The sequence below is a fragment of the Pelophylax lessonae genome (genome assembly GCF_965119305.1).
Source record: "Pelophylax lessonae genome assembly, chromosome: 4".
NCBI lineage: Eukaryota > Metazoa > Chordata > Amphibia > Anura > Ranidae > Pelophylax > Pelophylax lessonae.
Genome location: NC_138771.1, coordinates 329471559 through 329543647, shown reverse-complemented (window position 1 = coordinate 329543647; position 72089 = coordinate 329471559). Strand labels below are relative to the sequence as shown.

The following is a 72089-nucleotide window of genomic DNA, read 5'->3' as shown; positions in this document are numbered from 1 at the left end:
CTTGTCAATGACTTAAACTTTGAGTTCTACACGGATGCTTCGCATTTAGTCTGGTTCGGTGCCTTTCTGCAAGGCTGCCGGTGTGCCTTTGAGTGGCATGTATGTTGGAGGATCCCTGAGTTTTCTCAGAATCTAGTGCTTTTAGAGCTATTCCCAGTAATAGTTGGGGTTGTCATATGGTGCAACGTTTTTAAAAATCCTTTCATTCTCGTGTACACAGACAATAAAGGTGTGGCTGTTGCAATCAATCAGTTGTCCTCTAAAATGGAATTTGTTGTTAAATTACTTAATTTTCTTGTATTGCATTGCATTAGATATAACATTTTTTCTAGGCGCTAAGTATATACCTGGTATTGAAAATAACATAGCAGATGCCTTGTCCCGCTTACAGTTTATCAGCTTCTGAAAACTGGCTCCAGAGGCGGATCTCACCGGTTTCCTGTGCCCAAATTCCCTTGGGGGACTTGATCTGGAAATTATTGCTTCTACTCTCAAGAATTCAGTTTCAATTAAGACTTTGGAGGACTACCTTAGTTCATGGTATTAATGGTGTTCCTTTTATTCTACCACAAATATTAGCCCGTTGGAAGTTAATGCTTATGTTGCACTATCCTTTGTTTCTTTCCTAATTCCAGATAAGTTGAGTCCTGCTTCAGTTCATAGAATTCTAGCAGGCATATCTTTTTTTTCTTGAAATTCTCTGGTCTCCCAGGCCTTAACCTTTTTTCAGGTATCATAAGTATTGAAAGGTTTCTAGAAGTCCCGTCTCAGTTTGGATAATCGATGCCCCATTTCCATTGACCTACTGGATAATCTTGTTTCAATTCTTTATAGTATTTGTTTTTACCCATTGAAATTTTTATTATTTCGGTCAGCTTTTACTCTACCATTTTTTTGGGGGCTCTGAGATTGGGTGAATGTACGGCTCCCAATAGAAATGCGTCCAGTTTTCTGTTAGATTTGCATGTTTTGTTTAGGGATAATTCCTTGAAAATATTCATCAGTAGGTCCAAAAAAGATTCATTGGGTAGGGGGGAAATTATTACCTTAAAAAATCCAAATATTGCCCTAAGACAAAGAACATTTTTTTTCAAATAGTAAATATGAGTCCAATGAAAGAGTCTTGAGCAGCTAGCACAACGTCCTATTGGTAAAGGAAGATGCAGTAGATTCAAATAAACAGCAGCGCTCAAAGTGTATTCCAGACAATCCTTCAGTGAAATAAGCACAAACACTGTGAGAAGAAGACAATAGATCCACCACCAAGGGAAAGAAAGAGGCTGTATGTTTCTTTCCCTTGGTGGTGGATGGATCTATCATCTTCCTCTCAGTGTTTGTGCTTATTTCACTGGAGGATTGTCTGGAATACACTTTGAGAGCTGCTGTTTATTTGAATCTACAAAATTATTACCTTGTATGGTTCTGTAAATTTGTCTATTTGCTCCATCCACAATGCATCTTGGTAAGCATCGGTCAGACCCTCATCTCTTGATTCCTTTTTTATTCATGTTGACCTTTCCCCACTTTCTAGATTTCAGTTTTTTCGGCTGTTTTTTCTTCATGTCTTAAGAACTTAAATCTCTCGGTCTTCATTCTTTCCCCCCTCCTTCAGGATCAGTGCTGCCACAACTGCCAATGTTTTGGGTTTTCCCCCTGCTGACATTAGACAGGTAGAACAGTGGGCTAGTGACAGATACAAGATTTATGTTCGTCCTAATTTGTTGATTAATTCCATGTTTTTTTTTTTTCAGGTTCTTCTTTTAAACAAATTATTTGAATAGTTGGCCAGTTGAACTCCAATGTATTTTGAGTTCTGTGGTGGGGCATTAGAGGCCTTCGTTGGAGGAATATTAGAGACCAATTGGTGTACTTATCCAGTATTTGGCCCCGGCCGACATACTAATTATCCATGCCGGGGCTAATGATATCGGTAAGATCAAGACATGGGATCTGTTTTGTGAAATTAAAAGAGACTCATGCTCATGTAAACTATTATTTCTTCTTACTGTCTTGGCTTATTCTGAAATGATACCTAGGCTTTTATGGTCCCCATATGGTAAGTTGCATAACATAGATAGAATTTGTAAGTTAATAGGATTGTCCACAACTTCCTAATGTCTTCCGGTGGACTGTTTTATCGGCATATCAAGCTAGAAGGTTTTTTTGCCTGGCCTTTTTCGGGGTGACCAAGTGCATCTATAAGACATTGGCCTCTACATATTTAATGCTGGGCTAAAGAATATTATTGATTTAGCCACAGTGTTGGGGGGGCCTTAGCCAGCTAGTTTCTCGCTGGTTGTGGCTTATGGGGGTTTGTCCTCCAGTTTCTGAACGGACATTGTGACTGAATTTTGGTTTATTTATGGTTTAGCCAAGATGGCTATATGTATATTTATTTTAATTGGATTGTTATTGTTCCATTTTAAATAAGGTTACCCCTTAAATAGCACCGTGGCAAATTATTAAAATAGACTGTTGTTTAACCAAATTTTATGTGTGGTGTGTTTATTCTTGCTGTGAACTCTTTTGTGCTTTCCCATGGCCGGGTCCTTAGCCTCAGCGGGTCCCGCATGGGATAGCACAAAAGGGAGTTGTTATCTCTCTCCCTGTCCCTTCCTCTCGTTATAGGTTGCCACTGGTGATTACAGCAGGTGTCTCAGGTAGCAACAGGTGTTGAATTGGCTCAGTTTTGGCGGGCATGCATAGCCCGCGCTTTCTGCTCTGTTAAAAGCCACTCCTCCCACTCCACTGCAGCCTCTGAAGGGACCAGACAAAGGGCTCCCACCCACCCTCCCCATATGTTAGTTAATACCATCATGGTGCCTGTTTAGTGGGGTTTGTCGTCCAGTTTCTGGAAGGACATTGTGACTGAATTTTGGTTTATTATTTATGGTTTAGCCAAGATGCCTATATGTATATTCATTTTAACTGGATTGCTATTGTTCAATTTAAACAAGGTTACCCCTTAAATGGCACCGTGGCCAAACTATTGCAATAAACTGCTGTTTAACCGAATGTTATGTGTGGCGTGTTTATTCTTGTTGTGAACTCCTTTGTGCTTTCCAATGCGAGGAACAAGCCTATGCTATTAGTTATGCTGACCGGTTCAACTGAATTCTTTTATTTCTTCAGTAGAGATGACACCAGTGAATATTTTTAATTGAATGCCACTAGTCTACCATACACAACTATGAAATACCTGTACACATTTAGTAAAATTCAGAAGCGAGAGAAAAACTTTGTAGGGTATTTATTAAATTATGTTAACAAAATTCTGCCACGCTAATAATACAAACCACATTAATAGAGTGAAAGATGTATGTAAAAAAATATATACATTATAAGTCCATTTAAAATGTTCATAGATGAAAACAACAGTCCCAATCAAAAGTGACATCCACAGCTGTGTAATGAGGAGTGTCAGAAAGCTTCTATATTCACCACGTGGGCCATCACCAGTAGTTAGATGGACTCTTATGGACTCTATTACGGAGTTAGGTAGGCCTGCAAACCATATCCTAGCATTTGGTGCTGAGACCCAGATGGGTTACATATGATCCTCATGATACCTCCAGTTCCTCAGAATTATAATGGATATATATGGCCACGATGGTGGTGCAAGATTTCTCATAGAATCAAAACAGATATGCACACATGGTGTAAATCCATAAAACACATTTATTAAAAGTGAAGTGCAAGGCTACTCACATGAAGATCATAAAAACTGTGCTGTTTATGCAAAACATAGTAGTAAACAAATCTGGATATTCCAGAGCTTGGCCCAACACGTTTCGTCATAATTTACATTATCAATGCCCCTGAATACTGTTCAATCACTTAATAAAATCTTTTCAATGTACATTAATTACCCAAAGGGGATTTTTTTTTTCAAGAACAGTGGAGCTACACTTTAAAAGTTTCTTATCATCATCATATTACAACTACTATGAAGTATAAGGGAGTAAGGGATGTGGGTGAATTACTTTCTAGACAAAGCAGAAAGCTTCTAGAAGGATTCCAAGAATTATGCAATTTGTGTAATTTGTCATGTACTGTATGCATGTTTACACATTTGCTTCTGTACAGTTTCTCACACAGATCTTACCTAAAATATTTTGAGCCTATACTCTTTATTTTATTGGATGGAGTCTAGCTCAACCATTTGAGAGAACATATAAATCAAAGACACCTAACTTTTGCATGATAATTAGACCATTTAAGGTACTCTGATGTGATCTAGTATAGAGCCCTGCAATCGGCACATAAGCATTATAGTTCTGGGCACACGCCCAGAACTTCTTGTTGATTTTGGCTTATTGCTTTTGAGATAATTAAAAATCAGTTTTCGCTGTAACCCAGACCAGGCTATGTATATACTGAGTTGAAAGGATGTCCTCTTTCTTTTTACATTCGTATGCCATCAGACTCATCCATTAGACAAGTGTGCCTTATCCCTTCGTTCTTAACAGTGTAACCTTTAGCACTTTCCATCCATCACATACTCTTATAGGACAGCTAACTCCACTAGCATGTAGTTTATTTGAATTACCTGTCCTCTATTTTAAGTGTACATTTAGTTAATTTCCATGCTTAGCTTCACATTTGTTCCAGAGTGCCTCAGATACCTAGGATGCCCTTTTTTTTTTTTTTTAAATACTGGCTAGTAGGATGTCCATAAAATACACTAGTGAAGTGTGAAAGGTAGGAAGGAACTGACCTTTAGAATTGCAGTTTTGGACCTCCCAGGGTACTCTGAATAAAATAATGTAGTTTAGGATACCTGCAACCATAACAATTCATGCATCTATTCAGCTCAGTGGTAAACAAGCTGTAAATAAAATAATTAACTTCCCTTTACATTTCCTAAAATATAAGGCATGCCAAAATCTGTACATTGCACAACAAACAACATAAGTATTTGCTAATGTCATGCAACCTATTTTAAGTATCAAAAATTTGGTCAGAATTTTACATTAAAGGAGAAGTACAACCAAAACTCATTTGGCTGTACTTCTGTGGATTGCAGGAGTGCAGATTGTTCTCCACTCCTGTAACACTCCTGCACTCTTCCTGAAGCCCTCTGTCGACTGATATCACAGAGCCAGTCCAGGCAGGGGCAGGATCATGACAATATGGTTGGCAAGCTGCTAAGAGCCCGAGCCTCCCATTCCTGCCCCCCTCCAAAGCCCTGCACTGTAGTGAGCAAGGGGGGGGGGGATACAGCAGAGAGCTCTGAACTGAGTGTTCAGCTGTGTTTGATCACTCAGTTCTCAGTCTTGGAGCCAGCGGGGAACAGATGCAGCACTGGACTGATGCTGCATCTACCTAGGTAAGTATGATTAAAAAAAAAATCCCATACTTCTCTTTTAAGAATATAAAGACTTTTCACAGCAGAGAAAGGATGATATACTGACACCAGTTTACAGAAGGAACAAAATCAAAGTTAGGGAACTATACTATTAACAACTGCAATGCAGTGGGGATGGCAGTTTAGGCTCCATCCAGGGAAGCATTCTCCATGTACAATAGTTTTGCTACTAGAAAGTAATGTTCACCTTTCTAAGGCTGGCCATACATTATACAATTTTCTTGTTTAATTTCCTTTAGATGTGCCTTTAACCATGTAGTGCAAGGGCCTGCCTGATTGCATACAAATTGAAAGTGTTTAGGCTTGACCTCCTATTATATGGTTTTGGTAAATCTAAAGGAAAATTGTACAAGAAAATTGTATAATGTATGGCTAGCCTAAGCATGAAATGCAAGGAGATTTATGACAAATAAAGCTGCAGCATTCTATTTCTTTAATATAACAGCCAAGTTCCCAATCAAATTTATTTATGTGGCTTTCTTGATATGTACTAATATTGACTTATTTGAAAATGTACAAAAAGGTAAAAATCAGATTGCTGATTTGATGATATAGATTTTTAAGGGTGTGTGTGTTCATACTATGCCTCAGAGTGGTATTCATAAAATGTTGGAGCAAAGCCACATTAAAAAGAGGCTGCAACAGGACCCAATACTTAAGTTCAACAGGAATATCTATAGCTATAGACTATGCAAGTAATATGGAGACTGGAAGCACATGGGACACCAGAAAAGCATTTCTCAACCTTTTTACCCCAGAAGAACCCTTGATGATAATTCTCAGTTCTTTGAGAACCCCTGCTAAAACCAATTTAGTGGGAAAAGTGCACCTTACATTGGTGACCAGTAAGAAGAATGTTTTCCTTACAGTGGTGGTCTAAATGCTACCCTTACAGACAGCTAAAAAACAATTAGTGCACTGCAGCTGGCTATGCCAAGTTGTGTTGACTCTGGATCCAGACAGGCACCATTAGGTGGGTGGTTAATCAGTTACAGCTCAAGTATCCCCTACTAAACTCTGAAGGAACCTATAGGGTACCTGGGAACCATGGTTGAGAATGGCTGATCTACATAATGTTTTAGGCTGGGATCGACAGCATCATGTGTATAAAATGAATCTATATATAGTTGGGAAACTTCTATAGGATTGCTGTTAACATATTTAGTTCTCAGTATCACTAGAGAAATTGCTATTAAGAGGGAGATGAAAGATTTATTTTTCTTTGGGGCCCCATAAAACATTATCACAGCCCTGATACATATGGCTTTGCGGACATTTTTTGTAATAACCATATAAAAAAAAAACAAATTTGCACAAAATTCTCTCTGTAAGTGCTGCAACTACACTCATATAATAGAATGACCACTGAAACCCTTAACATGTCTTTAGACTTTAGTCTTTATGACATCAACCTTTATTGTTTGAACACACTAAGCGTATCCATGACATATTAGTACAATGTAAATTAACAATGCCAAATATACAGTGGGGCTGATTTACTAAAGCAATAAAGAGAGTTCACTTTACAACATAAATGTTCATATAAATTAAGTAAATAGAGTAAAATAATTTTTACTGTAATACCAAATCATGTGCAATGGATTTAAAAAACAAGAATTGTGCTGGCACATGACTGGATGATTGAAGTGAACACAGCTTCAGCTTATTCACTAAGCTCAGTGAACATTTACATTGCAATGTGAATGTTCTCTACTCTAGTAAATCACCCCAATGGCTAATTTCATAATATTTGTGGACATAATCATTATTTTTTTTATTAATAAAGTGTTTATTGAAATATAAAGAACGTTTTCAAAATCACAATCATAGAAAGTGAACTGTTACAGCATACATTGACCATCAAGATAATCTAAGGCATTGGACCAACAGTGTCTATTGAGTAAGGTAGATCTAGCATACAGTATCTCACAAAAGTGAGTACACCGTTCACATTTTTGTGAATATTTCATTATATCTTTTCATGTGACAACACTGAAGGAATGACACTTTGCTACAATATAAAGTAGTGAGTGTACAGCTTGTATAACAGTGTAATTTTGCGATCCCCTCAAAATAACTCAACACACAGCCATTAATGTCTAAACTACTGGCAACAATAGTGAGTACACCCCTAAGTCAAAATTACCAAATTGGGCCCACAATGTCAATATTTTGTGTGGCCACCATTATTTTTCAGCTCTGCCTTAACCCTCTTGGGCATGGAGTTCACCAGAGCTTCACAGGTTGCCACTGGAGTCCTCTTCCACTCCTCCATGACGACATCACAGAGCTGGTGGATGTTAGAGACCCTGCGCTCTTCCACCTTCTGTTTGAGGATGCCCCACAGATGCTCAATAGGGTTTAGGTCTGGAGACATGCTTGGCCAGTCCATCACCTTTACCCTCTGCTTCTTTAGAAAGGCAGTGGTCATCTTGGAGGTGTGTTTGGGGTCGTTATCATGTTGGAATACTGCCCTGTGGCCCAGTCTATGAAGGAAAGGGATCATGCTCTGCTTCAGTATGTCATAGTACATGTTGGTATTCATGGTTCCCTCAATGAACTGTAACTCCCCAGTGCTGGCAGCATTCATGCAGCCCTAGACCATGACACTCCCACCGCCATGCTTGACTGTAGGCAAGACACACTTGTCTTTGTACTCCTCACCTGGTTGCCGCCACACACACTTGACACCATCTGGACCAAATAAGTTTATCTTGGTCTCATCAGACCACAGGACATGGTTCCGGTAATTTATGTCTTGCTTGGTCTGCTTGTCATCAGCAAACTGTTTGTGGGCTTTCTTGTGCATCATCTTTAGAAGAGGCTTCCTTCTTGGATGACAGCCATGCAGACCAATTTGATACAGTGTGCGACGTATGGTCTGAGCACTGACAGGCTGACCTACCCACTCCTTCAACCTCTGCAGCAATGCTGGCAGTGTCAGGGTCCGGACTGGTAGCAGGAACGGAGCAGGGAGTGGATCCGCTGTGTCAGTGAGGGATTGTCGTGGACCGTACCAGAGGATCGGTTCTAAGTAGTTACTGGTTTTCACCAGAGCCCGCCGCAAGGCGGGATGGACTTGCTGCAGCGGTAACTACCAGGTCGTGTCCTCTGGTAGCGGCTCAACCTCACCGACTGCTGATATAGGCGTAGTACAAGAGGGACAGGCAGAGGCGTAGTCAGACGTAGCAAAGGTCAGGGCAGGCAGCACAGGTTCAGAGGTGGTAGTCGTTAGCAAAGGGTTCGGCAACAGGCAAAGTATAACACAGGTAACGCTTTCACTAAGGCAATAAGGCAACAAAGATCCGGCAAGGGCAAGAAGGGGCAGGTCACTTATATATGAAACAGGAAACAGAGAACAGGAAACAGGAAACAGGAAACAGAGAACAGGAAACAGGAAGGGAGGTTAGGACCAGGCACCAATTACTGGTGCACTGGCCCTTTATATTTCAAACAGCCGGCGCGCGCGCGCCCTATGGTGCAGGGACGCGCACGCCGGGAACCACGTGAGCGGGGAGCGGAGGAGAGAGCCGAAGTGGGCACAGGTGAGTGGATCTGGGACGAACGCCGCGAGCGCTCCGGTCCAGGAGCAGGGATCGGAGCGCTCAGCGTTACAGTACCCCCCCCCCTTTGGTCTCCCCCTCTTTTTGGTACCCAGAAACTTGAGGATGAGGTTACGGTCCAAGATATTCTCCTCTGGCTCCCAGGATCTCTCTTCAGGACCGCAGCCCTCCCAGTCCACCAAAAAATATCTTCTCCCCCTGACCAATTTAGAGGCCAATATCTCCTGAACGGAGAAGACATCCGAGGTACCGGATACAGGCGTGGGAGGAAGATTCTTGGGGGAAAAGCGATTAAAGACCGCAGGCTTGAGGAGGGAGACATGAAAACAGTTGAGAATTTTAAGGGAGGAAGGGAGATGGAGTTGGTAACACACAGGATTGATCCTCTTCTTAACCTTGTAGGGTCCCAAATAACGGGGACCAAGCTTGTAACTAGGAACCCTGAAGCGGACATACTTGGAGAAGAGCCAAACTGTGTCCCCAGGAACCAGGACAGGAGTAGACCGGCGTTTCTTGTCCGCTTGGATTTTCATGCGGGATGAGGCCTGTAAAAGGGACAGGCGCGTCTCGCGCCAGATGGCAGAAAAGTCTTGCACCAGGTCATCCACTGCAGGTACACCAGAGGAGGAGGATAACGGCAGAGGAGGCAGAGGATGACGACCGTAAACCACGAAGAAGGGAGACTTGTTGGTGGCGGAAGAGTCTTTGTGGTTATAGGAGAACTCCGCCCACGGGAGGAGGTCGACCCAATCGTCTTGACGGGAGGAAACGAAGTGGCAAAGGTAGTCGCCCAAGATTTGATTGACCCGCTCTACTTGTCCGTTGGTTTGGGGGTGGTATGAAGAAGAGAAATCCAGCTTGATTTTAAGCCGTCCACAAAGAGCCCTCCAGAACTTGGACACAAACTGGACTCCTCTATCGGAGACAATATGTGAAGGCAGGCCGTGTAACCGGAAGATGTGTCGGAGGAAATGCTTGGCCAACTGAGGTGCGGATGGTAAGGCTGGCAACGGGATGAAGTGCGCCATTTTCGAGAAGCGATCTACGACGACCCAAATTATAGTTTTCCCGTGAGATGGTGGTAGGTCCGTAACAAAGTCCATCGTGATATTGGACCAAGGGGTCTCTGGTATGGGAAGTGGCTGGAGAAAGCCGGCGGGTCTTTGGCGACGGGTTTTGTCTCTGGCACATACAGAGCAGGACTGTACAAATTCAGAGATGTCCTTCTCCAAGGATGGCCACCAATATCTCCTGGAGATAAGTTGTAGAGTCTTTCGGACGCCAGGATGTCCTGCGAGAAGAGAAGAATGTCCCCACTTAAGAACCTTTAGGTGAAGACGGGGAGAAACGTAGGTCTTTCCGGGAGGGAGGTTACGCAAGTCTATAGGTGCCACGGTGACCAGACATTCCGGGGGCACAATGTGCTGTGGCTTGAATTCCTCTCCTGTGACATCAGACAAACGAGAGAGGGCATCGGCCCTGAGGTTCTTGCTCACTGGACGAAAGTGGATCCGGAAGTTAAATCTGGCAAAAAATAGAGACCAGCGAGCTTGGCGAGGATTTAGTCTCTGAGCAGACTGGAGGTAAGATAAATTTTTATGATCACGGGATGTACCGATCCTTCCAGTAAATGCCGCCACTCCTCCAAGGCCAGCTTGATGGCGAGTAATTCTCTATCCCCAATAGAATAATTTCTTTCAGCGGGAGAGAAAGTCTTAGAGAAAAACCCTCAAGTAACCGACTTGCCTCTCGTAGTCTTTTGCATGAGCAAAGCACCAGCACCAACAGAGGAAGCGTCTACTTCCAGGTAGAACGGCTTAGTAGGATCCGGTCTGGACAGAACTGGGGCGGTGACAAAGGCAGACTTAAGAGCGCTGAAGGCCTTCTCGGGCCTGGGGCGGCCAAGATTTCGGGTTAGCCCCCTTCTTGGTTAGGGCTACAATTGGTGCCACAAGGGTGGAGTAATGCGGGATGAACTGTCAATAATAGTTCGCGAATCCGAGGAAACGCTGGATGGCCTTAAGGCCAGAGGGATGAGGCCAGTCCAGGATGGCAGACAGTTTGGCAGGATCCATTTGTAGTCCCTTGGCAGAAATTATGTAGCCCAGGAAGGGAAGACTGGTACGGTCGAACAAGCACTTTTCAAATTTAGCGTAGAGACGGTTCTTCCTGAGACGGGAGAGTACTAAGCGGACATGAGCACGGTGTTGATCCAAGTTAGTAGAGAAGATGAGGATGTCATCCAAATAGACCACGACACAGGTATAGAGCAGGTCTCGGAAAATGTCATTAACGAACTCCTGGAAGACCGCTGGAGCGTTACAGAGTCCGAAAGGCATGACTAAGTACTCAAAATGCCCGTCTCGGGTGTTAAAAGCCGTCTTCCACGCGTCACCCTCTCGGATGCGAATAAGGTTATAGGCCCCTCTGAGATCCAACTTGGTGAAGTACTTGGCACCTTGTAACCGGTCAAAGAGTTCCGTAATCAGGGGAAGAGGGTAACGGTTCTTTACAGTAATGCTGTTGAGACCCCGAAAGTCTATGCAAGGCCTAAGGGTACCGTCCTTCTTTGCAACAAAGAAGAATCCTGCTCCGGCAGGAGAAGAGGATTTCCTGATAAACCCTCTCTGCAGGTTCTCCTGGATATACTCTGACATGGCTAGAGTCTCTGGAGGGGAGAGAGGATAGATTCTTCCCCTAGGCGGCGTAGTGCCAGGTTGCAAGTCAATGGGGCAGTCATATGGCCTATGTGGAGGCAACACCTCCGCTTGTTTCTTGCAGAAAACGTCTGGAAAATCCGCATATGGTTCAGGCAGACCGGGAGGAGGAGAAATAACAGGTGCAGACTTGACTCGTACCGACTTGAGACATCTGCCGAAACAAGCCGAACCCCATCTTCGAACCTCTCCGGAGGTCCAATCCAGAACGGGACAATGGCGCTGGAGCCAGGGCAGACCTAAGAGGAGTTCTGAGGTGTAATGGGGTAACACAAAAAACTCCAATCGCTCAGAATGCAGGACTCCGATGTCCATCTGGAGGGGTTCTGTACGGAACTGCATCATACCGTCGAGTCTCTCTCCATTAACTGTGGAGATGAAGATGGGCTTCAGTAAACGAACCACAGGGATGTTGAACTTGTTCACCAGCGAGGCGTCGATGAAGTTACCGGCTGAACCGGAATCCAGAAAGGCAGAGGCAGCAAAGGAGATTTTGGCGGACACGGAAATCCGCACGGGGACAGTAATGCGTGAAGAGGAGGTATTCACACCTAGCAACGCCTCTCCCACGTTGACTAGGTGCGGGCGTTTCACTGACGCGGTTGGACGGAGAGGACAGTCCTTTAAAAAGTGCTCAGTATTGGCACAGTACAAACAGAGGTTCTGGTCTCTACGGCGGTTCCTTTCTTGCGTGGTCAGGCGAGACCGATCCACCTGCATGGCTTTCTCGGCGGGAGGCCCAGAAGAGGGTTGCGGTGGATGCTGGAAGATAGGAGCCAGACGAGGAAAGCATCTGGGACGAGCACTTCCCTTTTCCTGTAGCAGTTCCTCTCGTCGCTCAGCAAAACGCAGGTCAATCCTGGTGGCCAAATGGATGAGGTCACTCAAGTTGGTAGGGACTTCTCGTGCGGCCAGGACATCCTTTATGGTGCTGGACAAGCCTTTCTTAAAGGTAGCACAGAGCGCCTCGTTATTCCGGGAGAGTTCCGAAGCCAGGGTGCGGAAACGGATAGCATAGTCTCCGACAGAGGAACTCCCCTGGGACAAGTTCAATAATGCAGTCTCTGCTGAGGCAGCCCGGGCTGGCTCCTCAAAAACACTCCGGAATTCCTGAAAGAAACTCTGGACACTGGCAGTGGCAGGATCATTGCGGTCCCAAAGAGGTGTAGCCCAGGCCAGGGCCTTCCCCGAAAGCAGGCTAACGACAAATGCCACCTTGGCTCGCTCCGAGGGGAACTGGTCAGCCGACATCTCCAGGTGAAGGGAGCATTGGGATAAGAATCCGCGGCACAACTTGGGATCACCGTCGTACTTGGCCGGCATGGACAGACGAACTCTGGAAGTGGCGGCGGCCACAGGCTGCGGTGGTAAAGCAGATGCAGGCGGTGGAGGCGGCTGCTGCTGTGCTGGAAGAAGCTGCTGCAGCATGGCGGTCAACTGTGCCAGCTGTTGACCTTGCTGAGCGATCTGCTGCGACTGCTGGGCCACAGCTGTAGTAAGGTCCGCGATACTAGGCAGAGCCACATCAGCGGGATCCATGGCCGGATCTTACTGTCAGGGTCCGGACTGGAAACAGGAGCGGTGCAGGGAGTGGATCCGCCGTGTCAGTGAGGGATTGGCGTGGACCGTACCAGAGGATCGGTTCTAAGTAGTTACTGGTTTTCACCAGAGCCCGCCGCAAGGCGGGATGGGCTTGCTGCGGCGGTAACTACCAGGTCGTGTCCTCTGGTAGCGGCTCAACCTCACCGACTGCTGATATAGGCGTAGTACAAGAGGGACAGGCAGAGGCGTAGTCAGACGTAGCAAAGGTCAGGGCAGGCAGCACAGGTTCAGAGGTGGTAGTCGTTAGCAAAGGGTTTGGCAACAGGCAAAGGATAACACAGGTAACGCTTTCACTAAGGCAATAAGGCAACAAAGATCCAGCAAGGGCAAGAAGGGGCAGGTCACTTATATATGAAACAGATAGAAAGTATTCTCATGCTCGGTGCCCAGTGACAGTGGCCATCATCCCTAATCAGTGTGTACAAAAAGAATTCCCCTTTGTGGTATGGGACTATAAACCGCTGAACACTGTATGCTATATAAAATAATCTTTATTGGTACAAAAGGACAAATCATGAAAACACAATATTGGAAAAAACACAAATACACATACAGGGCATTAAAATTGCATGCATTTGACAGACCGAATACCGAACCAAGATGCGGACGCTCAGGTACATACGGCAATCATGGAACCGGCACCGACCCTACGCGTTTCGGGCATGGAAGCCCTTCCTCAGGGGTCACCCAAAGTTCCAGATAGAGCACCTAGTGTATCTAGAAAAGTAAAACTATTTAATAATTTGTAGAGCAAATATCTATGTAGCTGCATATCGCCTAGTATATCTAGGAAAACAAGAATGCTTCGATATACTTTCAAACAGACATTTGTACAATTATATATTCACAAGCCGACAGTTGTGTACTCTGTCTTCTAGTATAAGCTCTATGTAAATCAACCTACCCTTTGTGTCCAAACAATGGATTGGATCGGTCTGTCGGATAAAAACGGTATTACTACCGTGTGGAGGGATGCCCAAGTTTACCAAAGCCCGTACAGGGCAGAGAACTCCGTGAGAATATCGAGAGTATAGAAGCAGTAGCTGCCCGGAGGGACCAACAGGGCACCACGATGACCAGTCAGTAATGGCTCAACATGGACCGCTCACACGTAGAAGGGTATAATCATTTGTGATACCTAATGCAAAAAATATGAAAGTACAAAACACCAGGGTTGGAATAGCGAGGGATAATGATTCCCTGTGAATTTGTCTTTGACCCCTTTAAAGACCATGAAGACATTTACCTTGAGTATATGAAGTGAATGTGACCAACAAAGGGTCAAATGAAGTAGATATGATACAGATCTTATGTTGGCGTAGTCAAAATTGTGAAGGTGGTCTGAAAGATATTAAGGGGGGTATGGAGGCTATTAAAACCCCAATAAATTGCAAAAGTCCATGCACAACACATAATGGTGTGAACAAAAAATAAATAAGGTGCAAAGAAGGTGCATAAGATACAGATGCATATGACATGCATACGATAGAGGGCATGGACGCACGAGTGCCTGAATTTGTTCATAGTATGCAGCATGATAGTATGCTGTATTGTCACATTAACATGACTTACAGATAGTCAGAGAGGAATAACTCAAACTGTCCACATCAATGTATGCCATAAAGATATGGCCAGACAATCGTGGGCAATCCAGGATCAAATCTCAGGCAATGTGCATACATGGCCCCCTACAAGTAAAGCGTGCCACATAGCTGTGTGATGATGTAAGGATAAAGGGTGATAAGATGTAAGTAATGAAAAAAAGTGTATAGAGCAAATGCAAGGAAAGAGGATGTGTGATAAATAGGGAAATGCATGATGAATGATAATAAAGGACATAGGGCAAATGGTACAGGTCGTCAGCATGCAAGAGTAAAATAAAAGACATGGTGATGAAAAGCAGAGTTGATGATACAATAACATGCAGCAAAGAAAATTCTGACACTTACTATCCCTGGGTGTTCATGGGCTTGGCATCCTCTGCGGATAGCCATAAGCCCAAACTATTTAAAGAGCATCGCATGACGCCGGCGCCTGCGCAGTGGCGACACGTGACGTCAGTGCGAGCGGTCCTGAGAGCCTATCTGGTCATCCGCCCGGAGAGCGCGGGCCCCGCCCATCCCGGAAGGAGAGGCCGGGTCCGCGCTCCACGGGCACCGAAGCGGGAAACCAGCTGCTCAGGAAGAGAGCTGGAGTAAGTGGGGAGCCAGCACAGCTAGCGCCCCCTACCCGGGCCAGGGGAGCCTGCAACCAACAAGGCAGCAAAAGTAAAGCCAGCGGAACGCTGGTAAGCAAAGAGGAATAAGCAGAAAAAGTATGGAAAAAAGAAGGAAAAAGAAATATGGAAAAAGAAAAAGAAGAAAAAGGAAAGGAAAAAGAGAAAAGGGGAGACAAAGGGAGAAAAAGAAAGGAAGAGACATAGGTGGGCAGGGAGAAAGAAACACCGAAAGATAAAATATATAAAGTAATTATAACAAAAAATTATAAAGATTTGTGTAGGGGAAAAAGCAAATCTGACTCAATTAACCCCTGCTAAGCAAAAATGAAGAAGGGGAGAAAAATGAAGGACAGGTTATATGTATATACTTGTCCATCACGGTGACACAGTATTGGTCTCTCAATTGCATGTTACAGCCAATATACAGAAAATGAGCAAAGCTTATATAAAAATGATATAAAAGTAATAAAAATAACTAAGGCCGTATTTCTACACCATATACTAGCCAAAAGGAACCATTAGACCATCGTATAGGATAATATTAAACCCTGCATATAATTGAATCAAAACATGTCAGATCATACACAAGGAATATATAACATATTGTATGAATATATTATAATGCATATAAAATATATGACAGAAATTTTGAATAAGCCATTATCACACAGAATGGGATGCGCAATATAGGTATCATAATGATGTCAGGCTATCTTGATAAGAAGTCCTGAGCGCAAATATTGTATCACAGACCCAACCTTTAACCCCACAGGGTTGTATGATACTGTTCAACTATACCCCAGAACATCTACATGGGCAGTCTAGTGGGCAACACAGCCTATTTTAGAGGGGGGGGGGGAGTGTTTTTTGTATACTTACTCTTAGTTGGAAGTACTAGTTGGAAGTTACTTATATATGAAACAGGAAACAGGAAACAGGAAACAGAGAACAGGAAACAGGAAACAGAGAACAGGAAACAGGAAGGGAGGTTTGGACCAGGCACCAATTACTGGTGCACTGGCCCTTTATATTTCAAACAGCCGGCGCGCGCGCGCCCTATGGTGCAGGGATGCGCACGCCGGGAACCACGTGAGCGGGGAGCGGAGGAGAGAGCCGAAGTGGGCACAGGTGAGTGGATCTGGGACGAACACCGCGAGCGCTCCGGTCCAGGAGCAGGGATCGGAGCGCTCAGCGTTACAGGCAGCACTCACATGTCCATTTCCCAAAGATTACCTCTGGACATGACGCTGAGCACATGCACTCAACTTCTTTGGTCAACCATGGCGAGGCCTGTTCTGAGTGGAACCTGTCCTGTTAAACCGCTGTATGGTCTTGGCCACGGTGCTGCAGCTCAGTTTCAGGGTCTTGGCAATCTTCTTATAGCCTAAGCTATCTTTATGTAGAGCAACAATTCTTTTTTTCAGATCCTCAGAGAGTTTGTTGCCATGAGGTGCCATATTAAACTTCCAGTGACCAGTATGAGAGAGTGAGAGTGATAACATCAAATTTAACACACCTGCTCCCCATTCACACCTGAGACCTTGTAACACTAACGAGTCACATGACACCTGGGAGGGAAAATGGCTAACTCCTATTTGGACATTTTCACTTAGGGTGTACTCACTTTTGTTGCCAGTGGTTTATACATTAATGGCTGTGTGTTGAGTTATTTTGAGGGGACAGCAAATTTACACTGTTATACAAGCTGTACACTCACTACTTTACATTGTAGCAGATCATTGAAAAGATATGATAAAATATTTACAAAACTGTGAGGGGTGTACTCACTTTTCTGAGATACTGTAGGTCACAATGTAAATATTAGTCAACGAGTAATAAACGTGTTAAGCATACTGAAAACGAATTTCAGTTAATAACACATAGAATGCCATTTAAATAAATTGTTATTACAATCACATTATATGTATAAAAAAGAGGAAGATGAGGTAATTTTAGGGGAGTAGAGATGAGTAAGAGCAAGTAGGGAAGGAGGGGAGGAAGCAAGTAATAGAATATAGAAGAAGAGTGCAGAAGGAAGTATGAGCAGTTACATTTAGTACTGTTAAAACGTTATCACTTAGCATTTTAGTAAGCATCTATAGATAAACCTTTCAGTGAAAAATGTTACAGCACATAACGGTTAGTACTCAGGTCAACCAGGCTTCAATTTTCAGGCCCGAGAGGTACCTATTTTATCAAATTCCTGAGAGAACTTAAAGATAAACCATGGGGACCAGGTTTTTGTGGAATAATTTAACTCCGTTGTTGGACTGGGCTAATGTCTCCTCCCTTTCACAAATGTCTGAGACTCTATATAGTCAGTCCCATATGGACGGGAGTTGGATGGATTTCCAAAACGTGGGTGTAAGAGATTTGGCAGAACTTAAAAGATGTTTTGTAAAATAATTTTTAAATTTCTTAAGTGAGAAGTCCAAGATATGAAGCAAACATAAAGCAGCGTTAAGGACCAGACTAGTGTCAGTAATGTGAAAAATCAACTCCCGAACCTTGTTCCAAAAGGAGGTGATCAAGGGGCACTGCCACCAAATATGTAACAGTGTTCCCTCATTACTTTGGCAGTGCCAACATTCCTCGGAGGCATGTGGGGACCATTTGTGGAGTTGCAAAGGAGTAATGTACCAGTGAGTTAACAGTTTGTATGCAGTTTCTTGCGTTTTGGTACTCAGAGACATGGGACATAATTATGGGACATAATACATGAGATTATGGGACATAATACAAGCTGTCTTTCATTGTTTCTCTGTTATGTCCATTTGCAGAACAGATGACCAGTGCATCCTGTACCTCTCTGAGTTTGGTGGAGTGGCGCTCTGAATCCATGAAGAGATGGAAGTCATTCAGTCGACCTGTTCAGCTTTCAAGCAAACCGACTCCAGCTCAGGTGGACATGATTTTATAATGTTGAGCAATCTGTTATAGCAGCTGGGCTTTGCAAGAAACATGTCTTTCTAAGCTCTATTGAATCTATATGGTTCGTCTTGTTCTGCAACTACAGTAAGTAGTAGGATTCTGCTAATCATAAATATGTCAAACTTTTGTAGTTACTTGAACAGAAATAAGGGACGTGCATGTAGTCAAGAAGTACATTTTCCTTATTATGTAATTTTGCGTGTACATTCAATGTGTGTGTTTAATTCATACGTGACTAAATTCAATGTGCTTGATTTAGGAGAACAGTGCTGTCGTAGCCAACTAGTGCCATTGTAAGAATCTTTATTTCACATATTTCGTAATTGATACTGTCAGAGAGTTGGCACTCACTAATACTGTTTCTGGAAATGAAACTACCAACACTGACAAAATCATCATACAAACACTCCAACATTATGTGGCAATCTTTTCTGAGCTTTGCCTCACTGTGAAAAAGAAAACATGGCATGCCTTTTCAAATGTATTAGCCTTGTGGAGAATCCAGACTCCATTAATCATTACAGTAAAAGAATCTGGTAAAGAATAGAAGCAGTAAGCAAAAGACAAAATAATTAACTAATCCTAGATCCTCAGGCACCACTCACTGTTCTTGTTTTCCAGACTCCCAGGTGGAAGCTCAGGGGAGTCTAGTATAGTCTCGAGGAAATGAGGGAAATGGGGACAAGATTGAAACGTTTAAATACATGAAAAGCGTAACTAAGACTCAAGAGGGCAATATTTTAAATATGAAGTTAACCACTTTAAGACCGGAAGGATTTGCCCCTTTCGTGACCAGGCCCTATTTTGCGATTCGGCACTTGCGTGGTCGTGCGATGCTGTACCCAAATAAAATTGATGTCCTTTTTTCCCCCACAAATAGATCTTTTTTTGGTGGTATTTGATCACCTGTGCGATTTTTATTTTTTGCCCTATAAACAAAAAAATAGCGACAATTTTGAAAAAAACAAAAAAAAAAAAACAATATTTTTCACATTCTGCTATATGACATTCTCAAAAAAAAAAAAAAAAAAAAAAATCTAAATTTTTTACCATTTTAGGCAAATTAGTTTCTTGCTACATATTTTTGGTTAAAACAAAATCACAATAAGTGTATTTTGATTGTTTTGCGCAAAAGTTATCGCGTCTAACTACGGGAAAGATTTATGACATTTTTATTATATTTTTTTTACTAGTAATGGCGGCGATCTGCGTTTTTTTGAAGGACTACAACATTGCGGCGGACAGATCGGACCCCTTATTGACATTTTTGACACTTTTGGGGGTACCAGTGACATTACTACAGTAATCAGTGCTAAAAATATGCACTGTTACTGTAATAATTACACTGGCAGGGAAGGGGGTTAACCCTGTGGGTGATCAAAGGGTTAAATGTGAGCCTAGGGGAGAGATTCTAACTGTGGGGGGGGGGGGCGTAGCTTCTGAAATGACCATAGAGACATGTGATCCTATATAGAAGGATCACATGGGCTCTATGATCATTTCAGGGAGAAGAACAGTCAGCTGTGTTTACAGCAGGGAACGATCACGGGTGTTGGGCGGCAATCGGAGCCGCCTGACACATGCATCGGCTTCCCCGCTGACGATCGGGGGCAGGAGCGCGCTGCCACCAAGCGAGCAATGTATCCATACGTTTTTTTGCCTGTACGAGCCACCTTGCCGCCGTATATATATAGTATGCAGTCGGCAAGTGGTTAAGATATGAAGCTAAGATAAAAAATATAGGGACATGACCTCTAACTATCAAAGTAAAGGAAAGTGATGTGGGGATGAGGACTAGCAATCCAAATCTTTTTAGGAAACCGTGTGAGTGTGATGACTATTGTTTTTGAAAATCTGTCTTTGTGAACCAAAGGAATCATTTATCTTCTTTTTTTTCATGTTTCTAGGGTAATAAACCTGTTTAACTTCAGAAGGTTTACCCCCTTCATGATCAGGCCCTTTTTTGCGATACTGCACTGCGTTACTTTAACTGACAATTGCGCAGTCATGCATCGCTGTACACAAATAATATTTATTTCCTTTTTTTCCCACAAATAGAGCTTTCTTTTGGTGGTATTTGATCGCCTCTGTGGTTTTTATTTTTTGCACTATAAACAATAAAAGACAGATAGGTAGTTTAAAAAAAAAGCAATATTTCCCCAGTCGTCTTCCAGGACAGCCCTTGAGAGATGGAGCTCCTCCTACCAGACCGGAAACACATTGCCATCAGCTCTTAAAAGGCGGTCCCTCAGGCACCTGGTCAGTTTTTTGTGTTTCCTCACGCCGAGGAGACATGTTGCCAGGAGGAACCACCTTAGAGGGCTGGATGAGCTCCATTGCTCAGGACTGTCCGGGAAGACACCGCAGCAGCCTGGGACCCTCACCTTGTCAGCAGGAGCAGCCATGGCCTCGGGTTCCCTCCACAGACGATGGAGTTTCCCGCTCCCCACTCTCTCCAGGGCCCGGCGAGGGAGAGGGCAGTGATGACCGCACACCAAGCGGTATATGCGGCAGGGTCGCTCGGCGGCCTCGCTGGATGTACGGTGAACCAGAAGACGCGGTGCGTCACTTCCGGCGGCGGTGACGTCATCGCTGTGCACCGGAGGTCACGGTTCCGGCCTCCAGGCGCAGAGAGGAAGGGGAGGGCCGGAGCCGGTGTTAAAGGAAGAGGAAGCCTGCACAAGATGCCGAATGCAGTGCGGATCCCACGGACAAGGCGATGGAGGTTCCACACACCGCAGGGGAGACGAACACCGGCTCAGCACAGGTAGGCTGGCACTTGCCAGTATCCTTCTCCTGTGAACAGTATGCAGCATAGTGGTGGATGGAAGGGGTGAAGCACTGAAGAGGACTTTTCAGTGTAACAGGGAGGCACAGAGAGGGTTTTCGTTTTTTAATTTTTTTTTTTTTTTTTTTTTTCTCTCTTTGTGTGGTCATAATTAGTAAAAATTGTTTGCATATGTACCCCTTTCTTAGAAGGAACCCTCTAAAGGAACTTCTAAGACTGAAAAGAAAAAATACCCCTCCTGTGCCACCAGGCTCTCCTCCAACTATTCAAAGACCCTATGCCCAGCATGCATCTTGGCCATATTGAAAGCCGAGGAGGATTCACCTTTCTCAAAATTTCTCTCCTCCTTTTTTTTTTTTTAAAAGAAATATTTATTGATTTTTCAGCAATTTACAAATTATACAACAGTCCACTCAAAAACACGAGTGTAAAAGTACAACAGTAGAACATGTGTGGTATACAGTGGGTGGAGTAATGGCCCATACAACTGAAATCAAAGCAAATGAACCGAGGTGTCAAGAGACCAAAACTAATGTCAGCCAAGAGAGAAGGGAGGGAGGGAAGGGGGGGGAAGGGGGGGAGTGGGAAAGGCGAGAGCAGAGTGAATGCCCTTTCGGGGAGAGGGGACAAGCGGGGTATAGCAGTAGAACTGGAAGAGGGGGATAGGAAGGAGGAGGAACATGGGGGGTAAGGAAGGGAGGGAGGGGTGACCAGGTTAGCAGACATATCAGTATCAAAGAGTTATCTAGGTATATCACATATGTTTGATGACCAACTACAGCCAGAGGGGTGAAACAGGGGGGAAACAAGGACAAGGCTAGATGATCTTTCAGCAGGTAGTAATAGTATAGGGTAATTGAAACCATCTACATAATCCAGGAGGAGGGGGGGGAAGAGAAGTGGGAGTCAAGGGAGTATTCTAGTGAGCCGTATCAGCCTCTAAGGTAAATGGAGGTGGAGAAGTGTTCGGGTGGAAAAGGACCAAGTACGCCTGCCATTTCCTCCAGAACTTAATTTGGTTGGACTTGAAGACAGACAGGTCCAGGCGATCCTTGGTAAGCAGGCTATCCAAGTCCGATTGTAGCTCTTTCACAGTGGGTGGGGAGGGGGATATCCAGTGTCTGAGAATAGTCCTACGGGCAAGCATTAGGCACGTAGAGATCCAGGCTTTATGGGCAAGCAGTATAGACGCCTGGGTTTTATCATGTGTGACATAAGCAAGTGGAGGTTTATTGTCCAAAAGTCCAAACAACAGTGGAAGGGGATTTTTCGTGGGTTGGAGGCCCGTGACCCTATGTATCAGAAGTTCCACGCTGTTCCAGAAGGATGACACAATCGGGCAACTCCACAGCCGGTGGTGTAACGTAGGGCGGTGCGCTGAGCACCAGGAGCATCCTTGGAATGGAATATGCAGGGGAGAGGACGAGAAAGGAGAGTAGGCATGGTGGAGTATTTTCAATTGCTGCTCCCTCCAAAATTCGTTAGTGTTGAAGGCACATGTGGTGATATACCCCGCTACCAAGAGCCGCTTGGAACCAGTAATATTCAGGGCCTTGTCCCATGAAGATTTGGTGAAGTCCGGTCGTGTGTCCAGTATTGTGGCCTGAAGAGGACGGTAGACGTGGGCGAGTTTAGAATGTTCCACAGATAGGATGGTATCCAAGATGGAAGGCAGGAATCGCTTTGATCTGTCCCTGCACAAAGCCATGGCATGGGAGGTGACCTGACGTATATGTAGGAAATGGTGAACAGGGAGTTTATACAGGTGTTGCAGGTCTTCGAAGGGGAGAGGTGCACCCGTTTTCGAGTCAAATAATTGAGCAAAAGTCCTTAGTCCTTCCTGGGCCCAGGTGGAGTAGACGCTTTCCAGTTCCATTGAGCACAGGGACGGGTTTCCCGCTATAGGGAGATGTTGGGATATGTACTGCGGTAGACCCAAATTTTTCCTAATCTCCCTCCAAGCCACAAGAGTATCTCGGAACAAGATATTTGACCTGAGATCCGGGGGGAGATCCTTTAGTTTGCTATGCAGGAGCCCGGGATTTGTGATTCCAAAGAAAAATTTGAGAACCTAGAAGACCCCTTTAGCCAATCCATACCCACTCTCAACAGGCAAGATAAATTGTACAGTCTAATATCGGGTAGGTTTGCGCCCCCAAGTGACTTGGGGGGGTATAGTTTGGGGAGAGAGATCCTTGACCTTTTGGTTTTCCACAAGAACCTGGAAAGGGATTTGTGTAAGGTGTTAATGTCAGTGTGTTTAATAAGCAGTGGAAGTGTCTGCATGAGGTATAACAATTTAGGGAACCTGACCATTTTATAGAGGTGACACCTGCCTAGGAGAGACAACGGAAGGGAGACCCAATTATCTAGTTCTACAGCCAGTTTCGCTATCAATGGGGTATAGTTTAAATGGTACAGGGAGTCGGGTGATTTACCTATATGAATACCCAAGTACTTAATATTGGTTTTGGCAATGGCAAAGGGGGATTTCGAGGTCCACCCCAGAGAGCGCGGTTGGCCGAGAGGAAGTATTTCACTCTTCGTATAGTTGATTCGCAGACCTGAGCACAATTTAAATCTGTCGAATATATCCTTGACATGGTGCATGTCTCGTTCCGGGTAGGAGGTGAACAATAGAATATCATCTGCGAATAGGGTAGATTTAATTTCCTCTCGACCAATCCGAATGCCCTTCAGGGGGGAAGTGAAGGACAAGTGTCTGGAGAGGGGTTCTAAAGCTAAATTGAACAATAGTGGGGAGAGGGGGCAGCCCTGCCTGGTCCCCTTGTGCAGGGGGATGGGTTCTGATATAATATTAGAGGTTACAACATTAGCCGTAGGGGATGCATACATCGCCGATATGAGGTGGAGGAAGGGGCCTGAGAAGCCGAATTTTTGGAGGGCCAGGCGTAGCCACTGAAAACTAACATTGTCGAATGCCTTTTTGGCATCCAACGTGATAATGGCATAGTTGTTAGAGGGGTCGGCTCGTGCTTGCGCCAATACTGCCAGGACCTTGCGAATGTTAGACGTCGCGGAGCGCCCCTTGGTAAAACCCGCCTGGGATGGATGGAGGAGAGATGGCATGATCACGGCCAATCTGGAGGCTATAATTTTCGATAAAAGTTTAGCATCTAGGTTGATGAGTGAAATCGGGCGATAGGAGCCCGGCTCCGTAGCATCCTTTCCAGGTTTCGGGATGAGCTTTATGAAAGCCTGCGAGCCCATGGGCATGTACCTCCCTCCATCCATGATATGTTGAAAGACATTAGTCAGCGTGGGGGTAAGCAAGGATTTGGTCAGCTTGTAAAACACGGACGTGTACCCGTCCGGTCCGGGGGCCTTGCCAGGGGATAGGGATGTAACGGAAGACAGTACCTCCTCGGTGGTGAGGGGCGCATTCAGGGCAGACAATTGATCTGACGTTACCCGTGGAAGATGAACCTCCTCTAGAAATTTATTGGCTTCCTCGACATTTATCGGATCAGGGCCATATAGCTTAGCATAAAATTGCTGCATGACAGAGTTAATCCCTTTCGGGGTGTCAGTTAATGCCCCCGACTGGTCTTTGAGGGAGGTGATATGGGTTGGAGTGAAGGGGCCCCTGCACAAACGGGCGAGAACTTTGCCAGACTTATTGCCATACTTATGGTATTGAAGATCTTGGACAGAGCGATGGAATTGTTCGTGTGCCATTGCCCACTCATCAAAGCATCGCTTAGCTTCCTTCCAGCTGGCTCTGCGGGCAGGAGTATCTTGCTGCAGGAGTTCGGAATGGGCAGAGCGCAAGTTGGTGCTAGCGGTCTGATATTTAGTCTCCGCAGTCCGCTTGTATGCCGATGCAAAAGCGATGATTCTGCCCCTAAGGACAGCTTTTCCGGTCTCCCACAGCAAGACAGGGTCAGATGAGTGAGATTCATTATCACGCAGGAATTCTTCCCAGGTGCGGGTCAGGATAGATAAGAGGTCAGCGTTATTAGCAAGATAAGACGGAAATCTCCAGGGTGTACGGGCAGAGGGCGATTCTGACAAGGACAGGTCGACCAAAAGGGGGGAGTGGTCAGAGATTACCAGATCGGAGATTGAAGGGTCGTGCAGCGTAGGAAGGATGGGTGCGGTGCAAAGGAAATAATCTATGCGTGAAAACGTGCCATGGGGGGAGGAATAGAAGGTATATTCTTTGTCTGTGGGGTGCGCTAGGCGCCACACATCAGTCAAATGAAGACTGTCAGCAAACGCCGACAGCGTAATGCCTGTGGAATGGGCATGGGGGACACCTGCAGGTGACTTCAGTGACCTATCTTCTGTAGGGTTCATGACCATGTTAAAGTCGCCACCAACCAACAGGGGGAGGTGGGCGTATGGGGCCAGTACGCCCGTGAGGGTATGGAAGAAGGCGTGCGTCGGAGGTGTGGGGGCATACACGTTGGACAGGATGATGTCCTTAGGGCCATGGGATTATTTAAGGACCTGTATCCTGCCCTGGTCATCGGTGTATAGGGGGGTGCAATCATGTGTAAGGCGTTTATGTATCAGTATGAGAACACCAGCTTTACCTTTGGGCGCAGTCGAGCCATAGACTCGGCCCACCCAAAGCTTGCGCATACGTTCAATATCGGCTGAGGAAAGGTGGGTTTCCTGCAACATGGCGATGTCGGCTTTGAGACGTTTCAACTGCCTAAGGATAGCCATGCGCTTATTAGGCGATCGAAGGCCCTTGACATTCCAGGAGACTATCCGGAGATTAAGGGGGATCATAAGGAAGAGGCCTTACAATATGGATTGATAAGGTGGCGGGAGGGGAGAGGGTAGGCCACTGGCTGTATGTGGCAGTACAAAAGCATTTAAGGGCGATATACCATGTCCCTGGTGAGGTGAGTATGGATACGGCCCTAACCTGGCCTAAGGAAGCTGGAACAGGGGTAAACCAGCAATAACATAGTGAATAGTAATACATCACAACACACAAGAGTATAAGCATTGACTTCTCTTTTTTCCACATGAGACTCACATAGCCCGCAGCGTTACCGGCGTTGAGGCTGGGTCCACTCGCCATCGGAGAAATGGTATAGTCGCTCCCAGGAAAAAAGAACACACTCGGAGGACACTAATAAACGGAAACCCTTCGCCCATAGCGAGAGGACCAGTGTTCCGATAAGGCTGGGAAAAACAAAGAAAAAACATAGATTAAAGCATCACGACAAGTCGAGAGCAAGCCAGTGAGCAAAGTGACAGGAACATGTCAGGCATCAACGGCTTGCTAACGATCACTGAGGTCAAAAGCAGGAGCAAACAGTACAATATAGAAATATAAGATCTGTTATAACTGAGCAGGGCCCCTGATAACAAACCCAAATGGTAAGTTAGAGCATGATACGAACCGTAGGCGCATCTCAGCGCGGTCTGCCCTGGCGGGAATTGTATGACACACGGGGTCTTTTAGGCGAGTTTCTGCCGGGGCCCAGGAGGTCTCTCGCGGAGGGGGATAGGGAGGGAGCAGCAGGGGTGTCCAAGTTGAGATGCAGGTGTGATTTGATGTAATCAGCCGCCTCATCGGGATGGGAGAACGACAACGCTTCTCCATGCGGGTCAGTGAACCGCAGAATTGCGGGGTAAGCCAGCGTGAATTTTATGCCTTTGTGAAACAATGCGTTGCAGGAAGGCTGGAAAGCTTTGCGCCGACGGGCGACTTCTTGGGAGTAGTCGGCGAACAACAGTAACTTATGACCATCCAGTATAAGTGACTTTGCATTTTTGAAAGATTTAAGGATAGCCAGTCTGTCCAAGTAGTTGAGGTATCTTACGATAACCGGGCGGGGGGTCTTACGGTCATTAGAGGGGGCACCCAAACGGTGTGCCCATTCTATCGTGCAGTTGGCGGTAATGCCCAGAGCGCGCGGGATCTGAGTGGCACATACCTCTGTAAGCATGCCGGTGTTAACGGATTCTGGCAGCCCGATTATTCTAAGGTTATTCCTTCTAGACCTGTTCTCAAGGTCATCCAGATTGTCAAGGATATAATGTTGAGTTTGAGCAAGTTTGGCTTCCTTGGTGAAGGACGATTGGAGCTCATCTTCAATGTCCGAGACCCTGTGCTCCACCTCTGTGAGGCGTTTGGCCTGATCAGCAATGTCCATACGGAGCTGTGTAATGCCCGCTGCTACCGCCTTCTCCACAGCCTCCGCTATGGTGGGAGACAGGAGTGCTGCTACTGCCTGAGCCATCTTGTGGCATTGTGCATCCTCCGGAATGTCCGGGAGAGGAGCCGGCAAGGAGGGGGAGACCGCGCCATCCATGGGCTCAGCAGCGGCCATGATGCCTGGGGAGGAGGGCGCTCTCTGCTGTGAGACGTCCTGGCGCGGCTGAGTGGCGGCTCCGGTCCCAGTGTGGACCACAAAGCGGTCCATCCGTACGGGCAGTGATAGCGGATCCTCTAGGGGTGGTTGGGGCCGGTCGCCGAGGCGATTTGAGCGGTATAGCTACGTTTTTATATGCCGATTATGCCGGACCCGCTGCCCTTCACTCCTTCCTCATGTGGCGCCGGAACCGGAAGTCCCTCTCCTCCTTTAAGGACGAGGTACATTCTACCTTTGCGTCCTTCAGGAAATTAATCGCAGAGGTGCAAGTACCCACCACTACTCCACCAGGCCCCTCCTCCCCGCCTACTCCCGTAGCCTCAGGTTCAGGGGAACCAGTGCTGAGCAGGGAAGACCCCTCTAGGGTCACGGACCCTGACTCCTCCCAGTCAGGTTCTGGACAGGAAGAGGGGCAGGGAGAGGCCGTCAAACCCACCGGATACAAACTCTCCATAAAGGAGGTCCAGGACCTTCTGGGAGCCATTTATGAGACCCTGGAAATAAAGGAAGAGGAGGCCCCCTTATCTAGACACGATAAGATGTACCAAGCCCTGAACAAAAAGAAGGCTAGAGTATTCCCGGTACATAAACTTATGACGGAATTGGTACTCAAAGAGTGGTCAGAACCTGAAAAGAGACCATTCTTTTCAGGTTCCTTAAAAAGAAGATTCCCTTTTGATGACAATGAGGAATCAGTGTGGAACCAGGCGCCAAAGTTAGACGCCCCCCTGGCTAAGGTGTCCAAACAGAACGGACGGCGGACAGAAAGAAAACCTTCCCGTTCAAAAAGAGGACCTTTCAAAGGAAGACTTTTCGTCCCTATAGGGGACAAGCCAGGGAAGACCGAGGTCAACCGGATACAGGAAGGCCGAAGAAGCACTGGACGGGCCAGAAGGGGAAACCAAGGGCAAATGTGCTCTTTAACCCTCCTAGCCAAAATCCCAAGACCCAGTGACGCTGGAGGCCAGGTGGGAGGAAGGTTGGAGAGATTCCTCCCCCAATGGCAAAAACTAACCTCCAACAATTTTGTCAGGGGAGTCATCGAGAGGGGTTATGCTTTGGAATTCAGCAGAAAACCCCCCTCAAGATTGACAATTACCAATCTACCAAGGGACCCGGCAAAAGCACAGGCTCTGCCACTGCTTATAGGCGAGATGGTGGATCAAAGGGTCCTAGTTCCCGTACCAAAACGAGAGGAAGGAAAGGGTTTCTATTCGCATGTGTTTCTAGTACAGAAACCCTCAGGAAAATTCAGATTGATAATAAATCTGAAATCTTTGAACACCGCCATAAGGTACAAAAAATTCCGCATGGAGTCAATTTACTCTGTAAGGAATTTGCTCCAAAAAGATTGTTTTATGGCAACTATGGACCTAAAAGATGCTTATCTCCACATCCCCATAAGGGAGGGATCCCAGAAACATCTGCGCATAGCAATAAAGATCGGGGAAAGGATCCATCATTTCCAGAGCAGAGCGCTTCCGTTCGGACTCTCGTCATCGCCGAGAATTTTCTCGAAGATCCTAGCAGAGGCTCTGGCTCCCCTGAGACTCAGAGCCATAAATATAATCCCGTATCTAGACGATCTGCTGTTCATGGCTCCCACCAAAGAAAAGTTGGTCGCGGATCTAATAGTGGCTCAGGAATGGCTTACCCGTCTAGGATGGATAATCAACACCCAAAAGTCAAACCTCATACCGTCACAGGAGATAGTGTTCCTAGGATATATCATCCGCTCAAGAGAACAAGCGATGATACTTCCAGAGGAGAAAATAAGGCACATAGGTCAAAGAACAGCAGAACTACAGACCAACCTTCCAAAATCAATAAGACAAATTATGTCGGTACTTGGGCTCATGACGTCTTCTATTCCAGCAGTCGGGTGGGCCAGATTCCATCAGAGACCACTACAAGCCTTTCTCCTACAGAACCTCGGGAACAGAGATCTAGAAGACGAGGTCCTTATCTCAGCAGGAGTAAAACAGGAACTATGGTGGTGGAGGAACCACAACAACCTACACAAGGGACTGCCATGGACAGTTCAGATTTCATGCATCCTAACAACAGATGCCAGCAGCTGGGGATGGGGAGCCCATCTAGGGAATCAATGGACACAGGGAGCCTGGTCCTTTTCAGAAGGACACAGTTCATCCAATTGCAGGGAACTGAAGGCCATAGAGAAGGGAATTACAGCCTTCCAGGAGCAACTCAGGGGCCAACACGTACAAGTGAGGTCAGACAACATAACTTCCGTGGCATACCTAAACAAGCAGGGAGGAACCAGAAGTCCCACCTTAATGAGGGTAGCACAGGGAATCCTTCGCTGGGCAGAGCAGAATTTGAAGTCCCTCTCAGCGGTGCACCTCAAGGGTACTCAGAACAACCTTGCAGACTTTCTGAGCAGACAACCGATCTCACAAGAGGAGTGGTCCTTAGACCCTGGAGTCTTCTCACAGATAACATCCAGATGGGGTTATCCAGAGATAGACTTCGCCAACAAAGCGAACACCAAACTGCCAGATTTTTGCTCGCTCAATCCTCGAGATCAGCCAATGGCAGTAGATGCGTTTCAGACCGCATGGACTTTCAGACTATGCTATGCCTTCCCCCCTCTTTTTCTAATCCCAAGGGTCCTAGCAAAATTCAGGACAGAACACACTACGTTAATCCTGATTGCGCCATTCTGGCCGAAGAGGGCTTGGTTTTCACTGCTACTATCCCTGACGGATCAACAACCATGGATGTTACCCGTCAACCAGAACCTGCTGTCGCAGGGACCAGTACTTCATCCCAGGCCAGCCATGCTAAACTTGGCAGCCTGGTATCTGAATCGGACATCTTAAGATCAAAAGGGCTCTCGGACAAGGTGATCAAGACCTTGCTACAGAGCCGAAAGCCAGTCACAAGAGCTATTTACCAGAAGGTCTGGAAGAGGTTTAACTTGTGGCTGGCGCAATCCAAAAAAGGAGAGCCAGACTCACCTACTATTCTAGAATTTCTACAGGAGGGTATCGACAAGGGCCTGTCCTTAAGCACTATTAAGGTACAGATTGCGGCCCTATCAGTTTATTTACAGTTTTCTTTACAACAGGGTCCCCTCATTAGCAGATTCTGCAAGGCAATCTCTAGACTTAGACCAGTACCTAGTCGTAAATTTCCGACTTGGGACTTATCTACCGTTTTAAGGGCGCTTATTAAGGAACCCTTTGAGCCATTATCAGAGGCTTCCTTAAGATCAATTACCCTAAAGACAGTTTTTCTTGTCGCCATAACCTCCGCTCGCAGAGTTAGCGAACTACAAGCTCTTTCCGTTAGAGAACCCTTCCTACAAATTCTTGAGGACAGGGTTATTCTCAGGACCGACCAGACGTTTATACCCAAGGTCGCCTCTACCTTTCACAGAAGCCAGGACATAATACTACCCTCCTTCTGCAATAGGCCATCCAATGACAAGGAAGAACAACTACACCATTTGGATGTCAGAAGGTGCCTCATTACCTACCTAGAAGCGACAAAGGGCTTCAGAACATCGGAGTCCCTGTTTATCCTGTTCTCAGCAAGGGGAAGCAGGCCTCCAAAGGGACCATAGCCAGATGGATCAAGATGGCTATTTCAGAGGGATACAAAATCTTGCACCTAGACCCACCAGAGGGACTCAAGGCACACTCTACAAGGGCATTAGCCACATCTTGGGCAGAAAGAGCCGGTGCTACCCCTGAGCAGATTTGCAAGGCCGCAACGTGGTCAAGCATGTCAACATTCGTCCGACACTATCGTCTGGATGTTTTGGGTAGTCAGGATCAGGTGTTTGGAAGTAAAGTCCTCCAAGCAGTGGTCCCCCCCTAAAAAAGGAACTGGGTGAGTACTTGTTAATCCTCTCAAGGGCTGTCCTGGAAGACGACTGGTAACAGAGTTAGAACTTACCGGTAACTCTGTTTCCAGGAGTCTTCCAGGACAGCAGGTTCCCACCCTCTCTTATACATTGATAAAAGGAATTAATGTACTGTTCCATATTATGTTTTAACTGTTTTTCAGCTCTGTCCTTCGGGTTTTGGATAAAACTGACCAGGTGCCTGAGGGACCGCCTTTTAAGAGCTGATGGCAATGTGTTTCCAGTCTGGTAGGAGGAGCTCCATCTCTCAAGGGCTGTCCTGGAAGACTCCTGGAAACAGAGTTACCGATAAGTTCTAACTCTGGTTTTTCTTACATTTGATTATAAAACATATCCAATAAAAAAAATAAAAAATCAAACTTCTTCATCAATTTAGACCAATATGTATTCTGCTACATATTTGTGGTAAAAACATATCCAATAAGTGTATAGTGAATGGTTTGCGCAAAAGTTATAGCATCTACAAACTATGGGATAGATTTATGGAATTTTAATTTTTTAAATATTTTTACTAGTAATAGTGGCGATCAGTGACTTAAAGCGGGACTGCGACATTGCAGCGAACAAATCGGACACTTTTTGGAGACCAGTGACATTATTACAGTGATCCGTGCTAAACCTATGCACTGTCATTGTACTAATGACACTGGCTGGGAAGGGTTTAACATCAGGGGGCTATCAAAGGGTTAAATGTGTTCCTAGAGAGTGTTTACTAACTGTGTGAGGAGGTGCTTTTACTTAGGGAAGGCAAAGATTTGTGTTCCTGCTTTGTAGGAACACAGGATCACAGCTTTCCCTTGTCACAGAACAGCGATCTGCCTTGTTTACATAGGCAGACCCTCCAGTCCCAGACAATGCCATTTTTTGGGGAAACGCGTTGGTAGGAGAGAGTGTGTGATATCGCCAAGTGCTGTTGGAGTGTGAGACACCGCGGCCATAGCCATAACGCTTATTTGAAGCTCGTCATTTTCTTTGATGTAAGTGAACCAGATTGTTTTTTAATAAAAGCTTGCTGTATTACACTATTAGATTCTCCCTGTTTGCTTTGTATGATTATCACTGATGAGCATTTGAGAGGTGATTGAGAGTCTTTCTTGGCTATTGGATCAACATGGAGTTTGTGATTGGGGATATCCACTGATATTGGTGACATGCAATGCTGGATGCAGTACAGGCTTATATAATCCTTGAAATTCTGGATCCACTCTGTGGGGTAAGCAACCAACTTGTCTTTAAGGGGCACCTTTGAGCACTCTGCACCTATGGAAAGTGATTGCACATGAAGCACCTTGTTTCACCATTTATCTATAATGGACTAGTATTGCACTTTACAATTTTTTGAATAAGGACCCATGTTATGTGAAATATTTTTATATTTGTGTTAATTGCACTAGGTTTACACAGTTTTTTATTCATGTAATATATTTATATAATGTGATTATTTACACATGTTCATTTAACCAATTAGAGGGACAGCGCACTATTGTTTGTATTAGATCGGCATTCTGCCTGTGTCTCGAACAATGCCCGGTGATTGGCTCCCAATGATACCCGCTGATTGGTGTCCAATCACAGCGGTAGCAGGTCGCCGGCAGTGTGTGCCCCAGACCCGGAAAAGCAGAATCACGTACAAGTACGTGATTCTGCGCTTAGGAGCTGCTCCACAGTATATGTACATAGGGCGGACGGCAAGAAGTTAAAAAAGAGAATTATGCACAACGTTTTTTGTGCTCCACAGGGGTGCATTTACTTTTACACTCCTGTGACTCAGAGTCAGCTTATAGTGGGCAACTGCCTACTATTGACATTACAGTACCGCTCCAGGCTCTGGAAGGGTCCTGATCATATTGCTGGGACTGATCTAGCTGCCTGATTGACAGCTGGCTCCACCTCTTAGCACGCAACCAGCCACTACTGCCCCCTCTCCAGCCAGGTGCTCCAGTGAGTGCTGAAGGGGCAGAGTGGAAAACGGAATGGGCAGTCACTGCTCCCCGTTCCAAGTAGGCAGAGAACTGAGTGATCATCAATCACTTGGTTGCTCAGTTCTTGATCTTAGAGCCAACATGGAGCAGCGGCAGCATCACACTAATTCTGCAGCATAGAGGTGAGTATGTTTGCTTGTTTTTTTTTAATTCCCATGCTTCTTGTTTAACCACTTCTTGAAAACCGAGGTACCTGTATGTTGGCTTGAAGAAGTGGCTGTACCGGGCGGATACCTGCAGCTGCAGGCATCAACCCGGTACAGTTTTTTTAGAGATGGCGGTCGGCTTTCAGGAGATAACAACCAATGCGGCTCAGCAGCCACTTGACCATTATCCCAGCAAGACAGCCTTTCACGGCTCTGCCCGGGTCTCCCGTCCCAATGGGAGACCCAAGCAACCAGCCATCACGTCCACCGGCTGGTTGGAGTCCCGAACGAAGCCGGATTTGGCTTTGATCGGGTCTCTGATCATGTAACCTGGAAGAGATGTCACAACGTCACTTTTGGTTTACTCGGCTGCCAATGACGCTAATTTTAAAAGAGTGTCAGTATTCAAAAATGCTGATTTGGGCGTTTTGAATACTTTGAAGTACAGTCAAAGGGACTGGGGTTTTTAGACCCCAGATCCCTCTAAAAAGAGTGCCTGTCACTGCCTATTACTTTCACAAGGGATGTTTACATCCCTTGTGACATCAATAAAAGTTATCAGACTTTTTTTTTTTTTAAAACAGTGTTAAAAATAAAATAAAATAAATAGGAAAAAAAAAAAAGATTTGAAAGTTCCCCCGTCCCCGTGAGCTTGTGCACCAAAGAAACCGCATACCCGCGTCCGCAGGTGAGAATGGTGTTTAAATCACACATGTGAGGTATCACCGTGATCGTCAGAGCGAGAGCAATTATTCTAGAAAAATAACTCCTCTGTAACTCTAAACTGGTAACCGTTGAAAATTTGTAAAGCGTCGCCTATGGACACTTTTAAGTACCATAGTTTGTCGCCATTCCATGAGTTTGCACAATTTTAAACCGTAACATGTTAGGTATCTATTTACTCGGCGTGACATCATCTTTCACAATATACAAAAAATTTGTCTAAATTTACTGTTTGAAAGACCGCTGCACAATTACCGCGTGACAAAAATATTGCAACGACCACCATTTTATTCTTCAGAGTCTTTGCTAATAAAAAAAAAAAAAAAAAATATATATATATATATATATATATATATATATATATATATATATATATATATATATATAATGTTTGGGGGTTCTAAGTCATTTTCTAGCGAAAAATACTGATTTTAACTTGTAAACAACAAGGGTCAGAAACAGGCTTGGTCCTTAAGTGGTTAAAGTGTAATTAAACATATATAGTGTAATTAAGCACTGCAGCACATATTTCTACTTTAAAGCACTGCAGGTCATTGTTCTAAAGTTTATGCCAACCCTAAGGCTATATTCAGATGGCTGAATAGCAGTGGCCAGTAACAGCAACCAGCAAGAATCTGTGGATTCATGCCGGCAGTTGTAAACCCTGCTTGTACTGTACACACTGTATGAGAACAGCTGCAGCTGTTAGCAAAGGCTGTCACATTTGTTCTCAGTACATATCTATGGCCTGCACTGCGGATGTTTGCATGTGACTGCTTATCTTAACCGTTACATGCTAATAGAGCCTCTGGCCAAACCTGGACGCAGCCCGTGTGCGTCTAGGGCGGTGTTTCTGCAGAGTTTTGAGTGCAAACAAACTGCCCACGGCTAACTGACCAGTTTGTATGTGGTTATAACACAGAGAGGGGAATTTACTAAACTGGTGCACACAGAAGCTGGTGCAGCTGTGAATGATAAGCAATCCGTTTCTAAGTTCAGCTTGTTTAATTAAGCTTTGACAATAAGGCCCCGTTCACATGGGCACGATTTGACAGGTCAAATCACATGACAAATCACAGCCTATTGCCGGCAATGGCACCATCCCAATCGGTGCGACACTGCACCAATTTCCAAAAGTAGTTTGTGCGCTACTTTTGGAGACTTAGGGGGCGATTTCAATAGACATCTGTGCATGAACCCGCACAGATGTCTTTCAAGTCATCCCCAAAGTCGGACTAAAATGCGGCTTTGAGATGAAGATGAAGTTGCGTGATTTCAAAGCCGCGTTCAATGTGAACGAGGGCTAAAACCTGCACCACAGTTGCACCAGATTCATTGTGCTCCAATTTTAGTAAATCACCCCAAGAGTGTTTCTATATTCAAAGGCAGCATTTAGAAACTCTGCAAGCAGTAAAATACCTGCACCCCTTCACCTGTGTGAATGTAGCCTAAGGGCTCTTTCACACGGAGCGGACTGCATTGCGATCCGCTCCGGCACTTTTTTTTTTTTTTTACGGAGCAGATGACACTTGTGTCATCCGCTCCGTATGTCCGCATATCATCCCATCCGTTTGCGGATGATATACGGACATAATGTATGTCTATGGGCATTGCGGATGTCTGCGGATGACACCGCTGACATCCGATTTTGCATCTGTTCCGTTTTTTAAACGGAACAAAAATAGGGTTCTGTTCCGTTCCAAAAAACGGAACAGAACTGAAAGGACGAAAATTGTATGTCAGCGGATGGTCATCTGCTGACATCCGCAATGCCATTGACATACATTATGTCCGTATATCATTTCCGAAAAAAAATAGGACGATTTGCGGACATGCGGAACGCCCGTGTGAAAGGGCCCTAAGTGAATAACATTTAGTTTGCTAAAGCACTGAATTTCATAAACAGCTATGTTTTTAACCACTTTAAGACCGGAAGGATTTGCCCCCTTAATGACCAAGCCCTATTTTGCGATTCGGCACTACGTTAATTTAACGGACAATTGCGCAGTTGTGTGACGCTGTACCCAAATAAAATGAATGTCCTTTTTTTTTCCACAAACAGAGCTTTCTTTTGGTGGTATCTGATCACCTGTGTGATTTTTATTTTTTGCGCTATAAACAAAAAAAGAGCAACAATTTTGAAAAAAAAAAAAACAATATTTTTCACATTCTGCTATATGACATTATCAAAAAATAAAAAATAAAAATCCAAATTTTTTAACTGTTTAGGTCAATTTGTTTTCTGCTACATATTTTTGGTAAAAAAAATAGCAAAAAGCGTATTTTGATTGGTTTGGGCAAAAGTTATCGCATCTACTAACTACAGGAAAGATTTTTGTCATTTTTATTGTTTTTTTTTTTCACTAGTAATGGCGGCGATCTGCAATTTTTTGCGGGACTGCGACATTGGGGCGGACAAATTGGACCCCTAACTGACATTTTTGACACTTTTGGGGGTACCAGTGACATTACTACAGTAATCGGTGCTAAAAATATGCACTGTTACTGTAATAATGACACTGGCAGGGAAGGGGTTAACAGTATAGGTGATCAAAGGGGTTAAATGTGACCCTAGGGGAGGGATTCTAACTGTGGGGGGGGGGGGGGGGTGGCTTCTGAGATGACCATAGAGACATGTGATCCTATATAGCAGGATCACATGAGTTCTGTGATCATCCCAGGGAGAAGGACGGTCGGTTGTGGTTACAACAGCCGACCGTCCTTCTCTGTCAACGGAGAGCGATTGAGAGTGTCCGGCAGTAATCGTAGCCACCTGACCCGCGCATCAGCATTCCCCGGCGCACGCTCGTCCCCTAGCTTTCCGTGAGCGACCGATGTAGATCCGTAGATCCGCAGGAGAGCCGCCCTGCCGCAGTAAAAAGGCGGCGGGTGGTCGGGAAGTGGTTAAAATAATATATGCATTTTCACTGTTTTTCATTCATTGTGGCATCTAAGTGCTGCTAATCCCCTTCAGTGCCTTCACTTCCTATCGACACATGAACTCCAGCGATGACTGTATGGCAGATTTCAGTGTGGGTTTGTTGATGATGACCAGGGCTGCTGATGGGGGGACCACCTGTCCTCCTGTCGGGGGCCCGGGCACACAAGGGGGCCCCAACAGCACCGGGAATCTGTGCGGTCGGGCGGAGGGGCAATTACAGAAGGTAGCCCTGTGCAGCTCTCTGCAGGCAGCAGTTGAAAGTCAGTTTCTCCCCCTCCTGCCAGCTTTCAGCTGCTGCAGGGAGAGACACAGACACACGTTCTTGTAATTGCTTCTCCAACACCGATCCCCCTGCCTGTTCTGCCTGCTTCTGATCAACCCCCTTCCCCATTTGCTGCAGACTTCCCTGTCCTGTAAAAAAATAACAAAATGTAAAAATATAAATATATAATGATTTTAGTGTATTTTTAGTGGAAATATTTGGGGGGGGGGGCCCTGTCAGGTAGGCTGCACGGGCCCCCCCTGTTTTCTAACAGCAGCCCTGAGGATGACCACAGTGCATACCTGTGTAATGTGTTTTTAATTGCAGACTTTGTTGTCTCTGTGTGACAAAATTGGCAACACACAATCACAATAGAGACAGGGACAGGGCATTGTCAATATAACAGGAAGTGCCTGCTCAAAGGCCTTCATGGCATGAACACTAGGCATTTTTTATTGAAAGTGTTAGATTTAAACATTCTGGTTTTCCAGTCAAGCTGCAGTACAATTGCTTCATATTGCACTGGTTATACATTTTTGTTGAACCATTCTCTTACTAAGGAAACTTATGAAGAGACTTTTAGAGCATAATTTACTAAAGACAAATAGATTGTTTACTTTGCAAGTGAAGTTGCACTTTTATCAGAGCCTCGTGAATGAGGTGAAGCTCTGCTGACTTCCATCATCTGACCATCTGCACACAAAAATTCAGTTTTTTTCTTTCTTGTACATGACTGGGAGTTCTTTGTAAAGTGAGATTTTACTACATTCACTAATCCCTGTGAATCATTCCCTTGCAAAGTGAACAATCTATTTGCCTTCAGTAAATCAACCCCATAATATATTGGAAAAAATTTTGATTGCAGATCTAAAGCTTTTATATGCAGAAGATTCACTGCATTTCTGGATTATATTCAGAAGCTCTGGAACCCTCTGCACATTTTTTTTTTTTTTTAACCACTTTACCACCGGAGGATTTTGCTGTCTTACGTCCAGGCCACTTTTTGCGATTCGGCACTGTGCGACTTTAACTGACAATTGCGCAGTCATGCAACGCTGTACCCAAACGAAATTCATGTCCTTTTTTTCCCACAAACAGAGCTTTCTTTTGGTGGTATTTGATCATCTCTGCGATTTTTATTTTTTGCGATATTAATAAAAAAATGCGACAATTTTGAAAAAATAACAATATTTTTCTACTTTGTCAGTTAAAAAATATCCAATATATTAAATTTTTGTCATATATTTAGGCCAAAATGTATTTAGCTACATGTCTTTGACAAAAAAATTCTCAATGAGCGTATTTTTAACCGCTTTAAGACCGGAAGATTTTACCCCCTTCCTGACCAGCCATATTTTGCAATTCGGCACTGCGTTAATTTAACAGACAATTGCGCGGTCGTGCGATGCTGTACCCAAATTAAATTGACAGACTTTTTTCCCCCACAAACAGAGCTTTCTTTTGGTGGTATTTGATCACCTGTGCGATTTTTACTTTTTGCGCTATAAACAAAAAAAGAGCGACAATTTTGAAAAAATAACAATATTTTTTTATATGAAATTCCCCCCCAAATAAATGTAAAAATCTAATTTTTTTAACATTTTTGGCCAATTTGTTTTCTGCTACATATTTTTGGTAAAAAAAATCGCAATAAGCGTATTTTGATTGGTTTTTTGATTGGTTTGGTCCCTAACTAAGGGAAAGATTTCTGTTATTTTTGGTGTTTTTTTTTAAACGAGTAATGGCGGCGATCTGCGTTTTTTTTTTTTGCGGGACTGCAACATTGCAGCGGACAGATCGGACCCTTGACTGACATTTTTGACACTTTTGGGGTTACCAGTGACATTACTACAGTAATCCGTGCTATACATATGCACTGTTACTGTAAAAATGACACTGGCAGGGAAGGGGTTAATTTTTATTGGAGAGGGAGGGGTTAATGTATGCCTGGTGCTTACTGACGTGTGTGGGGGGAGGGTACTGAGTGACACAGGCACAGATCGCAGGTTCAGCACAGTGAGCAGAGGTAAAGTGGTTAAATAAGTATATTTTTTCACATAATTTCAAATTTAATGGAACACTTTGAAAACACATCAGATCTCAATGGGGAAAAAAATCATGTTGGATATCTATACTGATATGGACTGGGTAATGTGTTAGGAATAATAGGACGGCGCATCATTTGATGGAAATTAAATGTATCAACCTACAGAAGGCTGAAATCAAAGTGAAAAAATGATGCTGCAGGCTAGTCCATTTTGCTGAAATTTCATTGCAGCAACTCAAAATGGTAGTTTGTATGGCCCCCCACATGCTTGAATGCATGCCTGACAACGTTGGGGCATGCTCCTAATGAGACGACAGATGGTGTCCTAGGGTATTTCCTCCCAGATCTGGACCAGGGCATCACTGAGTCCCTGAACAGACTGAGGTGCAACCTGGCAGCATCGGATGGACTGAAACATAATGTCCCAGAGGTGTTCTATTGGATTTAGGTCAGTCCAGCGCGCGGGCCATTCAATGGTATCAATTCCTTCATCCTCCAGGAACTGGCTGTATACTCTCGTGACATGAGTCTGGGCATTGTCGTGCACCAGGAGGAACCCAGGACCCATTGCACCAGCGTAGGGTCTGACAATGGGTCCAAGGATTTCATCCCTAATGGCAGTCAGGGTGCCATTGTCTAGCCTGTAGAGGGCTGTGTGTCCCTCAATGGATATGCCTTCGCAGACCATCACAGACTCGCACTGAGTGGTCATGATCTGGGTAGATCAGAGCTCCCGTGCTGGACTACGAAAAACACCCGCTAACTACCCACACCCACTTAAACTATATACAAAACACACTACTCGTCTTGGAGTAAAAATGGCCGACATGGCCTTTTATTAAATAACAAATATAAAATTATGAAATAACAATATAACAATAATAATAATAACAATAACCCAGATCTATGTTTGTGGTCCTTGACAGTACCATGTAAAAACCAACTTCTGTGTCTGGGTCACCATTTGGCTTGGTCACTTCCCCAGCCGCTAAGCACCGCCTCGGGGACTAACACAGCCAACCCAGACACCCCACCTGTACAATTTAGAGGACGCCATACCTCGGATGGGTCCCCACCATTTTTCCCAAAAACCAGTTTGCTGAACCCCTGTCAAGGACCCCAAACCGCCAACTTCAGCAGCAAAATATAACACACCCCAAAAACAACAATCCCACTGACAAACCAAAAAAGGGGCGGGAGGGAGGGACTTTTCTTCCACGCTTTCTCCTTCAGGATTGACCTGACCCCTCCTACCCTGGACCTATATTTCAACCTCTCCACCCCCTGCCTGTACCACTGACCAATAAGGTAAGTGCCCCCCTGTTAGCCCACCTACTTTTGTCCCCCACTTGACCTTTACTGCACGCTTCCCTTTCTCACCCATTCATGTATGCCCTATGCCTAGTCCTTTCTCTCCTGTCGCCGGGCATGTCTTGATCTGGGTAGATCAGAGCTCCCGTGCTGGACTACGAAAAACACCCGCTAACTACCCAATACCCACACCCACTTAAACTATATACAAAACACACTACTCGTCTTGGAGTAAAAATGGCCGACATGGCCTTTTATTAAATAACAAATATAAAATTATGAAATAACAATATAACAATAATAATAATAACAATAACCCAGATCTATGTTTGTGGTCCTTGACAGTACCATGTAAAAACCAACTTCTGTGTCTGGGTCACCATTTGGCTTGGTCACTTCCCCAGCCGCTAAGCACCGCCTCGGGGACTAACACAGCCGACCCAGACACCCCACCTGTACAATTTAGAGGACGCCATACCTCGGATGGGTCCCCACCATTTTTCCCAAAAAACAGTTTTCTGAACCCCTGTCAAGGACCCCAAACCGCCACAGCGCCACAAGTGTGACCCCTTACACTTGTGCGCCCCTCCACACCCTCAAGGCCCGGTGGATCCCGTCCTCCAAACCCAAGAACCACAGGTCAGTGCCAATAGCATTGAGATGGACCCCATCCCCACGAAGGAACTGCCACGTATCGCTCTCCAGCTCCAGATGCCGCACCAACAGGCCACCATTCCTGCTGACGAATCTCCCCACCTCCTTGTTCACTTTAATACGGGCCTTATTAAGTTTGTCGACTGAACGAGCCGACCGCCACGAAGTGCGGGCCACAATGTCGGACCACACCACCAGCATATCAGGGAAGGAAGTGCGAAGCCTCAAAAAGTCGAACTTCACATCCCGAATGAGCTCACGCATAGAGCGGAGACCCAAATCATTACCGCCCACATGCAAAACAAGGATATCCGGGGCCCTGTCCAACCTGGCAAAGCGGGAGACTTCCGGCACGACCCTGCTCCACAGCATGCCAGGCACACCTATCCACCTGACCCTGCCATCCTCCCGGGGAACTCCCAACTGTCTACCATTAGGCCTGACCTCCGCCCGCCTGGCCCCCCAGAAGACATACGAATGGCCGAGGATCCAAATCAGACACTGCCGGACACCTGCAAAAAGAAACAAAGACAGTGCACCCTACACCCAACGCACACATACAACACAACCAAACAAACACGAAAATTACGCAGAAAAAACACACAAACAGGCCCCTATTACCCCTCCGTAGGGGCTACTGCACCAGGTGGGGCCTGACGTAGGACCGGAACCTGTGTGACTCCCACCGCCCAATGCGCCGGACCACGTCCTCTCCCAAACCCCAACGGGCCGCCTCTGTGGCCGCCCCGATGCGAAAGGAATGGGACGCATAAGCCGCTGGGTCGAAGCCCCCGGCCAGCAAACATTTCCTAAACACCGCCACAAATTGAAACCTGGACAGGCAAGAACCGTCCAAGTGAACCAAGAAGGCACCACCAACCTCAGGCCGAACCTGAAGATAACGCTCCAGAGCCCCCACCGGGCAAACATCAGCCCCGTTGCCCCGAAACAGCTCCACCCACTTACCTCTGCCCACCTGGTCCGTTTTGGACCTCCGGATACGAATCCGAACCGAGGAGGCAGTGCGCACTATGTCCTCCAGCAGCAGCCCCCCAGCCACCCTCGTCGATGGACTAACCAGTTCCCCAATCCGGAAGGCCCCAAAGAAAGCCAACAGGAAGGCTGCCCTGAACAGCAGGCCCTCATAAGATGACGAACAGATAGAGCCCAGTTTTTCCAGAACGACACCCAACACTGAAAAGGACACCGGACGCCGGGAATCGCGGCCCCGGTTACACTTCCGGTACCCCTTCAACGCCTGCCGCACGTGAAAAGCCTTGGTGAAATCCACCCCCCCTGACAACTTGAACCAAAAGGCCATGCCAGCCAGTTTTCTATCCATGGCCGCCGCCGAAACTCCCCGCCCAAAATTCATACACACAAAGTAAAGCACCAGAGCGGACACATCCACCCCCAAATCTGTCCCCCCTACCTCCTCCAAAAAGGAACGCCATTCCGCCCACGCCCTGACATACGCCTCCCAAGTCGCAGGGGACAGTGACCGCCGAATCAAAATCGCTGCTCCTCCAAGGGGACCGTCCACAAATCCCGCGGACAGGGAATCCCATGCTGCTCCGCTGCCGGCGCCAACACGCGAAACTCGGTCCACTGGAAACGAGACAAAGCATCGGCCACCTGGTTAGAAACCCCCGGAATATGCACAGCATAAATAAAAACATTGAAACGCAGACACAACAGGACCAGATGGCGCAACAGGCTAACTACCGGGGGGGAAGACGCCGAGATGTTATTGATCGCCTCCACCACCCCCATGTTGTCGCAATGAAAACGCACCTTCTTGTTGCCAAAGCCCGCCCCCCATAGAGCCACCGAAACCACAATCGGAAACAACTCCAACAACACCAAGTTACGCAGGAAACCCGCCGACCTCCAGGATTCCGGCCAAGGTTCTGCGCTCCACCGTCCTTGAAAGAATGCCCCATACCCCGCAGAACCAGCCGCGTCCGTAAATAGAGCTAAGTCCCCGTTGCTAAACGGACCGTCCATCCACAGCGAGCAGCCATTGTAAGACTCCAGAAACATATCCCAAATCCTCAGGTCCGCCCGAAGCCCCCTGGTAAGCCTCACCGAATGCCCAGGGGCCCGGACCCCTGACGTGGCCGCAGCCAAACGGCGACAAAAAATTCGCCCCATGGGAACTATCCGGCACGCGAAGTTCAACTTACCGAGTAAGGACTGCAACTCCCGCAGCGTGATCCTGCGACGACCGCTCGCCTGCCTAACCTCCTCCCTCAAACGCACCAACTTGTCCAACGGCAACCTGCATTCCATGGCCAGAGAGTCAATCGTGATGCCCAAGAAAACCAATTCCGTCACAGGGCCCTCCGTCTTGTCCGAAGCCAAAGGAACCCCAAAACGGGCGGCGATGTGTTGCAGCGTCCCCAAGAGGACCGCACAGGTCCTCGAGCCCGAGGGCCCTATGCACAAAAAGTCATCCAAATAATGGATGATGGAGCTAACCCCCGACACATCCCGAACCACCCACTCCAGAAAGGAAGAAAAGGTTTCAAAGAAGGCACACAAAATGGAACAGCCCATCGGCAAGCAGCGATCCACAAAATAAGATCCTTGCCAACGGCACCCCAACAAGTGCATACTATCGGGGTGAACTGGCAGTAAGCGAAAGGCCGCTTCCACGTCGGCCTTGGCCAACAGGGCCCCCCTACCATATTTTCGAACCCAAGAAATGGCCGCATCAAACGACGTATAGGTAACCGCACACGCCCGCGGGTCAATACCATCATTGACGGAGCCACCCCGCGGATAGGACAGATGGTGAATCAGGCGAAACTTGCCCGATTCCTTCTTGGGGACCACCCCCAACGGCGAAACCACCAGCCCCGGCAACGGGGGTGAAGCAAAAGGCCCACTCATCCTGCCCAATGCCACTTCCTTAGCCAGCTTCTCCGCCACCACCTCCGGGTAAAGCCGGGTAGAACGCAAGTTGCCCGCCAAGGGCGGAATCCCCTCCAAAGAACACGGAATGCGAAAACCCTCCCGAAAACCCACTTCAAGACGGCCAGCCGCCTCCCGATCGGGGTACCTATTTAAGAATGGTACCATCCTTGCCACCCTCACCGGAGTCATCCCTCTTGCCAGGGACCTCCCCACCACGCCCCTTTCCCCGTTTGAAGCAACGGGACAGGGGGTGACTGCCGCCACATCCCGAACACTCGTGCTTAAAACGACAGGAGCTCCCAAACTTGCACGTGCCCTCGTTGAACTGCCAACACACCCCTTTCTTCTTATCGGCCGATGAACCCGAGGTCGAGGTGCCGCCGGCCCCCCCTGGAAAAAACTGACCCCCCGCCCGGGCAGACGTCATCAACTTCATCCACAGGCTGATATCCTTATGATCCCACCGGATGGAGGGCCGGACCGCCTTGCGCTGCCGAAACTGTTCATCATAACGCAACCAGGCCACCCCCCCGTACACACGGTGGGCTTCCCCAATCGCATCCAGGTAACAGAACAACGCCGAGCAATTTTCGGGCGCCTTCTCCCCTATAACGCTCGCCAAAATCGCAAAAGCCCGCAACCAATTGGCAAACGTACGGGGGATCAGCCGATACCGTCGCTTCTCTTCCTCCTCCTTCTTGCTCTCGTCCGGCTTAACCCTATCCAGGTTAAACTTCTCCAACGGGAGCAAGGAAAAAATTTCTACATAGTCACCTTTCCATATCTTGTCGCGAACTTCGGGCTTAAGGTGAGCCCCCAACGGTCCCTCGAAGCAGACGTACACTTCGCACTTCGCCGCGTCCGCCAACCTTACCTTGTCACAGTCCTTGTTCCCGTCCCCGGACTTCTCCACCGCAGCCGCAACCGGAGCCAGCGACGCCTCCTCCGTCTGCGTGCCCGCCACCGTCACTCCTGCCTGGGCTCCCGCCACCGCCGACCCCTGAACCGGGCGGGAGCCCCCCACCACTGCCCCGAGTCCCGGCGGGGCCCAAGCCGCCACCGAGGGAGGGGCCGCCAAAGCACTGGCCTCCAGCCGCCTCACCAAGTCCCGCAGGCTTCCCAACACTTCCAGACCCACCCGGGCGGACACATCCCCCCCAACACCCCGGACCAAACCCCCACCCCCCGGGCCAGACAACACATCAGACGCCACAGCAGAAGACAGTACAGACATAGAGCACTCACCAGGCTGCCCAGGGCTGGACGCCCCCCCAGCCGCCACTCCGGCATCCCCCGCTGCGACAGGAACAGCATCTGCGACTTCACCGTCCTCCGAGCTGCTGACCTCCCCTTCCGATCGGACGACCTCTGGACTGTGGACCGGAACCTCTGCCGCCGCCGTCCTCCCCCTCCTCTGGACGGATCCCCTCTTCACAGACAGCCTGGAGCTCGATCCTGTAGAAGCAGGCTGCTGCAGACGTGGTCCCTTTAAGCCGAAGCCGCGCCTCCCGACGACGTCATCAGCGCGCGCCCCGCTCTCCTCCACATCCTCCGCTCTCCCAGGCCTAGGAGCAGGCCTGGAGGTCCTCACAGTCGGCTGCAGGGCACCCGATCGGCTCCCCCCGCTCACTCGGCGACCATCACGATCCGGGATGGGGCCCCCGGCCGCCCCAGGCAGCAGGCCGGCACCCGCAGCACTGGCTCTCCCCCGCCGAGCGGATGCCCCGACCGGAACCTCGCCAGGGACATCCGCCGATCCATCCGGCCGAACGATGATGGAGGAAGGGACCTGGGCTGCAGCAAGGTGAGTGTCCCTCCCCCGTGGGCTCCGTCCATGAAGGGGATTCCTCCCAGCTTCCCCACCCGCCGAAGCAGGCACACGCTTCGCAGGGGGGGCTGAAGGGTCCCTATTGGGGCTCCCATGGCGACGCTGAGCCCTGGGGGCCCGATCCGGGCTGAAGTGCTCCGGAGGCCTAGACCTCCTAGCACGTGTGGAGGAAGGCCTCAATTGCGAGGGGCCTTCCCCGGCCCCCTGCAAGGTGCTGGCCACCTGTCCCTGCACCCAGTCTGAGCCATGCACCTCAGCCAACTCCCGGAGACGGGACAGCAGGCCATCCAATTCACTCATTTCCCCTCTATTGCAGATCCAAGAAGAGACGCAGCAGCTGGACACACAGACTTTTCTTCCACGCTTTCTCCTTCAGGATTGACCTGACCCCTCCTACCCTGGACCTATATTTCAACCTCTCCACCCCCTGCCTGTACCACTGACCAATAAGGTAAGTGCCCCCCTGTTAGCCCACCTACTTTTGTCCCCCACTTGACCTTTACTGCACGCTTCCCTTTCTCACCCATTCATGTATGCCCTATGCCTAGTCCTTTCTCTCCTGTCGCCGGGCATGTCTTTCTGAAAGATGGTACAGGTAGCATAATGTTCTCCATGGCTTCCCCAGACCCTTTCACGTCTGTCATCTGCTCTTATCCGTGAAAAGCAAAGGGCGCCAGTGGCAGACCTGCCAATTCTGGTGTACAATGGCAAATTCACATCAAGCTCCATGGTGCCGGGCAGTGAGCACAGGGCCCATTAGAGGATGTTGGGCCTTCAGGCCACCCTCATGAAGTCTGTTTCTGATTGTTTGGTTAGAGACATTCACACAAGTGGCCTGCTGGAGGTCATTTTGTAGGGCTCTGGCAGTCCTCATCCTGTTCCTCCTTGCACAAAGGAGCAGATACCATTCCTGCTGGGACCCTTTTTGGCCCTGTCCAGCTCTCCTGGAGTAACTGCCGGTCTCCTGGAATCTCCTCCATGCTTTTGAGACTGTGCTGAGAGACACAGCAAACCTTCTGGCAATGGCACATATTGATGTGCCATACTGGATGAGTTGAACTGCCTGTGCAACCTCTATAGGGTCCAAGTATTGCTTCATGTTACCAGTAGTGACGGTGACCCTAGCCAAATCTAAAACTAGTAAAAAAAAGATGAGTAGGGAAAAAAAATGTCAGTGATCTTCACCTGCAAAACCATTCCTGTTTTGTAGGGTTTCTCGCTGTTGCCCGTCTAGGGGACCTGTTGGTAATTTTATTAACACCAAAGCAGCTGAAACTGAAGAACAACCCCCTCTGCTACTTAACTGATCAGATCAATATACCAGGAATTTAATTGACTGGATGCTATACTCTGATTAAAAAGTGTTCCTTTAATATATATATTTATTTATTTATTTTAATACTGTATATATCTCTTTTCCAAAAGTGTTCTGAATAGCCTAATGTTCTAAAAGGTTCTTTGTCTTTGTAATTTTTTTTTTCCTCCTTCAGTGTGAGCGGCAATCAGCACAGTACTATGAGCTCAGTCAGTGGAATTAAGGGCATTCATGACAGTATGGCTTTAAAAGAATGAGGTCAAATGAGACAAGCCATCATTCAACCCAGAAGACTGTTAACATCCAGTGATGGAAAAAAGAATTATGTTCCCCTTTGAAGGTGAGTATTACAGCAAAATACATATTTTTACTTATCTTTAGATAAACAATTCATTTTTTTTTATTTTAGCTGGCGCTCTGCTTTCGATTTGTTACAGCTCCTGATGGAAAAAACAACATCTTCTTAAAGGAGTTGTCAGAAAGTCAGAAGTATTTTTATCTTAATGCATTCTTTGCATTAAGATAAAAAGCCTTATGCGTGTATCAGCCGCCTCAGCACCCCCTAATACTTACCTGTGCCCCATCTATCTCCAGTGATGTCCATAAGTCCCTTGGCGGTTCCAGACTCTCCCTCCTGATTGGCTGAGACACAGTCATGGCACCATTGGCTCCTGCGGCTGTCAATCAAAGTCAGTTACCCAATCAGGAGAGAGGGGGGGGGCTGAATGGCAGCTCTGTGTCTAAATGGAAACAAGGAGCTGAGACTCGGCTCGGGTGCCCCCATAGCAAGCTGCTTGCTGTGGGGACACTCGATAGGAGGGAGGGGCCTGGAGCAGCAACAAAGGACCCGAGAAGAGGAGGATCCAGGCTAATCTGTGCAAAAACACCTGCACAGAGGAGGTAAGTATAACATGTTTGTTATTTTTTTTTTTAAACAAGACTTTACAATCACTTTAAGTGCCCATTCACACTACCGCGACTTGTCAGGCTGACCAGTCGCCTGACAGTCGCCGTTCTAAGAGAAGCGACTCAAGTCGCTCCGACTTAGAAAATAGTTCCTGTACTACTTCGGGAGCGACATCGGAACGACTTGCATTGACATTCATTATATGAAGTCCGTGCAAGTCGCGCCGAAGTCACGGTGCACGCGACTTCACAGGTCGCCCCCGAAGTCGTGCCGCGGTTAAGTGTGTCCCTAGGGAGTGCTTTCTAACTGTGGGGGGGGGTGAACTCAATAGATAAACACAGAGACCTGTGTTCCTAAACAGGAGGATCCCTGTGTTCATGCCCCAACTCTCTGTTACACGAAGTGACGTACAGATACGTCTTTTCGCATAATAGTGTAGACCTGCCACTGTAAAACTACGGTAGCTGGTCGGCAAGTGATTTATAAATGATATCAAATAGTTCAAGTTTTAATCTCCATATGGTAACATTTATAAAGGTTTTAATAGCAGGAAAACAATATAATCAGTATGCAGTAACCCAAAATAATAAAGCCATATTGTTTTTTTTTTATGCCCACACTAAAATTTTACATTTGCCATGGGTTTATTGACAATAAGGCTTTTTACACTAAAATGGAAGTCCAATTTATTACATTTCTTACAGCTCACAAAAAAAGACTATAATGACACAAATGCATTTGTCTGCCAAATGAAAGATATTCACTGTGAATACTGCAGGATTTACAGACCTAACACCCTGGAACACAGTAAAAAGACCAGAGAAGATAATAATATAATTACTTAGCTCAGTGTAACATTTCTCAGTCTCGCAATGACACTACAGTAGCCAAGAGTTGTTAAGATTTACATCAGCAATGGCAATTTGTTGGTAACAGCACTATTACAAGTGCTTCCTTGTCCTAACATCTAAAACATTGAAAAGACAAGGCAACTAAGCAGCTATGTTCCTAAAGGAGAACTAATTAAAAGAACACAGTTCTTTATATTGTACTTATCTTTTTCTACACTTTCTGTTGGTATTCTTGGATTTTCAGAACGAGAACGAAATATAGCCATATTTTACTGTTATTAGAATGTGTTCTATAGCTGCAACTGGTGTGATTTTATCAGTAAATATATATACTGTGTTTATAATGTTTGTGTATAAGCTGGTTCAAAAAAACTATATATCATTTAAACAGGAATTGAATAGAATAAAATATATATTCAAAAAGAAAAAAATGAGGCCATTTGCAATCTAAAGTGAAATAAAAATTCACTTGGTTTCTATAAAAAACAAATGCTACACATCCATGTGTTCACAAACTCTCCAGCATTAGAAATAGTTTGGTCTGTAGAGGAATTCAATTTTTTGGGTTGAAAAAGAATACGGTACCTATAATGTGCAGCAAATATTAAAATGCTGATCACTGACCTATGAATCATCTTTTTTTTTGCTTCAAATTTTGTTCACTTATCCCTATTTATGCCAATGTTTTGCCCAGGCCTTCTCTGGAACTTTTTGTTTAAAAGTTCAAATCAATATTTTGTGCTAGAAAATTACTTAAAACCCCCAAACACACACATATATATTTTTTTTAGCAGAGACCTTAGAGAATAAAATGGTGATTGGTGTAATATTTTATGTCATACAGGATTTGTGCTGTGGTCTTTCAAACGCAATTTTGTTTAGAAAAAATACACTTTAATAAATAAAAAAAAATCTTTACCCCACTCTTTTTGTGTAATATGAAAGATAGTACTCCAAGTAAATAAATACCTAGCATGCTATGCTTTAAAATTGTGCACACTCAAGGAATGACGACAAATTACAGTACTTAAAAATCTCCATAGGCAACACTTTAAAAATGTTTATAGGTTACCTATTCAGAGTTACAGAGGAGGTCTTGTGCTATATTTATTGCTCTTGCTCTAATGTTTGTAGTGATACCTCACATGTGTTGTTTGAACACCGTTTACATATGCTTGCGTTACTTACATATACGTTCTCTTCTGCTTTTGAGCATGAAGGGATGGGGCCCTTTCATTTTTTTTTTTTTTTTTCATATTTATTTTACTTTTTTTTTTTTTTTTTACACTGTCCCTTTATTTATTTATTTTATTACATTTATTACTAATACAAGGAATGTAAACATCCCTTCTAATAGCAATAGAATGACAGGTCCTCTTTTTTGAGAGATCTGGGGTCAAAAAGACCCCAAATCTCTCATTTACCTTTAAAAGCTAAAGATCAAAAAACCTTTTTTTAAAAAAAAGATTTACTATGGGAACGAGGGGTGATGTCAGCCGTCGTTTCGGTCCTCCAAGTGCATATAGATGTGTGGCGGTTACTTGGCCTTACCCTTATCCATACCCAGCTACCAATAGAAATGGATTGTTCCTGGGCTTCAGCAATAGGACAGGTAAGCCCAGGAATGAGTAGGAAACAATGGGAGGAGGTGGTGGGGGGGGGTTTGCACCCCTCCTGCTGCTTCTAAAAGTGATCGTGTGGCAAATCTTCCCGCATGACCCCTTTTATCGGCCATAGTTAATAAAAATGCCAGGTTATGGCAGCTAGTTACTGCCATAACACCAGTATTTAATGTCAAATATATTACATATTTTACTATAGGCGGGTCGTCAAGTGGTTAAGAAACCTACAGCCATAAAAGAGCTTGACAGAATTACACTATAATTTTTTAGCCTAACCTATAGTGACCAATAAATGGACAATTGGAGCCTGATATCTGTTATTAAGTAACTTGCATGGCATGATTACCATCACTAAACAAGTTATAGTGGAAATGTAATGTTTAAATTTAGGAGTTTCCTAGATATGTGACATCACTGCCTCATTCTCGCCTTATAAATATACCCCTTAGGGCATAGTATGATCATGATCTATTACCTTCTTCTCACGTTAACTGTGTTTGCTGTTCCCAAAACAAATCCACAGCTCCTGGCTTACAGCTGCTGCAGAGTGATGCAAAGCCTGCTGAAGATCCAGTTACAGCTTTGGAAACCTAAAGTTGTTTAACTGTGTCCTTTTCAGGGGTGACCCTATAAATATTTATTTCTAACTGGGTAGCTAGAATTAGATGTATCCTTCTGGGCGCAAGTGATTTCTTGGTATGTACCTAAACATACTTCATATATTCTACCCACGCATGCTGCAAATGCAATGCCACGTTACTTCACCAACAAAATAAACTTTAAGAACGCTAATAAACTTCATAGCATCAACTGAATTAAATGTAAACACTGCCTACATCTCTACAAAAAGGTAACATTTAAACAAGTGAAAAAGCAAACCACAAATCCAGTAAAAGACAAAGGAATGTTTTTTATGTGTGCATTTTATCTACTCAGAAGTATCATTCAATCCTGCACCCTGCACATAGCGCATCCCTCAATCCTGCACCCTGCACATAGTGCACCCCTCAATCCTGCACCCTGCACATAGTGCGCCCCTCAATCCTGCACCCTGCACATAGCGCACCCCTCAATCCTGCACCCTGCACATAGTGCACCCCTTAATCCTGCACCCTGCACATAGTGCATTCCTCAATCCTGCACTCTGCACATAGCGCACCCCTTATTTCTTCACTCTGCACATAGAGCACCCCTCAATCCTGCACCCTGCACATAGCGCACCCCTCAATCCTGCACCCTGCACATAGTGCACCCCTTAATACTGCACCCTGCACAAAGTGCACCCCTTAATCCTGCACCCTGCACATAGTGCACCCCTTAATCCTGTACCCTGCACATAGTGCATTCCTCAATCCTGCACTCTGCACATAGCGCACCCCTTATTTCTTCACTCTGCACATAGAGCACCCCTCAATCCTGCACCCTTCACATAGAGCACCCCTCAATCCTGCACTCTGCACAAAGTGCACCCCTCAATCTGGCACCCTGCACATAGAGCACCCCTCAATCCTGAACTCTGCACATAGCGCACCCCTCAATCCTGAACCCTGCACATAGCGCACCCCTCAATCCTAAACCATGCACATAATGCATCCCTCAATCCTGCACCCTGCACATAGCGCACCCCTCAATCCAGCAACCTGCACATAGTGCACCCATCAATCCTGAATCCTGCACAGAGCGTACACCTCAATCCTGAACCCTGCACATAGTGCATCCCTCAATCCTGCACCCTGCACATAGCGCACCCCTCAATCCTGAACTCTGCACATAGCGCACCCCTCAATCCTGCGCCCTGCACATAGCACACCCCTTCAATCCTCACCCTGCACATAGTGCACCACTCAATCCTGCACTCTGCACATAACGCACCCCTTATTTATTCACTCTGCACATAACGCACCCCTCAATCCTGCAACCAGCACATAGCGCACCCCTCAATTCTGCACTCTGCACATAGCGTACCCCTCAATCCTGCACTTTTCACATATTGCACCTCTCAATCCTGCACTCTGCACATTTTGCACCTCTCAATCCTGCACTCTTCACATATCACACCTGTAACAGAACCGCCGACCCACACTGTACTTGTGGACTTCCGTCAGTATATGAGTTCCTTGAAATCCTTAACATAGATATCAAATCCTAGCCGCCCCCCCCCCCCCCCACACACACACACACACACACACACACACACACACACACACACACAAAGCTAGCCAACAACTTAGCTCATACAAGTTTTGGAATCTTCTCCTTTATTGAACAGTTTCACACTCAATCTATACACACATAAGCACATCCCCCTCCTGATGAAATTACTACACACAGGTCAGGATTTGCCTGATTACATTATCCTATGCAGATAAAATTGTATACAGAAACAGAATTAACCTGAATTAATTATCTGGCCATTTGGACAGAACAATGTGAGGTCATTAACATTTAACAATGGGACAGGCAGACTTACAATCCACACCCCAGCTCAATAGATAGACAATAGGACAAGACTGCCAATGACAGTCTGTCTGCCTACTACATTGAAACACATGGAATACACATCTAGGTGTCACAGACTATATGGCAACAGACCACAGGTCTCACAGTGCAACGTAGGATCAAATCTGCACATTTCTTAAACGATACCATTGACAAATATCACTCTCCCTTCTGAAGCCATCTAAACCATTCTCTCAGCGTCCCCCAAGTATCTGTCCCTCACTCCCAGTGACAGTGAACACCGTCACATGACCCCTCAATGCTGCACTCTTCACATAACGCACCCCTCAGTCCTGCATTCTACACATAGCGCACCGCTTAATCCTGCACTTTGCACATAGCGCACCCCTCAATCTTGTACTCTGCACATAGCGGACCCCTCAATCCTGCACTCTGCACATAGCACACCTCAACGCGCACCCCTCAATCCTGCACTCTGCACATAGCGCACCTCTCAATCCTGCACTCTGCATGTATTGCACCTTTCAACCCTGCATATAGCACAACCCTCAATCCTGCACTCTGCACATAGCGCACCACTCAGTCCTGCACTCTGCACATAGCGCACCTCTAAATACTGCACTCTGCACATAGCGCACCTCTCAATCCTGCACTCTGCACATAGTTCACCCCTCAATCCTGCACTCTGGACATATCGCCCCCCTCAATTCTGCACTCTGGACATATCGCCCCCCTCAATTCTGCACTCTGCACATAGCGCACCCCTTAATCCTGCATTCTGCACATAGTGAACCCCTCAACCCTTAGTCTGCAAATAATGTACCCCTCAGTCCTGCACTCTGCACATATCACACCTGTAATGGAACCGCCGACCCACACTGTACTTGTTGACTCCTGTCAGTATATGGCTTCCTTGCAGTCCTGAACATAGATATCAAATCCTAGCCACCCCCATACAAAGCTAGCCAACAACTTAGCTCGTACAAGTTTTGGAATCCTCTCCTTTATTGAACAGTTTCACACTCAATTTATACACACATAAGCACATCACCCTCCTGATCAAGTTACTACACACAGGTCAGGGTTTGCCTGATTACATTATCCTGTGCAGATAAAATTGTATACAGAAACAGAATTAACCCAAACTAATTATCTGGCCATTTGGACAGAACAATGTGAGGTCATTAACATTTAACAATGGGACAGGCAGACTTAACACAATCCACACCCCAGCTCAATAGATAGACAATAGGACAAGACTGCCAATGACAGTCTGTCTGCCTACTACATTGAAACACATGGAATACACATCTAGGTGTCACAGACTATATAACAGACCACAGGTCTCACAGTGCAAAGTAGGATCAAATCTCCACATTTCTTGAGAGATACCATTGACAAATATCACTTTCCCATCTGAAGCCATCTAAACCATTCTCTCAGCATCCGCCAAGTATCTGTCCCTCACTCCCAGTGACAGTGAACACCATCACAACACCCCTCAATCCTGCACTCTTCACATAGTGAACCCCTTAGTCCTGAACTTTGTGCAGAACGCACCCCTCAGTCCTGTACTCTTCACATAGCGCACCGCCTAATCCTGTACTCTGCACATAGCACACCCCTCAATCCTGCAGTCTGCACATAGTGGACCCCTCAATCCTGCACTCTGCACATAGCACACCTCTTAATCCTGCACTCTGCACAATGCGCACCCCTCAATCCTGCACTCTGCACATAGCGCACCTCTCAATCCTTCACTCTGCACATATTGCACCTTTCAACCCTGCACATAGCGCAACCCTCAATCCTGCATTTTGCACATTATGCAACCATTAATCCTGCACTCTACACATAGTGCACCCCTCAACCCTGCACTCTGTACATAGCTGATCCCTCAACCCCACCCTCTGTACTGTATGTAGCGCACCCCTCAACCGTGCACTCCGTGTGTAAGCCTGCAGTCTGTACATAGTGCACCCCTGAAATCTGCACTCCATATAAACTTCCCCTCTCAAACCTGCACTCTGTATGTAGCTCAACCCTGCACCCTGTACATAGTGCATCCCTCAACCTTGCACCTTGTATGTAGCGCACTCTTCTGTATATAGTTCACTCCTGAACTCCTGGTATGTAACAATGCCTCAATGTTAGTGCATTTTGGCCGCACCCGCAAATTGATGCAGAGGTAATGATGTGCAGAAACCTCTAGTAACCAATCGGTGAGCAATTATGATTTGCAGAAACCTCTAGAAACCAATCGGTTTGCAGTAATAATGTACAGTAACCTCTAGCAACCAATCAGTGAGCTGTAATGATGTTCTGTCACCTCTAACAACCAATTAATGATTGGTAATGATTTGCAGTAACCTCTGGCAACCAGATAGTGAACAGTTAGGATGTGCAGTAACCTCTAGCAACCAATCAGTCAGCAGTAATTATGTGCAGTAACCTCTAGCAGACAATTAGTCAGCGGTATTTCTGTGTAGTAACCTCTAGCAACCAATTAGTGAGCAGTAATGATCTGCAGTAACCACTAGTAACCAATCAGCAAGCAAAAAGTATGTGCTGTAACCTCTAGCAACTAATCAGTAAACAGTAATTATATGCTGTAACCTCTGGCAACCAATCGCAATTGCTGCCTGATCTGCTGCCGTTACCTGATTTTGCATTTCTTCCTGCCATTTATTGTATGTTCCAGAGCGGGGGGGGGGGGGGGGGTTCTAAGAAAATGTTTGCCTGGTGTCCAATCAATATTAAAGATGGCCCTGATTTGTTTTCTGTACATTTTTACAGTTTTTATTTTGCATTTTATCTGGACATTTTTAATTTCTCTTCAAATTTTTTTTTTTTTTAGTGCACATTTTATAAAATTTTGAAACAGAAATATGAACAGATAAGAAAGTTCACTGAAAAGAGCACAATGGAGGGAATAAACATAAGGTTAGTCACACAGTACAAGGGTCACTCAGGCTTGCTAGAACAAAGCATCAATCGAAAATAGTAAATTGCAGATATCAGAAACCACCAAAGAAAGTAATAGAGAGGCACTGATCAGTATTATGGAGATAAAGGGGTATAGTGAGAGTCAAGGCACGTATTTATTGTCCTATGTTAGAAAAACTAAAGTAGGCACTCAAAGATGAACCCCTAATTACCACATGTACAAGTTAGTGTAATTCTAAACGGTGGGAGTTTATCGGTAAATAAACAACTATAGAAACTAAGTTAAAAAAACAGATTTGAACTTAACCACCCAAAGGAAAAGTTATATAAAATAGTATATAACAATACTCACTGGGCTGTAAAAAATAAATGTACTTTAACCTCCCTGGCGGTCTGATTATGTCAGAATTTTGGTGCTAAAAGCAGTACATTATTTTGCATGGAAAAATGTTTTATATTTTAGGCCTGTAATTTTTAGAAATATAAAATACATGAAAGGCAGCGCTAGCAGGTAAAATCAACAATCAGTGTATACAATAATACATAAAGTGCACAATGTGTTAAAAATATATAAAAGATTCATCCAAAATAAAGTGCATAAGTGAAGTGCAATTAAATGTCCATCAGATGATCAAAAAATATATATTAGTGCAAACACAAATTATAAATAAAGTGCAGTCCAAAAGATGGTTCCATCAGAGGAACTAAGGTGCTGGAAGGTGCTTAAATATTCCACAAAAAGTGCTCAGGTGCTCTCAGGAAGAAGACCCCCTGTGGGAATGCACTCACCAGATACAGAAAAAATGAACGCCTTAAGCTCATACAGTATCCCCTGGACAGGTGGATGGATCCAGCACAGCCTCTTTAGGATGCCTTTAATTCAACTCCTTTCCACTTATTTACGACTTGGAATGATCCCAGGCTCATTCAGCAGCTTCTCGAGAATTAATTCATTTTCTAATACATTGATTGAATATATATATATATATATATATATATATATATATATATATATATATACCATATATATATATATATATATATATATATATATATATATATATATATATATATATATATATATATATATATATATATATATATATATATATATATATATATATATATATATATATATATATGTTATATATATATATATATAGTATATATATATATATATACATGGTATATATATATATATATATATATATATATATATATATATATATATATACATGGTATATATATATATGTATATATATATATATACATGGTATATATATATATATATATATATATACTGTATATTGTTTCAATCATTAACCACTTTAAGACCGGATGATTTGGCTGCTCAATGACCAGGCCCTATTTTGCAATTCGGCACTGCGTGACTCTAACGGACAATTGCGCGGTCGTACCCATACAAAATTGACATCTTTTTTGGCTTTTTTGGTGGCATTTGATCACCCGTGCGATTTTTATTTTTTGCGCTATACACAAAGAAAGAGCGACAATTTTGAAAATTGAAAATTGCGACATTGCGGTGGACAGATCAGACCCCTAACTGACATTTTTGACACTTTTGGGGGTACCAGTGACATTACTACAGTAATCAGTGCTAAAAATATGCACTGTTACTGTAAAAATGACACTGGCAGGGAAGGGGTTAACAGTATGGGTGATCAAGGGGTTAAATGTGTCCCTAGGGGCGTGATTCTAACTGTCAGGGGGCATGGCTTGTGAAGTCATCACAGAAACATGCGATCCTATATAGCAGGATCACATAGCCTCTAGGATCACTTCAGGGAGAATGACAGACGGCTGTGTTTACATCAGCTGTCTGTCCTTCTCTCTCTGCTGCGGGAGATCGCGAGTGGCTGATAGTGATGTCGCGAACCTAAAATTCGCCGTTCGCGAACAGCGAACGCGAACATCGGCAAATGTTCGCGAACCGGCGAACCGGGCGAACCGCCATAGACTTTAATAGGCAGGCGAATTTTAAAACACACAGGGACTCTTTCTGGCCACAATAGTGATGGAAAAGTTGTTTCAAGGGGACTAACACCTGGACTGTGGCATGCCGGAGGGGGATCCATGGCAAAACTCCCATGGAAAATTACGTAGTTGACGCAGAGTTGTGTTTTATTCCATAAAGGGCATAAATCACCTAACATTCCTAAATTGTTTGGAATAACGTGCTTTAAAACATCCAGTGTGTGTATACGATCAGGTATATTGTATCAATCAGGTAGTGTAAGGGTTACTCAAAATCAGATTGGAATCCTGCGAGCTACCCCCCTAATCTAGATTTTACAACTGCCGCAAACACCTCACTCCTCAGAAAGTGCTCTGTGCTATATAAATACAATAAATAGTGTTGCGCAACAGTAAAAATCTGCCTAGTTGCTATTTCAACGATATTGGTGACCAATCCAGATTGTACTGTGTATGGTGTGCTATCCAAAAATATAAAATAAAATAAAATAAACCTGTGTGATATAAATTGTTTCGTGAAAAGTCAATGTTTTCATGTGATTCCAATGCTGAGTATATCAATAAATGTGTAATCCGCTTCAATAATCATACAGTGTTACCAAATATAAAGTGCTGTTTTCAACAATTTATATCACACAGGTTTATTTTAGTTTACATTTTTGGATAGCACACCATACACAGTACAATCTAGATTGGTCACCAATATCGTTGAAATAGCAACTAGGCAGATTTTTACTCTTATTTATTATAAGGGTTACGCCCGCTTCACAGTGACAGTCTGACCAAACTCTGACATACAAAACTCCCCATTGTCATGGACATGCAATAAATGTCTGGTAGTTTACCTGTCCCTCCTGATCCTTCCTCATTCCTCATGTCTGCATTAAGGGCCAGACTATTCCTTCTGGCTGTTTTATCATCTCTCCTCCCTGTTTGGCTCCACCCCGGGCCATTACAGGAAGTCTATATTAACCAGTGCACTGCAGGCCAGCTAGCTTTGCTGTTCCCTGTTGCTAGTTTCCTGTTTCCTGTGTGCTTGATCTACTGTGTACCGACTTTGGCTTGTCTCTGACTGTTCCTGTTTGGCTGTTACCCCGACCTCGGCTTACCCATCACCATTCCGTGTGTCCTGAGTGGCTGCTTCCCTTCTCTCCCTACGGAGCGTGACCTGGGGGATCCCAGGGGCCGCAACCTGGGCCCAGCTGCAGCCAAGTCCATCCTCACCACTAGAGACTATGGTGAACACCTGCTGGGTCTTAGACTCCCCGCCCTGGGGAATCTTGGGCTCATGTTCCGGTCCATCCGCAGCAGTCTGCTATCGGGTTCACTACCTTGCGCTGCGCCCCTGCCTCCAACAGGGTGCAGTTGTCACCTGGCCATTGGCCAACAGTCAGTCAGTCCATTTGCACAACCGCAAACTCCCCATTTGCACAAGGTTGGATACCAAGCTAGCCATGTCCCGTTCCTTGTCCTCACTGACGTCATTGAAGGTCTCTTCCTCCACCCAGCCATGTACAACACCAAGGGTCCCCGAAAGGTGACAACAAGCCCCCTGGGATGCCTGCTGTGGTTGGTCTTCCACCTCCTCAAAGCCACCTTCCTCCTCTGACTTCTCTTCTTCAGACTCCTCTCTCTGCGTTGCCACAGGTCCAGCAATCGACAACGACAAGGCTGCTTCTGGTGGTGATGGGGACCACAACTCTTCCTCTTCATGCTCATCTACGGCCTGATCCAGCACTCTTCGCAGGGCACGCTCCAGAAAAAACGCATATGGGATGAGGTCGATGATGTTGCCTTGGGTTCGACCGACCAGGTTTGTCACGCAAAAGGACGCATGAGCCTACAGCCATTGTGCATGAGCATTCAGTAACGCGGCCAAAAAATACCCAGCTCCGCAGAGGCTGTCCTCTTTTTTTTTAATTAAAGAAAATTAATGTTTTTTCTATGAAAAATTATCATGCTGATCGCTTTTGGTCTGTTCACAATGAAGCAACGACCTTATCATCTGGGGTGTGCCAACATTGCCAACACACTCCTAGAGGTGATTGCTTCATTGTGATACGCAAGCCCCTTCACCACAACATGGTAACGATCACGAAGGGGAATTGACACATGTATGTGCCTTTTTTTTTTTTTTGTTTTTTTGCAGCCACAGTGTAGCACCAGAGGCCAGAAAAATTAGGCATGTACACATGCATGAAAAAATAGGTATTGTTGCAGCCCAGCGGCCGGAAAAATTGAGTTTTTCAAGGCAGAAAGTGCACTAAAACATTGCGGCTTGAACCGTAGTTGGTGGCGGAGACGTCACGTAAGTCATCTGGCATGCAGAGATTAAATACAGCAGCGTGTGGACCATTTTTAGCCCAAGGCATCTCAGAGTCATCAGGCCTTTTTTAGTCAAATGCATCCCCCACTGTCAGTCCCTTCGGGATCCATGCCTCATTCATCTTAATAAAGGTGAGGTAATCGAGACTTTTTTGACCTAGGCGACTTCTCTTCTCAGTGACAATACCTCCTGCTGCGCTGAAGGTCCTTTCTGACAGGACACTTGAAGCGGGGAAGGCCAGAAGTTCAATGGCAAATTGGGATAGCTCAGGCCACAGGTCAAGCCTGCACACCCAGTAGTCAAGGGGTTCATCGCTCCTCAGAGTGTCGATATCTGCAGTTAAGGCAAGGTAGTCTGCTACCTGTCGGTCGAGTCGTTCTCTGAGGGTGGACCCCGAAGGGCTGTGGCGATGCGTAGGACTAAAAAAGCTCCGCATGTCCTCCATCAACAAGACGTCTGTAAAGCGTCCTGTCCTTGCCGGCGTGGTTGTGGTGGTAGGAGGAGGATTACTTTCACCTCTTCCCCTGTTGGATTCCCGTTGTGCTGTGACATCACCCTTATATGCTGTGTAAAGCATACTTTTCAACGTATTTTGTAGCTGCTGCATCCTTTGCGCCTGCCGGTAATTAGGTAACATATCAGAGACTTTCTGCTTATACCGGGGGTCTAGTAGCGTGGCCACCCAGTACAGGTCGTTCTCCTTCAGCCTTTTTATACGAGGGTCCCTCAACAGGCATGACAGCATGAAAGACCCCATTTGCACAAGGTTGGATGCCGAGCTACTCATGTCCAATTCCTCATCCTCACTGATGTCATTGAAGGTGTGTTCTTCCCCCCAGCCACGTACAACACCACGGGTACCAGATAGGTGACAACGAGCACCCTGGGATGCCTGCTGTGGTTGGTGTTCCTCCTCCTCAAAGCCACATTCCTCCTCTGACTCCTCTTCCTCAGACTCCTCTTCCAGTTTTGCCGCAGGTCCAGCAAGCGATGGTAAGGCTGTTTCTGGTGGTGATGGTGACCACAACTCTTCCTCTTCCTCTTCACGCTCATCTATGGCCTGATCCAGCACTCTTCGCGGGGCACGCTCCAGGAAGAAAACATATGGGATGATGTGGCTGATGGTGCCTTCGGTGCGACTGACTAGCTTTGTCACCTCCTCAAAAGGACGCATGAGCCTACAGGCATTGCGCATGAGCGTCCAGTAACGTGGCAAAAAAATACCCAGCTCCGCAGAGGCTGTCCTAGCACCCCGGTCATACAAATACTCATTGACCGCTTTTTCTTGTTGGAGCAGGCGGTCGAACATTAGCAGTGTTAAATTCCAACGTGTCGGGCTGTCGCAAATCAAGCGCCTCACTGGCATGTTGTTTCGCCGCTGAATATCTGCAAAGTGCGCCATGGCCGTGTAGGAACGCCTGAAATGGCCACACACCTTCCTAGCCTGCTTGAGGACGTCCTGTAAGCCTGGGTACTTCTGCACAAAGCGTTGCACAATCAGATTCAACACATGTGCCATGCACGGCACATGTGTCAACTTGCCCAAATTCAATGCCGCCAACAAATTGCTTCCGTTGTCACACACCACTTTGCCGATCTCCAGTTGGTGCGGGGTCAGCCACTGATCCACCTGTGCGTTTAGGGTGGACAGTAGTGCTGGTCCGGTGTGACTCTCTGCTTTCAGGCAAGTCAACCCCAAGACAGCGTGACACTGTCGTATCCGGCATGTGGAATAGCCCCTGGGGAGCTGGGGGGGGGGGTGCAGTTGGTGTGGAGCAAGACGCAACAGCAGAAGAGGACTCAGCCGAGGAGGTTAGCAAAGAGGATGGAGTAGGAGTAGAGCAGGTGGCAGCAGGCCTGCCTGCAAGTCGTGGCGGTGTCATCAACTCCTCTGCAGCAGAGCCACGCATTCCATGCTTGGCAGCCGCCAGCAGGTTTACCCAATGCGCAGTGTAAGTGATATACCTGCCCTGACCGTGCTTTGCAGACCAGCTATCAGTGGTCAGATGGACCCTTGCCCCAACACTGTGTGCCAGACATGACATGATTTCATTTTCCACAATAGAGTACAGGTTGGGGATTGCCTTTTGTGAAAAATAATTTCGGCCGGGTACCTTCCACTGCGGTGTCCCAATAGCGACAAATTTTTTGAAGGCCTCAGACTCCACCAGCTTGTATGGTAAAAGCTGGCGGGCTAAGAGTTCCGACAAGCCAGCTGTCAGACGCCGGGCAAGGGGGTGACTCTGTGAGATTGGCTTCTTACGCTCAAACATTTCCTTGACAGACACCTGACTGTGGGCAGATGAGCAGGAACTTCTGAAGGTGAGAGGCGGAGGGGCGGGTTGTTGATAGGGGGCATGGAGGACAGCAGTGGTTGACGTGGCTGAAGATGCTGGACCAGGAGGAGGATGGTGGCTTTCAGTTTGTGTGCTGCTTTTACTCATGTGTTGATCCCATAGGCGTTTGTGATGTGAGATCATGTGCCTTCGCAAAGCAGTTGTACCTAGGTGGGTGTTGGACTTCCCACGACTCAGTTTCTTTTTGCACAGGTTACAAATGGCATCGCTGATATCAGAGACAGACACACAAAAAAAATGCCACACTGCTGAGCTTTGCAAGGACGGCATTCTGGTGGTGGCAACAGCTTGCGTTGATTGGCGTGCTGTCTGGCTGACCCCGGGTGCCGAATCTACATGCTGTCTGACTGCGCCACTAGCTCCTTGCGATGACCTCCTCCCCCTGCTTCCAACTCTTCTCCTCCTCCTCCTCTCTGTCTCCCCATCTGAACTTTTCCCCTCTTCTTCTGCTCTTCGAGCAGGCACCCAGGTGACATCCACAGACACATCGTCATCATCAGCCGCTTCACTTGACAACTCAGCAAAGGCAGCAGCAGGTACAACATCATCATCATCATCAATGTACGTCCATGTGTATAATGCTGCCTGACTGAGACATATCCCCGTTATCTACATCCTCTGGCACTAATAGTTGTGCATCACTTATTTCTTCCAACTGATGTGAAAATAACTCCTCTGATGGATCAAGTGAAGCGGCTGTGGTGCTAGTGTTGGTGGTGGTGCCGGCGGGCTGGCGAGTGGTAAATTGAGAGGTGCCCGAAGCTGAGCTGGAGGAGGATGGTGCATTAAGGTTCCGAGCGGAAGCTGTAGACGATTGGGTGTCCTGTGTAAGCTAGTCAACTATGTACTCAGAATTTTTTGAGTTCAGGGTCTGTAGTGGCCTCTGAACACTGGGCATTATTCTAGGGCCTAAGGAAATCACAGCACCACGACCACGACGGCCCTTGCGGGGTGGCCTGCCTCTGCCTGTCATTTTTTTTTTTAATGTGTTGTACTATGAGTGCAAGGTGCTGTGCCACCCTAGAGGAGTGTTGGGCAGTGGGTACAGTACACTCTGTGGACCTGACAGTCACTGGCACCCAGGCAACTGCAATTATAAAAAAATATATATTTTTTTACTTTGCAAGCTGCTGTGCCACCTTATATATCAGTGGGTGGGTGGGCAGTGGCACAGTACACTCTCTGTGGACCTGACAGTCACTGGCACCCAGGCAACTGCAATTATAAAAAAAAAATATTTTTTTTACTTTGCAAGCTGCTGTGCCACCTTATATATCAGTGGTGGGTGGGCAGTGGCACAGTACACTCTCTGTGGACCTGACAGTCACTGGCACCCAGGCAACTGCAATTATAAAAAAAATATATATTTTTTTACTTTGCAAGCTGCTGTGCCACCTTATATATCAGTGGTGGGTGGGCAGTGGCACAGTACACTCTCTGTGGACCTGACAGTCACTGGCACCCAGGCAACTGCAATTATAAAAAAAATATATATTTTTTTACTTTGCAAGCTGCTGTGCCACCTTATATATCAGTGGTGGGTGGGCAGTGGCACAGTACACTCTCTGTGGTCCTGACAGTCACTCTGGCACCCAGGCAACTACAATTATAAAAAAAATATATATTTTTTTACTTTGCAAGCTGCTGTGCCACCTTATATATCAGTGGTGGGTGGGCAGTGGCACAGTACACTCTCTGTGGACCTGACAGTCACTGGCACCCAGGCAATTGCAATTATAAAAAAAATATATATTTTTTTACTTTGCAAGCTGCTGTGCCACCTTATATATCAGTGGTGGGTGGGCAGTGGCACAGTACACTCTCTGTGGACCTGACAGTCACTGGCACCCAGGCAACTGCAATTTAAAAAATATATATATATTTTTTTACTTTGCAAGCTGCTGTGCCACCTTATATATCAGTGGTGGGTGGGCAGTGGCACAGTACACTCTCTGTGGACCTGACAGTCACTGGCACCCAGGCAACTGCAATTATAAAAAATATATATATTTTTTTACTTTGCAAGCTGCTGTGCCACCGTATATATCAGTGGTGGGTGGGCACGCAGTGGCACTGCAGTGGGCACAGTACACTCTGTGGACCTGACAGTCACTGGCAGCCCAAGCAACTGCAATAATAAAAAATGTGGCAGGTATAACAGCTCCCTTATATACATTTTATCTGTGTATTTAGCGGTTTGCCTGGAGCTCTGCCTTAAAAAGCAGTCATTGAGCTCCAGGCAAGTGATTTTGCCTAGGCTGAGATGATTGCTGCTGCAAAAGGCAGGGAGAATTTTTTTTCCTTTCCCCCAGTGATTAGACTGAAACATAACTTTGTATTAAATCACAAGGTGAAACTAATCTGTGTCAGGCAGATAACTTAATAAAGAATAAACATAGTAAAGAACTGCACAGACCCCAGAAATTAAATAAATCTGTCATCTCTGAGCCAGCATCCCAGTACAGGAAGTTGTTGCCAAACTTAGATAATACCTGAACAAAGATGGTGCTATCCTTCTGGAGAGAAAAGCACATACGGAGGAAGGGCTGGGGGTAATGTGATCTCTATGAGAGGTAATAATAGCTGTTAGTATTACACTTTGATTTTATTTAGAAAGCATGCACTTGACATAAAAAATATGAGTGCTACCAAGTAGGGCATCTGCTGTACACCCTATGGGAATGGCCCCATTTAACAAGTTTTTGGAAACAAGTTTTTAAACTCATATCCTCGTTAACGGGCATGTTATCACCCCCAAATCCAGGTCTGGCACTTCTCAACTTTGGTATAGATGTATACCCCAGCTAGGCTAGGATTGTGGTTACACACATTCTGTTTGCAGCCTGCTCAACTATCCTTTAAAAATAAAAGTCTAATATCTCTCAATATTTCCAATGTTACTTCTTTAGTTCGACAAAATTATACCTATAAACATATTCTACCTATCAACTCCCTCACTTTGCGAAATTCAATAAACTATGGTAAATATGGAAACAAAGGGGTACTAGTTCATAGTCGAATTGAAAGGCCACTTAGCCCAGAAACTGTATCATATATCTCACTATAATGTTTTACTAATTACTATGCTATTGACCCCACATTCAATCTCAAATTTCACCTTTGTTACTAGAAATACTCCGCAATATGTATTAAAACTTCTGTGTGTCCCGATCATTCTTTACGACATGTACCAATACCTAACAGTTTGTAACCCTTGTGTACCATGTTTGTATATCCTTGTAGTGTATATCCTAGTATCCCGGTTTGTATACTTTTTCCAATATACCAAATGAAAATGATTGATTCTAAAAGAAATATAAGTGCTCAGTCTACATTATAAATATGGAGCTCTTGGCACCTGACCATTACTAGGTTCACGTTCATCCTTTTCCTAATTTTACTCTGAGGTATACATTTACAGAGACACTGAAATTAAACATGCTCTTTTGCCCTCACTTTGTCCACCTGACTGACTTTGTTGTCACATACTCGTAGGTTAAATGGCTCCTGTCTCAATTGGCCCTAGTATGTGTATCTACTGTATGAATGTGAGTTAGGAACATTAGATTGTAAGCTCCCTTGAGGGCACAGACTGATGTGAATGTACATTATACTGTATATATAAAGTGCTGCATAAATTGTCGGTGCTATATAAGTAGCAATAATAATGATAATAATAATCATAATAATAATAGTAATAATAATAATAATAAAAATAATAATAATAAGTGTACACTTGGTACTACTTTGAAAACTTAGTGGAAACTATTAATTTGAGAAGTTACTATTAACTGAGCAGCATTGTGAGTGCAAAATAAGACCATCTAATTTTTGCTTTGCCCTTCGAATGTTTGAATGACGAGGTCCCTCCTCTGCGGTGAGTTGCTGCATGGTTGGACTCACCTATCAAGGAGAACATCGTCTTGTTTTTATACGTACAATTGAGAATATTTCATTGTTCCTATTTATGAGATAACCATCCCTTATTCTATCCTGACAACACAGTGTTGACCTGAGAAACGCATTTAATGTCTAAATGTAACCACATCCACTAAGTTATATTTATCAGGTTATTTGGGGTGAATTGATGTACTTGATGTACTTGAAATATACATTTGATACAAACAGCATCCAAATATGAAATTTTATCCTGACGTTTTTAATGGTACAAATAAAATTATTTGATGTTATACATATTGTTTATGAATTGGGGCAACAACTAAACCTTCTTTTGACCCTCCAGATCAAATCCCTAATATATATACATTAATCCATTATATTGTCTTTGTATAGATATATAATAAGAGACAATTGTAGTCACTGGTAAACTAGCACGAATAACTTCGAAAATTTAAAAAACCCTGGTTTCGACTCTAAAACACACATATCAAAACCATACGCTTCATCTCTCTCAAAAATAAATCACTCCTAAGCAAGTATACAAATACTTATAGTATTCCATGCATGTATATAGTGTATACTTATCAGTCCATATTGGATCGCTGATGAGGAGGTGGGCTGTATGGAACAAAGCCCATGGCTTTCTGGAATGAGCCCCTGTTTGCGTGCGAGGGAGATGTTTGTAGTGGAATATGAGCCTAGCTATCTGTGGGAAACATACCGGCTCCGTTAAATATCCTGTCCCATAAATATGGCTAAGGGCACAGCCAATGCATCATCTAAAGCTCCATAATGCATACCATCAATATTTTCTGGAGCTCTGATTACTGATTAGTACCTGAAGACTCTTTGATTTATATACAGTGCCTTGAAATAGCCAACAGATCTATTCACTGGTTTAGTCTCTGGGACTAAGTATGTTTGTTTTCCATTTGAAAGAATTGACTCACTGACTGGCTCAGTCCTGGGAAATAAATAAAAAGCAAAAATGTCTTCCATTTTGAGGATCACCTAAAATCTATCAAGTGTTTTGGAATCACTCACACTTACTCTTTATAATGATTATGTTGATAAATTATCAGTATAGGAGCTTATACATGTTGTGTAGATTAGTGTTTTATTTTGGACAGAGGTGGAGTGTATGGTTTCAATATGCATGTTTGATATGTATGTAGTGTGATATTGTTTAAGATTTGATATAAGGAATAAATATAGCACTTTTTGTACTTTTGTACTCACTGGACTTTGTAAGTCCAGTGAGTTGCTTATAATTTTTTTTACCGTTTCTACTTTTTGTTTTGATTTTGTCATTCGTTGTGTATTTTACATGATAGTTGATAGAGTCTAAACTAGTTTTTTTTTCATTTATAAGTTTTTTTTTTATGAATTGGTGCCTTAAGGTTCTGTGGTTTGTATATATTAGGGATTTTTGTTTATAGTAATTACTCTAGGGGTGTGGTACATGGAACACAAAGATATATACGTAGTTAGGCTTCCCCTTTGTTTTTCAAAATGTTCTAATTTAGAGTGGTATTATTCCTCTAGGTAGTGTGTGCTTGCATGTTGCGTTTTTATTTTTCCTGAAAAAATATGCTTCCTTACTTGAGCATCTCTGCACACACAAAAATCATTCTTGCATAGCTCATCACAGTTCTCATCAGAAGTCCATACTATATTTTGGAATATATATTTTGAGCAGTCATCTAGCAAAGAGGTGATCAATACTTTATCTATTCAACTATCCTAATGCAATGATAATCAACATTGCTAAAGGTGTATGTAAAGCCAACACATTTATATTAGTTTTCAACAGAATAGAGGTTAGTTTTATGTTATATGTGTCCTGTGTGGTAGATTTTCCCTCCCAAAAGAAAGCAGGAAGGGGTAAAATATTGTTTCAAAGTGATATATAGCTTCAACAATTTACACAGCGCTTTTTATACAGTATATATTGTACATTCATATCATTCTCTGCACTCAAGGAGCTTACAGTCTAAGGTCCCTAACATTCATACGTTGATGTACCAGGGACAATTTTTAAAAGAGGCCAATTGATCTAAAGCTTGTCTTTGCAGGGTGGGAGGAAACCCACAATCCCAGAGGATGCTCAAGCAGGCACAGAAAGAAGATTTCTTCTTGCTCCCCATTCCTCAAAATAATGGGTTTACAATCACTTTATGTCCTGGAGACAATAGTCAGGGTAAATCTTCCCTACAAAAGACCTTTAAATTATTTTTTTAATCTATTTTTTTTTTTTTTAGCTCCCTCTTAGGTAGGTGCTAGGAAAAGCATAGTTTTTGCCTGCTTATCAGGAGAGCCTGATCATTAGTTAGGCCTGTTACATGTGTCCATGTGTGATTCACTTGGTCTGAGGGAGTGCCCCCACTTTATCCAATAGGAAAGCATGTTGGACAGTGGAGGAAACCCAGCCAATGACACACAGGCTTTTGTGGCTGTCCCAGTGGGTTGGCACAAGAGTGGTGCATCCTGGGATAGGTCATAAAAGCCAAGGGCCCATGTGACAGGATGTCTTTGGGCGGGAAGCCAGGTCCCAGGAGGAGGGTGACGGCTGTCTCGCCTCTTGTCGGTGTGGAAAGTGGTCACAGGCAGTCAGCCTAGTTGACCAGACATGTGGTGCTGAGCCAGGAGGTCCAGATGATACTGACTGTGGAGCAAGTGACAGAGCAACCTGAGGAAAAACAGTGTCCGTGAGTACCGGGGAGCTTGCCAGGGGTCTGCCCAGGAGGGGGACCACTCCAGTGAGAGTCAGTGGACAGGGGCTAGAACACACAGCAAGAGAGAATGGGGGTGCCAAGTTGAGACCCTGAAGAGTAATTTGAACAAGTGCCTTTTCATCTATCTTCACTACTGAGGCATAGTGAAGCAGTGGCCTTGCCCGCATACACTGCAGCTAATTGTCCTCAGAATTGTGCATAGTTTATAGTTGGAGTATCCCACCCATCCCTTCTCCCATCCCAGTTCAAAATAAAATACAAAAAACCAAATCCCCTGGACTGTTTATTGTTTTAGCCAAGAGTTAAAGTGATACGTTTTAATGGACTGTTGCGATGGGTAACCCAGGGGAATCCAATCTCAGCAGCTCCCTAGGGGGCAGTGCTACATTTTTTTGTCTTTCTTTTCTAATTTGAGTGTAAATTTCTCAGTATCTACAGCAGCATGAATAGTAATGAGGCTGTATCTGTTACATTTTAAATATATGTTGCACCCTCTGTGGTTAGGCATAACACAGACCTCAGGCGTTACATATGCACAATCATAAGTGTATCATATTTATAACATTATAAATGACGGTTTTCTCAGAATTTTACACTTTTAATATTCAAGCTTTTTATTAAGTTGATCCAGTTAGTTTGCTCCATTTCTTTCTTAATTTTGCTGCTTTCACATTTGCCCTGTTTTATATGAATTTTCCCAGATTTGTGCCTTTCCCCATAATTCCCTCCCATATGTGCCTCATTTTGTATTGTATTATACTATTTCCTTAAAAAAAAAACATTGACGCTTTAATATTAGAAACAAAATTCACCATATTTCTTCTTAACCTAAGAAAAATTGGCTAGTTGGCAAAAATCAATCTAGATAAAAGCATGTAATTAAAGTGATCCTATAACTCACTTAAAAATTGAAATGACATGTCCCAACAATAGAAGAGCTGCTATACTTACCTCTGAATAGGCCTGTGCTGCCTACCTTTACTTACAGCACTGAAGACCACGGCTGACACTTCAGCATTCAACACTCCTGGGAGTACGGGATGTCTGTGTCCGCTGCTGTTAACTGTTCCATCCTCCAACACCTATGGCACTACAGGACACAGCAGTGACATAGAGGTTTGAGGAAAGATCCACAGCTAACAGGAAACAAGCATCTGACACCTCCAGAGGTGTTAATAACTGTAGAGTCTGATGAAGGCTGCAACACTGGAAAAAAGCTAAAGTAGAAGACATGTACTGCTAGAGAGATGAGTATAAAGTTCTTTGCTTTGCAGGACACTACAAGCATGTAACAGTGTGCTTTAAAGCTCCTCTCTAAATTATCTTTTCAGCTTTTCATAGTTAGGCTGAAAAAGACACAAATCCATCTAGTTCAACAAATAGAAAAATACATTATTAGAAAATCTCCATTTACACAATCCCATACCCAAAGTTGATCCAGAGGAAGGCAAAAATCCCCAATGAAGCATGGTCCATTTCACTGCAGTGGGTGGAAAATTGTTCCTGATCCCCCACAAGACAATCGGATATTCTCTGGATAAACAATCTCTGGAGTTATTGAAATGCATTCAGTTATTTTTTAAAACAATCTACTGAGCTTGCCAGAACTAGTTCTTACCTTAAACCATGGTGACTTGACACTTCAGCCTTCTGTTTTTTTTTTCCCTCTCTTCAGATGTCCATGATGTGGATGCTTCCTATTGGTGGCCAGTAGCAAGGAGGACTAAGATCATCATGGGCGGGGTGGCAGCAAACTGGTGGGCTTGGGACACTATTGCAGAGCTAAATTAGTGTTTGCCTGTACCAGAAGCAGTGGCGGCAAGGGACCTAGATTGAGGACTTCACATGGTAGGGGGGATAAAAAGAATGTCAGCATGGGTTAGAAAGGATGGGACAACGTTGGAAAAAATTATTTATTTTAGACTGAGGCTTTAAAGAAAAATGTTTTGCAAAAATTTCTGTATTTGTTTTCATGCTCTTTCAGTTGCAAAAGTTATAGATCTGTAGAAAAATCAATGGCAAAAGGCTAAAAACTCCAACAAAATTAAAATTTGTGAATTAAAAAAAATAATCAAATACTTTCTCTTTTCCAATTAGTTGCAAGATCTGAGTTAGCATAAGCACCATAAAACAATCATATCTATTGTTTTTTAATAATCAGCCTTTGTGTTTATGCCTCAAGGCTTTGTCCTTGGTCGCTTTCTCTTATTTCAAATTTTAATCAACAAATTATAGGTGTCCACAGAAACAGGGTTATTGCCATCCAGTGATTTTTTGTTTGCAGTCTGTTTGCAAATTATTTATTTATTTATATTTTTGCAGCAGGTCCTAACACAACTAAGACCCTGGATTAATGTTAGACTTTCCACTTATTCTGGTATAGGAAAGTGCATTGTGAAATCCTCCCTCTCATTCTTTTACCTG

General features: G+C 45.1%; 2 protein-coding genes and 1 long non-coding RNA gene across 3 annotated transcripts; 1 reads left to right on the top strand and 2 right to left on the bottom strand.

The window, feature by feature from the left end:
- The first annotated feature begins 18886 nt into the window (after positions 1-18886).
- Positions 18887-71386, top strand: LOC309553367. Its single transcript, XR_014225159.1, has 3 exons — positions 18887-18951; positions 47742-47906; positions 71341-71386. It is a non-coding gene; the product is annotated as an uncharacterized lncRNA (long non-coding RNA).
- Positions 42139-42846, bottom strand: LOC309554594 (integrase/recombinase xerD homolog; the record flags this gene model as incomplete). The annotated part of the gene is made up of 1 exon (XM_082256320.1): positions 42139-42846. One exon carries the CDS (start codon positions 42844-42846, stop codon positions 42139-42141), a length of 708 nt encoding a protein of 235 aa, XP_082112446.1.
- LOC309554593 (uncharacterized protein) lies at positions 43014-44588 on the bottom strand (the record flags this gene model as incomplete). The annotated part of the gene is made up of 1 exon (XM_082256319.1): positions 43014-44588. The coding sequence occupies one exon, from the start codon at positions 44586-44588 to the stop codon at positions 43014-43016; it is 1575 nt and encodes a 524-aa protein (XP_082112445.1).
- Positions 71387-72089: the final 703 nt, after the last annotated feature.